This window comes from Tachyglossus aculeatus, unplaced genomic scaffold (genome assembly GCF_015852505.1).
Source record: "Tachyglossus aculeatus isolate mTacAcu1 unplaced genomic scaffold, mTacAcu1.pri scaffold_1_arrow_ctg1, whole genome shotgun sequence".
Classification (NCBI taxonomy): domain Eukaryota; kingdom Metazoa; phylum Chordata; class Mammalia; order Monotremata; family Tachyglossidae; genus Tachyglossus; species Tachyglossus aculeatus.
The window spans coordinates 2,337,139-2,409,227 of record NW_024044915.1 but is presented as its reverse complement, the minus strand read 5'-3'; the positions used below and the strand labels follow the sequence as shown (position 1 = coordinate 2,409,227).

General features: G+C 48.8%; 1 protein-coding gene across 1 annotated transcript; it reads right to left on the bottom strand.

Annotated features, from left to right (window-relative positions):
* Nucleotides 1-33,808: 33,808 nt before the first annotated feature.
* LOC119923443 (vomeronasal type-2 receptor 26-like) lies at nucleotides 33,809-53,160 on the bottom strand. The gene is given in 9 exon segments (XM_038742822.1): nucleotides 33,809-34,704; nucleotides 35,341-35,464; nucleotides 40,650-40,910; nucleotides 42,721-43,541; nucleotides 47,614-47,756; nucleotides 48,512-48,690; nucleotides 49,213-49,273; nucleotides 51,175-51,249; nucleotides 53,153-53,160. Coding segments are annotated over 9 exon segments (2,568 nt in total).
* Nucleotides 53,161-72,089: the final 18,929 nt, after the last annotated feature.

Below are 72,089 nucleotides of genomic sequence, written 5' to 3'. Positions count from 1 at the left end.
GAATGAGTGGCCAGAGATATAGGAGGTGAACCAGGGGAAGACAGTGTCACTGAAGCCGAGGTTGGTTAATATTACCAGGAGAAGGGGGTGGTAGACCATGTCGAGGGCAGCTGAGAGGTTGAGGAGGATTATGATGGAGTAGAGGTCATTGATTTGGCAAGAAGGAGATCATTGGTGACCTTTGAGAGGACGGTTTCTGTGGGGTGAAGGGGACAGAAGCCAGATTGGAAGGGTTCAAGAAACATTTGGAGGAGAGGAACCTGAGAAAGCAGGTGTAAACAGCTTGCTCTAGGAATTTGGAGAGGATTGGTAGGAGGGATGTGGGGCAGTAACTGGGGGGAGCCATGGAGTCAAGGGAGGGTTTTTTATTAGGACAGAAGAGATATGAACATGTGTGAAAGCAGTGGGGAAAATGCCATTGGAGAGCAAACAGCTGAAGATATGTTATGGAGGGAAAAAGGGATGGGTCAAGTGTTTTGTTAAGATGAGAAGAAATGGGGTGACAAACACAGGTGGAGGGTGTGGATTTTGAGAGAAGGCAGGAGAACTCCCTAGAGATACTGCTGGAAAAGTTGGGAGAGTTAAAGAAGGGGCAGGAGTCGGGGGAACTGGAGGGGTCAGGGGAGATTTTAGTGAGCTCACACCTGGTAGTGTCACTTTTCTTAACGAAGTATATGGCCAAGTCACTGGGGGCAAGAGATGGGGAGGTTGGGGGAGAGGGGTTTGAGGAGGGAGTTAAATGTCTGGATCAACTGGTGAGGGTGATAGGCATGGGTGTTAATAAAGATGGAGAAATCATTTTGCCTGGCAGCGGAGAGTGCTGAATTAAAGCACTCAAGGATAAACTTGAAGTGGACAAGGTCAGCCTGATACCTGGATTTCTGCCAGCAGTGCTCTATGGCTCCTGCACAAGAGCAAATGAGGTGGCCTGTGGAGGTGATCCAGGGCTGTAGGTCCGTGGTACAAGATCAATAAAGGGATAGGGAAATGAGTGAGTTAAATTCAGTAGAGAGGGTGGTGTTAAGAGTGTCAATGTGGTCATCAAGGGAAGGTATTTGGGATCTGGGAGTTAATTGGAGCAGGATGAGTTGATAAAATGGGATGGGATCAAAAAATCGGAGGTCTCTGTGAGGGAACAGCACAGATTTGTGTGGAGGAGGTGTGCAGGAAAGAAGTCTGATCAGGAGGTTGTGATCAGTTAGAGGGATTTCAGAGTTGGTGAGGGTAGAAATGTGCAGTGGCTAGAGATGATGAAATCGAGTGTGTGTCCAAATTGGTGAGTGGGTGAAGTGGGTGGAGCAGGAGGTCAGTGGAGTTGAGGAATGATAGAATGTGGGCAGCAGAGGGGTCATCAGGAATATCTATGTGGTTATTGAAGTTCCCAAGAATCAATGTGGGCATGGAGAAAGAGAGAAGGAATGTGAGAAATGGATCAAACTCCTTCTTGTCAAATCCAATGGCCGTTATTCCAACCTTGACCTCCTGGCTGCTTTTGACATAGTTGACCACCTCCTTTTCCTGGAAACATTACCCAACTTCAGCTTCACTGACACTTTCCTCTCCTGTCTCTCCTTCTATTCCTCTGCCTGCTCATTCTGCATCGCTTTTATAGGCTCCTCCTCTGCCTCCCACCCCAAAGTTCAGTTCTGGATCCCCTTCTATTCTCTATCTAAACATACCTCCTTAGAGGAATCATTCACTCACATGGATTCAACTACCACCTCTATGCAGAGGATTCCCAAATTTAAATCTCCAAACCTGATCTCTCTTCCTCTCTGAAGTCTCACATTTCCTCCTGCCTTCAAGACATCTCTACTTGGATGTCTTGCCATCACCTCAAACCTAACGTGCCAAAAACAGAACTCCTAATCTTCCCAGCCAAACCCTGCCCTTCCCCTGACTTTCCCATCACTGTAGATTGCACCACCATCCTTCCTGTCTCACAAGCCCATAACCTTGGCGTTTTCCATAGGCTCTATCATTCAGCCCACATATTCAATTCATCACTAAATCCTATCGGTTTGACCTTAAGAACATCACTAAAATCCACCTTTTCCTCATTCCTCCTCCAAGCCCCACAGCACTTTTGTACATATCCGTAATTTTATTAATTTAAAGTCTGTCTTCTCCTCTAGACTGTAAGCTCACTCTGGGCAGGGAATGTGTCTATTATATTGACATATTGTACTCTCCCAAGCACTTCTTATAGTGCTCTGAAAACAGTAAGCACTCAGTAAATATGATTGACTGACTGCGGGGGTGAGAGTTCTCTGAGACAGGTTTGTAAATAGAGCAGAACTGTTGCTTGAGGGACTCCCAGAGTAAGAGGTGGGCATAGGAAGTGATAGAGAATGAGAAGAAGAATCCAGAGCCAGGAGAAAACAATGTCAGTGAAGCCAAAGTTAGTAATTCCAGGAAAAGAGAGCACTGAAGGCAGAAGTTGTGGAGGATTAGTATGGAGTAGAGGCTATTGTATTTGGCAAGAAGTAACTCTTTAGTGACCTTAGAAAGGGACGTTCCCAAAGGGTGGAGCAGACTCCAGACCGGAGGAATTGAAGGATAAAATTTGAGGAGAGGAAGTGGAGGTAGTGGGCACATCGACTCACTTGAAGAATTCAGGAAAGATGATTTAATAACTGGAGGGTGATGTGAGGGCTGAGGAGGGTTTTTTAGGCTAGAGGATTTTTGAGCTTGTTTGAAAGCATTGGCTTATTAAAGATGCCATCATAATGCATAGGACATGAGGGCTCTGAGTATGCCTCTGTGATTGGCTGGCGGGGAAATGTCATCATAATACCTAGGTAGAGGAGGGTGGGGAAGAGAACTTCTATCTCTCTCTGGCGTCTCTCTGGTCTGCAGCCTGAGGCTGCAGTGTGGGAGGAAAATTGTCCCAATATCTGAGACTCCACACTCCTTCCAGCTCCTGCTTCCAGTCCAAACCCCAACTCATCTTCCTCCCTTCCTCAGAACTCCCAACTAGGTTCAGTTTCAGCCCCATTCCATCTCTGCCACACATGCTTTATTGCACCCATAAAATAATAATAATAACAATGGTATTTGTTAAGCGCTTACTACATGCCAAGCACTGTTCCATTCACTTGGAATAATAATGATGGTATCTGTTAAGCGCTTACTATGTGCCAAGCACTGTTCTAAGCGTTGGGGTAGAAGCAAGGTAATCAGGTTGTCCCACTTGGGGATCACCGTCTTAATCCCCATTTTACAGATGAGGTAACTGAAGTACAGAGAAGTTAAGTGACTTGCCCAGAGTCACACAGCTAATACTGCCCCCATTGCCAAATAGTCTGACCAGTGTCTAAGGTCCAGTTCTCTGTTCTGGCACCTAGCTGGGGAATGATCTGTTATTAGTCAGTAGTTGCCTCTCTTCCTCGACCCTGAATCTGGCCTGCTGCTTATATCATGAGAAATCTGGGCTCCTGCACTGCCCAGGATGATGTAAGCTCTCAATGCTAACTCGTGTCCATATCCCTTTCCCTTCTACCTTCTGTTAGTAATTTATGGTATCCCCCTAGATTGTGAGGTCTTTGGATTGCAAATCAGTGTGGGCAGTAGGTGCACTATGCATTTCGGTTGTTCTCCCTGATACCTGGCCAAAACAGTAAAGTTAGGCCTGTCAGTTACGGTCTGACCTAAAATGAAATCTGATTGCATTGGATAAAAATCAAACCCGGACCTCCATCTTGTCCAGACATGAATTCTACCACTGAGCCTCTGCTCCTGCATGCTGCAAATCTTTATGTTCACCACCAATTACCCTATGTCCAACAAAAGTTCTAGGATTGACACAAAGGGGTGAATTACATTTTAATTTTCTCCACTTGGCAGCCAATTGAAACAGAAGAATGATTTTTCTCATGCTCTTGGGAACTTGCCCACAGTTGGAGTGATGGCAAAGGGTGAAGATAGTACCTTTGCATGGCCCCACTCAACCTCACCCTCTTTGCCAATGATCCCAACAAAAGCCAGATTGACCTGAAAAGTTCTTGCCAAGTATGAAAACCTGATTCCTCTTAGTCAAAGGTGGGACGAAGTGTCGAGCTGTGCAAATGATAATAATGACAATAATAATAATGGCATTTATAAAGCACTTACTACGGGCAAAACACTGTTTTAAGTGCTGGGGAGGTTACAAGGTGATCAGGTTGTCCCACGGGGGGCTCACAATCTTAATCCCCATTTTACAGATGAGGTAACTGAGGCACAGAGAAGTTAAGTGACTTACGCTAAGTCACACAGCTGACAACTGGCAGAGCCGGGGGTTTGAACCCATGACCTCTGACTCCAAAGTCCGTGTTCTTTCCACTGAGCCACTCTGCTTCTCATGGAAACTCCTGCCTCCAGGGGAATGGCCAGAAGGTTTGTATGGTGTTTGTGGTGGCAGTCATGGCAGTGGAGGAGAAAGAGGGTCCTGAGGAAGGAGCGCTGTAAAGAGCCAGGCAATTCCCTCTCACAGAAGCTTAATAAGAGACCTGCACATAGTAGGTACTCAATACATAGCATTAATTGATTGAAGCACAAGGTGAAGGCAGCATTCACTCGTGCTGAGCTAGCTGAGAGGAATTAGAGATCTCTGTACACCAGAGGGAATCAGCGTACACCAGACAGCAAGACTGGAAGTCCCTGGGTGGACAATGGCAAGGAGACACAGCCTTCTGGCAGTCCAGAGAGTGACTGACAGCCTGACAGAGGTTTATCTCAGCTGGGGCTCTTTAAAGAGTCTCAAAGGTGGAGTCTTTTCCTTGGGCCTACGAACTCATGAAGGGAAAGAGGCAGTGAAGAAGAAATTATGGACTGCGGACAATAAGTACATATCGAGCAGCCTTCCAAACATTTCTTACAGGAGAGAAGCCTTATCCAGCCGGCCCCGACCTCCCACTTCCAGGTACACAGCAGAGACTTAGGGACAGACTTGACAGGAGTGGAGCTTCTTACTAGTACCGAGGTCCACTCAAAACTGGACTGGGCCACTGAAAAACATCCTCCCTTAGGCTGGAGAACAGAATGGCCAGGGGCTCTTGGCTCGAGCTCAAAAGATCTGAACCCCAAGTTTGCTTTTTTCAAAGCACAGAGATAGGGAGCAGGGCTATGAATGAAGAAAGAGGGGGCCAGCCCTGTGGAAGAAGAAAAGACTTAGAGAACGTCCTCTGTGTCAGACATTCATTCATTCATTCATTCAATCGTATTTATTGAGCTCTTACTGTGTGCAGAGAACTGTACTAAGCGCTTGGGAAGTACAAGTTGGCAACATACAAAGACGGTCCCTACCCAACAGTGGGCTCACAGTCTAGAAGGGGGAGACAGAGAACAAAACAAAACATATAAACAAAATAAAATAAATAGAAGAAATATGTACAAATCAAATAAATAAATAGAGTAATAAATATGTACAAACATATACACATATATACAGGTGGTGTGAGGAGGGGAAGGGGTAAGGCAGAGGAGATGGGGAGGGGGAGAGGAAGGACGGGGCTCAGTCGCCTACAGTAATGGGAGGAAAGGCAACGAACCTGGTTGTTTAGTCAAGAGAACTACTGTACTAACCGTTTTAATGCAATGTTTTGCGATGAACAGAGTGAGTACATTTTCCATTTCTAATTTTACACACCTGTAGTTTGGTCAGGACACTTAGTCGGGACCTCTGGGGCTCTGAATCCTGGTGTTCCTGCCCTCGGGACAACTTGCTGCTTTCTTGAAAGGCAAACACTGACAAGTGGCAGAGGCAGGATGCTCTAGCCACTGGGCCACACTCCTTCTCGTGGCTAACCTAGCAAATCTCGATCTTTCCAGGTTTGTGTCCCTCAGAACAGATACTTTTACCAACTCAATCTTCTACTGGTGACATCAAACACAATAATGCATTGAAAACCAGCCGTACTACTTACTCCGAACCCCTGCCACTTATAAAGATACTGAGACACAGACTGAAGCAGGATACCCACCCAAGCGCTTAATCCAGTGCTTGATTGATTAAATAATTGATGTCTTCCTGGCTAGATTCTAAAATTTGGGTGAGTATGGATCATGTTAACTAATTCTGCTGTATTCTCTCAAGTACCTAGAATAATGTTCTGTATGCATAGAAGGTTCTCAAACAAGTAGTAGGTGGCCTAGGGGATGAAGTACGGGCCTGAGAGTCAGAGGAACTGGGTTCTAATCCCTGTTTCACCACTTGCCCGCAGTGTGACAATTTCTCTGTAACTCAGTTTTCTCAACTCCAAAATGGGGATTCAGTGCCTATTTGCCCTCCTACCTAGACTGTGAGACCTATGTGGTACAGGAACTGTAAACAGCCTGAATAGCTTGTATCTACCCCAATCACTTAAAACCGTGTGCCTCAGTTCCCTTATCTGTAAAATGGGTAATAAGACTCTGTGCCCCACGTGGGACAACCTGATTACCTTGTTTACTCCCCAGCGCTTCAAACAGTGCTTGTCACATAGTAAGCCCTTAACAAATACCATCATCATCATTACCAAATACCATAAAAATGAAAAAAACCAATATGATGGATTAATTGATTTATTGAACTCTGCCCAGCTCAAGTCTTCATAATGAGGGCATTTCCTGCTTACCAAATGTATTGTATGTCTCTGCTCTCTAGTCCTCAGAGTTCCAAACCCTCCTATGACTGTAATACAAATATCTCTGCCAGCATTGGTGTTCAGTAGGAGAATGTTCATCTGCCATATGCTAGTTTCTGTGTGGCGCTTCCACCCACTTTTTCCAGTAGTTCCAAGTCCTGTTGGAATATAAATTTTGCTAATTTTTGGTGATTCCGATTACACCATCCGGAAGAGCCCCATTGCTAGTCTGGCAGTGTCCCTGGGGGTAGTGGAGATCACACAGCAATAAATGGTGAAACAGGGATTTGAACCTAGGTCCTACCCGTTCCTTGGCCCCTGCTCTTTCTAGTAGTCTGCACGGCATATCACCTCTTCATAGCAAACACTGGGAACATGAGGTGCTGGTAGTGTTTTTTGAAGTACCTGTAATGGGAAGGACACGGGACAGCACAGATCACTAGCTTAGGGCAGCAGTGGCACAGAGGCAGAGAGGGGAAAGCCCCCAGTGACTGTGGAGGGAAGTGAAAAGTGAGGAAAAATATTCTCTGCATCTCTGGCAGGAAACTGCAGAGACAAAGAGCTGACTTAGACAGAACCTGATGGGAGAGGGTGCGGTCCCAATCTTGGAATTCCAAAAGAAAGATACAGGGACAGAGGGAAAAACTAGGGAGAATTTACAAAAATAAGCACTATTCTTTGTCTGGGGCCACTATGCATGAATGGAGCTTTAAGTGGTAAATGATCCATGTAAAAGTATCAGCAAAGTTTAGATCAGGATTATGGGATTGTTCCTTTTTTTGAGTAATGTCCCAAAACAGAGGAAAGAATTCGAGTGGGGAGAAAATGCTGAAGGAAAGTTAGAAGAAGAGATATGGAATTAGACAGAGACACAGAGAGAGAGAGAGAGAGAGAAAGTCTCATTGTTTTGGGTGATCCAGAACAGGTCAGAAAAGTCTTCCAATATATTACTGTCATGGTGAAGTTTTACCTACAAAATCCAGTAATTCATTATTACACTGCATTTTTGTTTTGCATGCTTTATGTTTTACTGGAGGAGAAACATATGAGATACTTTATCCCATGATTTTTATTAGCTATCTCCTATTACCACCAATAAATTTTCCCTATCAATTTTTCTTAGCCATAGTGGAAAACAACAACCCCATTTGCACCTAGTCAGCCCACAGATGCTATTGGTATGTTTACGTGTTTTCCAAGGCGTCTCCCCTCCCATGACCCCCCTTAACAGTTCCGCCCTACTCCAGAATTGTCATCCATAGGAGTCCATCCTCCACCACCTCTGAGACATGTCTGCCAAGGGCCCCTGGACTCTCCTTGCCATTAGCCGTTTTTATTTGATTTGACTGACCCATGGACAATTCATCCTTCTGCTTTAGACACCACCTTCCTATTTAATGGCTGCTTCTGCATGTTAATTGTGAACTGCTATCTGGGATGTCATCACCTGCTCATTTTGTTATTACCATCGAATGTTAATTGTTAACAGCTATTAATAGCGTTTCACCATCTCCTTATTTTACTGCCACCATATGTTAACTGTTAACTGATCTCTGTGATGTCATCATCTGCTTATTTTATTGCCATCGCATGTTGATTGTTAACTACCCGCTCTACTGTCATTTACCTTGCTGACTTCACCATAAACTATCAATTCCCCTGCTCCCAGCTGCCCTTCCCATTCCTCGCCTTCCCCTCCCCACTCCAACCCAGCTCTTCCCCCTCTTTCCCCCGTCCCCACCCCTCCATCTCACGCCCTCCCTAGAATCCCTCTGTACCAGCGCAAACCCTCTACCCCTCCATTCCAAGCCCCTCCCTCCCCTCCTCCCCGTCCATACCACATCCCAGTTCTCCTTTCTCATCACCACTCCCTCTTCCCCCTCTCCCCGCCCAGGTCACCTGCCAACTCATTCCAATCCAAATCCTACCCACTACTCGCACCCTTTCTCCTCCCTCCCCTCCGTCCACAGCTGCTTCCTAGTGTTGTCTTTGGAACCGTCGCTCCATTATAGGTAAGCTCCCTTTCATCACTGACCTGTTCCTTTCCAGCTCTCTCCTCCTGGCCCTAACCGAAACATGGCTTACTCCGGATGACACGGTCTCTTCTGCTGCTCTTTTCTTTTTTTTTTCTTATGGCATTTATTAAGCGTTTACTATGTGCAAAGCACAGTTCCTAAGCTCTTCTTCTCCCACTCCCTCAGACTCATCTGAAAAGGAGGAGGTGTCGGCTTCCTTTTTTGCACACCAATGTGGCTTTTGCACTACCCTCCTCCGCCTTCCCTTTCCTTCCCCTCCTTTGAAGCCCGTATTATTCGCCTTTACCACCCACTCCAGATTCTTGTAGCCGTCATCTACCGCCCCCCTGGCCCTACCTCCAAATTTTTTTAATGACTTTGACCCCTCTATCACCTTCCTTCTCTCCTTTTTCATGCCCACTCTGATCCTCGGAGAATTCAACATCCACATGGATGTCCCTGGTGACTACTCTGCCAAACCCCTTCTATCTCTCCTTGACGCTTCCAACCTCCTGCTCCACTCCACCTCGCCCACTCACCAACTTGGTCACAGCCTCGACCTCATCATCTCCTACCACTGCACTATCTTCACCCTCACCAACTCTGAAATCCCTCTCTCTGATCATTACCTTCTCATTTGCCTCTTCACTCACACTCCTCTCCCCTGTAAATCTATATTACTACCTCACAGAGACCTCCGCTATCTCGACCCCAACCACCTTTCTGAGTGTCTCACACCCCACTTCGCCTCCCTTTCCTCTCTACCCAATCTTGATGACCAGATTACTGCTCTCAACTCTACCCTCTCTACTCAGCTCGGCTTGCTCATTCCCCTTTCACTTCGCTGCTCTCAAACCACTAACCCACAGCCTAGGATCACTGCCACTGTCTGCCTCCTTCGCTATTATGCTCGAGCTGCTGAAGGCTGCTGGGGAAAGTCTAAACACCACGCCAACCTTGTTCACTTTAAGTTTATCCTTTCCTGCCTTAGCTTTGCACTCTCCTCTTCCAGCCAAAACTATTTCTCCTCCCTTATTAACATCCATGCCCATCTTCCCCGTCAGCTCTTCCATACATTTAACTCCCTTCTCAGGCCCCCTGTTCCTCCCCCTCCTCTATCCCTCACCCCAACAATCTGTCCTCCTACTTCATTAGTAAAATTAACTCCATCAGGTCTGAGCTCCCAGAAGTCACCCCTTCCCCTTCTCCATTCCCCCTGCTCTCAACACTCTCCGCTACTCTCCCATCCTTCCCAGCAGTATCTTCGGATGAGATCTCCTCCATCCTCTCAAGGGTTACTCCATCCACCTGTGATTCTGACCCCATTCCTTCTATTCTTATGAAATCCCTCATCCCTTCCCTCCTCCCCTCCTTAGCTTCCATTTCCAACCGCTCACTCTCCACTGGTTCCTTCCCCTCTGCCATCAAACTTGCCCATGTCTCACCCATCTTAAAGAAAACCTCTCTTGACCCCACCTCCCCTTATAGCTATCGCCCTATCTCCCTCCTACCATTCCTTTCCAAACTCCTAGAACGAGTCGTCTACACTCGCTGCCTTGAATTCCTCAGCACCAACTCTCTCCTTGACCTCCTCCAATCTGGCTTCCATACCCTACACTCCACCGAAACTACCCCCTCAAAGGTCACCAATGACGTCCCTGTTGCCAGATCCAATGGCTCCTACTCTATCCTAATCCTCCCCGACCTCTCAGCTGCCTTCAACACTGTGGATCACCCCCTTCTCCACAACACAGTATCCAACCTTGGCTTCACAGACTCTGTCCTCTCCTAGTTCTCCTCTTATCTCTCTGGCCATTCATTCTCAATCTCCTTTGCGGGCTCCTCCTCCCCCTCCCATCCCCTTACTGTAGGGGTTCCTCAGTTTTAGGTCCCCTTCTGTTCTGTATCTACACTCACTCCCTTGGTGAACTAATTCGCTCCCATGGCTTCAACTATCATTTCTACGCTGATGACACCCAAATCTGCATCTCTGCCCCTGTTCTCTCTCCCTCCCTACAGGCTCGTATCTCCTCCTGCCTTCAGGACATCTCCATCTGAATGTCTTCCCGCCATCTAAAATTCAATATGTCCAAGACGGAACTCCTTATCTTCCCTCCCAAACCCTGCCCTCTCCCTGACTTTCCCTTCACTGTAGACATCACTACCATCCTTCCCGTCTCACAAGCCCACAACCTTGGTGTCATCCTCGACTCTTCTCTTTCGTTCACCCCACACATCCAATCTGTCACCAAAACCTGCCAGTCTCACCTCCACAACATTGCTAAGATCCCCCCTTTTCTCTCTTACCCAACATTTCTCTGGGCTTCTACCTCTTCAACATACACTTCCTTAACCATATTGACATAGAGAGTTCTATGGCTTTGCTCTCGTGAAGAACTGCTGCAGTGGTCCCAACTACAGCTGTGAGCATGAGCGGCAGGACATGCCGGTGGATATTATAGGAACTCAATCGCTCCCACGGCTTCAACTAGAAGCCTTCTAGACTTCCTTCTTCTTCCTTCTTTCAACTTCCTTCTAGACTGTGAGCCCGCTGTTGGGTAGGGACTGTCTCTATGTGTTGCCGACTTGAACTTCCCAAGCGCTTAGTACAGTGCTCTGCACACAGTAAGCGCTCAATAAATACGATTGATCGATTCAACTATCATCTCTACGCTGATGACACCCAAATCGACATCTCTGCCCTTGCTCTCTCTCCCTCCCTGCAGGCTCGGGTCTCCACCTGCCTTCAAGACATCTCCATCTGGATGTCTGCCCACCATCTAAAACTCAATATGTCCAAGACCGAACTCCTTATCTTCCCTCCCATACCCTGCCCTCTCCATGACTTTCCCATCAGTGTTGATGGCACTACCATCCTTCCCATCTCACAAGCACGCAACCTTGGTGTAATCCGTGACTCCTCTCTCTCATTCACCCCTCACATCCAATACGTCACCAAAACCTGCTGCTCTCACCTCCACAACATTGCCAAGATCCACCCTTGCCTCTCCATCCAAACTACTACCCTGCTGGTTCAATCTCTCATCTTATCCCGACTGGATTACTGCATCAACCTCCTCTATGATCTCCCATCCTCCTGGCTCTCCCCACTTAAACCTATACTTCACGCTGCTGCCCGGATCATCTTTGTGCAGAAACGCTCTGGGCATGTTAGTCCCCTCCTCAAAAATCTCCAGTGGCTGCCAATCAACCTACGCATCAGGCAAAAACTTCTCACTCTCGGCTTCAAGGCTCTCCATCACCTCGCCCCCTCCTACCTCACCTCTCTTCTTTCCTTCTACCTCACCTTCCTTCTTTCCTTCTACAGTCCAGACCGCACCCTCCGCTCCTCAGCTGCTAGCCTCCACCGTAGGCCCCGTTCTCTCCTTCCCCTCACCGACCCCCCGGCCCACGTCCTCACCCTGGCCTGGAATGCCCTCCCTCCGCACATCCGCCAAGCTAGCTCTCTTCCTCCCTTCAAAGCCCTACTGAGAGCTCACCTTCTCCAGGAGGCCTTCCCAGACTGAGCCTCCTCCTTCCCCTCCCTCTCTTCCCCCTCCTCATCCCCCCCATCTTACCTCCTTCCCCTCCCCACAGCACCTGTATATATGTTTGTACATATTTATTACTCTTTTTATTTTACTTGTACGTATTTACTATTCTATTTTATTTTGTTAATATGTTTTGTTTTGTTGTCTGTCTCCCCCATGTAGACTGTGAGCTCGCCGTTGAGTAGGGACCATCTCTATACGTTGCCAACTTGTACTTCCCAAGCGCTTAGTACAGTGCTCTGCACACAGTAAGCGTTCAATAAATACGATTAGATGAATGAATGAATGAATGAATAGGAGGGATGTCGTTAGCAGTATCCATGACCAGCTCCTGAGTGCTGGGTCTTTAAAAGTTCCCAAGCATAAGGGATCCAGGCTCAATCCTATTCCCATGCAATAGAACAGCATTAGGGTACAAGGTCCCAGTTCAGTTTGCTGTGAGGCCTCTTATGCATATATCAGTTCAATTTCCCTTTATACAGGACCAGTTGATTCTGTGATTTGATTGAATTGGAAAATATTTCTTCCATTTGTATCTATCCTGTATAGACAAGTGCATGACAATCAGTCTGAGAATAGAAATATGCCCTTGTCTCCTAACTTTACAGACTACCTCACTACTTTTGCATCAGTGACTATCGATTACTGTGGACACTAATTCCATAATGCTTATGTACATATCTTCAAACTCTGTTGTGACACGAACCTGTGATTTATTTTAGTGCCTGATTCTCCCACTAGATTATAAGGTCTTTGAGGGCAGTGAGAATGTCTACTAACTTTATCATACTCGTCCAAGCCCTCAGTACGAGGGTCTGCACATAGTAGGTGCACATAAACACTAGTAATAATATTTATTATGATCTTACTCTATGCAGGACACTGTACTAAGTACTTGGAATCATCACGTGGTTGTTGTCCCTTGAGGAACTCAAAACATGTGGCTAATAATTGTGATATTTGTTAAGTGATTACTTTGTGGTAAGGACTATATTAAGCTCTGAGCTAGATACAAGATCATCAGATACAACATGGAGCTCACAGTCTAAGTAGAAGGGAGAACAAGCATTGAATCTCCATTTTGTAAATGAGAGAACTGAAGCAGAGAGAAGTGAAATGTCTTGCTGAAGATCACATATCAGGCAAGTGGCAGGACTAGGATGGGTTCTTACCCAGGTCATCTGACTCTCAGGCCTGTTCTCTTTCCACTGGGTCATACAGATTCTAATTGATTCTAATGTGCTCTAGGTGAATATTCATATTGATTTCACTGGGAAGGTTACAGATATATGTCTCCCAACATTTCTGTGGGATTGCTGATCAGCCTCAGAAATTCCCCACTCCACATGCTTCAGAGATGGGACTCTCACATCCTGCAGATGGGAAGTTGAGTGGCAGGAGAAAGGTCAGCAGGACCAGTAGAGGGAATAAAACCTGGGGTTTAAAATCAGAGATCAGGAGGGATTCTGAGACTGTCGGGGGTATTGCGCAATCCAAGAAGATGACAGAAATGGATGGGATATGGGACGATGGTGAGGTGTCTTGATGGCATAGTGGGGAGAGCAGAATGAAGTGGAATTCCAGAAGAATCTAGAAGAAGTGACTGATGCAATAAATTTAAACGGTGGGTAGTTGAATGTGGAGAAACTAATGAAAACTACAAACTGAGTCGATGGGGTGACAGACGGCTTGGGATCTCAAGTGTGGGACAAATTGATAGTAAAAAAGTTCACAATGGGGATCCGGCCCCTCGTGCGCCAACTTGGAACTTCTCCCTCTTCACATCAGACATACCACAGCTCTTCACACATTCAAATCCCTGCTTATATCCCTCCTCCTTCAACAAGACTTCCCCAATTGCTTTGCCAGTACTCTGAACCATACCATCCTTTCAGCCAACTCTGTACTTACGAATGTATCTATTACCAACGTCAGCACTGATGTGTATAAGCCCTTAATCATTTTTTGAACCACTTGGGTTGTAAATACTTACAATTTGTTTCCCCCACTAGAGTGTGAGGGAAGGACATGTGTCACTTAATCATTCTATACTTCCCAAGTGCTCAGTACAAGGAATTGCTCCATATAGGTGCTCAATAAATATTGCCACTACTACTATTATTATCACTTCTGACTGTGATGGAAAACTGAAGGGTGGAGGGAATTCAGGGATTGGCTGTGAAGATAATCCATAACGGCCCTTCATAACTCCATCTACTAGTATGCCTGTTTCTTCGCAATACAATTTCCCCATACTACCCACTTAGTTGTACCAGTCCCTCCAGAATCCTCTATCTCCCCATTCCTCCCCAAAACCTTAAGTCACACAGTGGAATGAAAAGGGGAAATTGGGCACAGCTAGGTGAAGTGCATTTTCTCTCAGTCCACCCCAAGACTTATCTCCCAAACTAACCCTCCCTCACCACCACCCTGCAAAAGCTGAGACTTTCCCTGTCTCCAGGCTGAATGCTTCCAGGGACTTAAATGTCATGGCCCTGCTCAGGACTTCTATAACTATCCCACTCCATGTCCTCCCTCCCCTCTAACCTAGCCCTCCCCTGACCTAATCCTGGCTCCCTCAGCTGCTGCTGTGTTTCTGGTGGGCTGGAATTAGCATGAACTGACTTTTAAGGTCTTTGATTTTTAAAGTGAGCCTGATTATCGGGTATACATCATCTCTTGTCTCCAGTGAATGCTAAAATCCTGGACATGTACAGTGACATCGTGAACCAAGCATGAGGTTACAGGAAGTCTATTTATGAAGCACCAGCATGCTGAACACTGACCAAGAGGAACCTAAGAAGCTCTAGGCAGCCATCTGTCTCAGGTAGCTCTAGGTAGCTCTAGGAAGCCATCTGTCTCTGGGCCAGGGAGCTGCCTCTGAGGAGTGGGTCATCATGATGAAGAGGATAAATGTGCTCAATTCTGTTTCTGCCTTGGAGAGATTCCAAAAATCTGGCTAAAGGGACTTCTTAGGAGCAGAAATTGCAAAGAAAATGATGCTATCTGATTCATCTCATTTTCCGCTTTCCCAAACCATATGGGGCATTTCTAATCAGGGAATTGTTTAGAGGGAGCCAAGGTAAATGCAATGAACTTCTCCAGTCTTTGATCACAATAGGAGAGGCAGCCTTTGGGAAAATGGAACTTCCTTGTATGGTTTGTATATGTGTGTCAGTGTTTTCCCTGGTCCACCCCACCTCTTAACCCACTCTGTCTCCATGTAGATCTGCTATGGCCTAGTGCACCCCATTCTCAAGGATAAAGCTCAGTTCCCATTTCTCTATCAAATCTCTATGATGTCTCCAGATCTGACTTGGGAATGATCCGTCCCATGAAACATTTTCACTGGATCTGGTTCTGCCTCCTGGTCACCAATGACATTAGAGAGGAGACGTTCACCAAGACCATGACAGAGGAAATGTCCAGGAATGGAAGCTATATGGCTTACACTGAGAGAATCCGGGAATACTTTACTGAAAGCAAATTTGAGTTTACTCAAATTACTCAAGGTAATTTGAGTCTTATTACACAAACATTATTAAATCATCAGCCAATGTGGTTATTGTCTAAGGGGATAAATTCTCTTTATTTTTTTTTTGTACTTAATACGAATATTGTTCCTGTTGTTGGTATTGTTTGGGTCACCATCTCTGATTGGGATTTTACTACAAATTTCCTAGACATAAGTAACAACGTTTTCCAAGGTGCTGTGTTATTTTCAGGCCACAGGAATGACATTATGGGCTTCAGGGATTTTGAGCTGACCCTGAACCCTGGGAAATAGCCACAGGATGTGTTTATACAGTCGTTCTGGGGATGGACCTTTGACTATCCACCTGTAGAAGAACAGGAACGATTTCCAGTGCCAGGGCTTTGTAATGAAAATGGTACTTTGGAGAGCAGGCCCATGGCCTTCTGGGACATGAATCTGTCTTTTCATAGTTACAGTGTATGCAGTGCAGTGTACACCATAGCTCATGCCCTCCAACAGAAACTCTTGGCTCGGAAGGAGATGGAGATGCTGGGGGATGGATAAAGTCAATGTCCTCATCTATGGCAGATAATGCTTCCCTTCTTCCCTGAATTCCAGCTCCCTAGGTAGGCTACTGTCAGCCTGTAGCCATTGGCAGTACGAACCCAGGTACTCTAGGTCTTGAGTGTCTTCTACTTAGGTCCTGGCTAGTCTGGCTATCGCTGGGTCAGAGGATCATTTACTGAGGTGCCAGAGATGTTTAGAGATACTAAAATCGACCTCCTTCCTGGAAACAGTTCCTCAATTCACCAGTTAACACCTACCTTCTCTTTAAAGATCTCCAGCTGGTCTGTCCAGTCCCCTCAGCTCCTTTGGCTCAGGTTATCATGGGAACATCAAGGGGTGAGCAGATGGTGTTGGGTTAGTATACAGTCACTGGTGTTAATCTCTACCTCCAGCTCAACCTGCTCCTAAAGAACACTCGATTCCACACCAACGCTAGTGACCAGGTCGATTTGGATGGCCTCCACAGGGTAATGAGTAGAATTGAAATCTTGGATGATCAGATTTTACAGAATGGCACCAGAGCCCATGCTAAAGTGGAACAATTTGTCCCCCTGTCCCCAGCTGGAAAATATTTCAACATCAGGAAGGAGCAGATAAAGTGGGACCAGCTATTTTCTCAGGTAATGTAGTAGTAATTGTAGTCCTAGTAGTAGTAATATGATTAGCAGTAGTAGGAATAGTAATAGTAGTACTATTAGTAGTAGGAAGAGGAGGAGGTGGCTGTGGGGAGGCAGGGAGGAGTATTTATTGAGGATCCACTTGGTGCAATGCACTGTATTAGAAAATTGGGAAGTACAGAAGCATGAAGAGATAGGTTTTCTGCCCAAAAGGAACTTGCAGTCTATCGAGGAGGTAAAAATCAATTCCATTGTCTGTCGGGACACAAAAAGGAAATGATTCTTCCCTGGCAGCATCCCTTCTCTTTGGTTCCCACTGATGGTTGCACACAAACAGGAATAACCAACTCCAGCAGAAAAAACAATAACAACAAGAATCAGTTTGTTGAATGTTGTACATTGAATGTTAATAGTTTTGCAGACTCAGATTCTCTTTATCATTGCATTTGCTTTTTTCACTCTATCATTAGTCTACTTCTGAAAATGAAAGTTACCATGATAACTCAGTCTACATATGTACTCATGCCTCAGTCACCTAGAGGATAGAGGTCAGGGTGTTCTTGTGACAGCACAATATCTGTCAACAAATACGAAGGTGCAAGGTGATTGAGTGTTTTAAAACCTATGGTAAGGAATTTCTGTTTGATGCATAGGTGGATAGGCAACCACTGGAGGTTCTTGATGTGGGGAAACATGGGCTGAAGGTGTTTATATAAAAATGATCCGGGCAGCAGAATGAAGTATGGACTGGAGTGGGGAGAGGCAGGAGCCAGAGGGGTCAGCAAGAAGGCTGGTAGTGTAATCAAGGTGGGATAGGATAAGTGCTTGTTTTAAAATGATAAAAGTATGGATAGAGAGGAGGCAGATTTTAGCGATGTTGTGAAGGTTGAACTGAACAGATTTAGTGATAGATTGAATAGGTATGCTGAATGAGAGTGATGTGCCAAGGATAACCCCAGGGTTATGGGTTTGTCACACAGGAAAGACGGTGGTGCTGTCTAGAGTGATATGAAAGTTAAGGGGGATGACAGGGTTTGGGTGGAAGATAAGAAGATCTGTTTGGTGCATGTTAAGTTTGAAATGACAACAGGAAGTCCACGTAGTGATATCTTAAATGCAGGAGCAACTGAAAGACTGCAGATAGGGAGAGAGATGAGGGCTGTAGATGTAGATTTGGGAATCATCTGCATAGAGGTGGTAGTTGAAGTCAGAAGTCATGGGAATGAATGAATTCTCTAAGGGAGTGGGTGTAGATGGAGAATAGAAGGGGATGCAGAACTGAACTTTGAAGGACACTCACAGTTAGCGGGTGGGATGCAGAGGAGGAGCCTGCAAAAGAGACTGAGAGTGAGCAGGCAGAGCGATAGGAATGGAACCAGGAGAGGTGAGTGTCAGCGAAGCCAAGGTTGGGTAATGGTTCCAGGAGATGGGGGTGATCGGCATTGTGGAAGGCAGACAAGAGGTGAAGTAGGATTAAGATACAGTAGAAGCCATTGGATTTGGTAAGAAGGAGATCATTTATGAACTTTGAGAGGCTGATTTCTGAGTAGCAGAGAGAACGGAAGCCAGATTGAAAGGGGTCAAGGAGGGAATTGGAGAAGAGGAATTTGAGACAGTGGGGAATTGGAGAAGAGGAATTTGAGACAGTGGGTATAGATAACTCACTTGAGGAGTTTGGAGAGGAATGGTATGTGGGAGACGGAGTGATAACTGGAGGGAACTGCGGGATCAAGGGAGGGTTTATTTAGGATAAGGGTGGCAGGAGCATGTTTGAAAGCAGTGGGGAAGAAAGCATTGGAGTGCAAACAGTTGAAGATGGCTCTTAGGGAGAGAAGATGGAAGAGGGCAAATGCTCTGATAAGGTGTGAAGAGTTAGGGTCAGATGTGCAGGTAGATGGAATGGATTTTAAGAGAAGGCAGGAAATCTCTAGAGATACTGCTGGGAAAGATAGGACTGTGACTATAGGAGAGGATTTGAGAAGCAACTTCGCTTAGTGGGAAGAGCATGGGTTTGAGAGTCAGAGGTCATGGGTTCTAATCCCAGCGCTGCTACATGTCAGCTTTGTGACTTTGGGCAAGTCACTTCACTTCCCTATGCCTTAGTTACCTCATCTGTAAAATGGGGATTAAGACTGTGAGCCCCAAGTGGGACAACCTGATTACCTTATATCTACACCAGCACTTAGAACAGTATTTGGCACATAGTAAGTGCTTAACAAATACCATCATCATTATTATTATTATTGGAGAGTTGAAGAAGGGGCAGGAGAAGGGAGAGACTGAAAAGAAGCAGGGGAGATTTTAGGTAGATTATGCCTGATAGTTTCAATTTTCTCAGTAAAGTAGATAGCCAGGTCATTAGGGGCAAGAGAGGTGGTGGTGGGTGGATGGGGAGGAGCAACGGCCTGGAGAAGAGAATTAAATGTCTGAAACAACTGGTAAGGGGTTTGGGGATGGGCATCAATAAGGATGGACTAAGAACTTTGTAGGGCAGAGAAGAGGGCAGAGTTAAAGCACTCAAGGAGAAACTTGAAGTGAACACAATTGGCCTGTTACCTAGATTTCTGCCAGCGGCACTCTGTGACTCGTTCACAAGAGTGAAGGAGGTATATTGTGCAAGTGATCCAGGGCTGTGGGTTAGTGGTATAAGATCAGCGAAGGAATAGGGGAGCATGTACGTGCAGTAGAGTGGGTGGTTGTGAGTGCCAATTTGGTCACCAAGAGAAGATAGTTTGAGTATTCATTCATTCACTCAGTCGTAGTTATTGAGTGCTTACTGTGTGCACAGCACTGTACAAAGCCCTTGTAAAGCATAGTTCGGGGAACAGAGACAATCCCTAGCCAACAACGGGCTTACATTCTAGAAGGTGGGGAGACACCCAACAAAACAAAACAAGTAGAAAGGAATCAATAGCATCAAAATAAATACATACTTGAGCAAATTGGTTGGGTCAAAATATCGGAAGTCTCAGTCGGGGAATAGGACAGGTTTGTCGGGTGGAGGTGTGTAGGAGAGAAGGCAGGCGAGGACGTTGAGGTCAGATAGGGGGATTTCAGAGTTGGTGATGACAGCGATTGTACAGAGCCTGGAAATGATGAGATGAAGTGTGTGTCCAAGTTTATGTGTGTGTGTGTGTGTGTATGTGTGTGTGCGCACGCATGTGCATGTGTGTATATGTTTTCTGTCGGTTCCATCTTCACAGCATCGTTAGAAGCCACCGTTTCCTCTACATCTAAAATGCTATCATGTTAACCCAAGCACTTATCCTATACCACCATGATTACTGTACATGTCTTCTTGCTGACCTCCCTGCCTCCTGTCTTCCCACTCCAGTCCATACTTTACTCTGTTGCCCGGATCATTTTTATACGAATACCCTCAGTCCATAAATCCCAGCTCCTCAAGAACCTCCAGTGGTTGCCCAACCATCTATACATCAAACAGAAATTCCTTACCATTTGCTTCAATCAACTTGCCCCCTCCTACTTCACCTCACTATCCTCCTACTACAACTCAGCCAGCACACTTCCTTCCTCTAATGCTAACCTTCTCACTGTTTCTCAATCCCATCTATCTCACTGCAGACCACTCAACCGCATCCTTCCTCTGGCCTAGAATGCTCTCCCTCCTCAAATCCAACCGACAATTACTCTCCACCTGTTCCAGGTCTTATTGAAAGCACATTTCCTCCACGGGGGCTTCTCTGATTAAGCCCTCCTTTCCTCTTCTCTCACTCTCTTCTGTATCCCCCTGACTTGCACACTTTATTCATCCCCCCTCCCAGCCCTACAGCACATATGTACATATTTTAATGCAATTAACATACTTTCATTAATGTCTGTCTCCCCTTCTAGACTGTAAGCTCATTGTGCACAGGGAATGAATCTGTTTATTGTTGCATTTTACTCTCCCTGGAACTAAATACAGTGCTCTGCATACAGTAAGTGCTTAATAAATACCATAGAATCAATTAAGGAATGAATGAATGGTGAGTGGGTGAACTCGGGTGGATCACAAGATCAGTGGACTTGAGGAGTGATAGAGACCTGCTAGAGAAAGGGTCATCATGAACATCTATGTGGATAGTGAAGTCCCTCAGGACCAATACACGGATGGAAAAAGAGAGAAGGAATGTGAGGAATGGATCAAAATGGTTCAAAAAGTAGGAGTTGGGGTCTCAAAGGGTGGAGACTACTTTGACTAGTATCTGGAGTAGGTGTTACTATCAAGTACCATCTAATGGGAGAGATAGACATTTAGATAAATTGCAGGTGAGGAAGTAAAAATGTAAGAAGATGTACCAACCATATTGGCAGAAAAGCTTGGTTCTGCACTGTAGGAGACAGAATGATAGCTACGTTATCCAAATAGATTTACAGATAAAAGTGTAGAACCATCCAAAGATATCCCTGAAATACAAGAGCGACCACGATCTCGGCCTACCCTGAAGTGATAGGCATGGAGGCAGGAGAATCCAGTTAATTCGATATTTTGGGGGATGAATGAGTGAGAGTCTCTGATTTGGGTTCTTTCTGTTCTCTTCGTACTGTGTGTACCCCATCTCCTCCTACCTGGTAAAGCTTCAAACCTTTCAATGTCCACCCCAGGAATTGTACAACTGGGCTGGGAGGGGGAGTTATTGAATGAGATACAAGATTTTCATTCTGACCCAGAAGGCCCAAGGGCTGTGGAAAATGGTGAAAGAATGATCTCATATCTGTCCATGATTGGAATTGACTGTCTCATACCCCTTTGTAAGGAGTGTCATATTGCCCTGAGATCACCACTGGCTTTCTTCTCTTCCTCCATTCCCCTGAGTCTTACAAAGGAAAGCCGAATCCCTCTTTCCTGTCCTTAATCAGATCTTTTGCTCCGTGAGCAGTGAGAGCTGTGGGCTGGAATTCAGGAAAACATCTGGGGAAGGAAAAGCTGTCTGCTGCTATGACTGTGTCCCCTGTTCTAAAGGAGAGACCACCAATCAGGCAGGTGGGTGTCTGCAGCGGTGGGTTTTCCTGGTAAAAGACTGGTGGTCAGAACAATGCGTTCTGGGAAGGCTTTCTGAGAACAAGAAAGCAATTGGGATTAGGAGTTGACACTTTAGGATGCCTAGAATGTGGAACACTTCCATAGTCAACTAAGCAGTGGGTCCTCAACCGCCATCAGTTCCCCTCCCCCGCCCCCCGGGTTACACTTATGTCTTTCAACTCTATCTCTTTCTCCTTACCAGTATTTCTTTTGGTGTTTGTATTCCCGGCTGGACTGGAAACTCCTTGAGGGAAGGGACCATGTCTAATGATTCAATTGTACTTTCTCAAGTGCCTAGTACAGTGTTTTGCACAGAGTAAGCAGTCAATGAATACCGCTTTTTGATTGACTGATTATTTGCTTGATAATGGAGTGATAACTGATCAGAAGCTTTCACCCATGCCACCTAAAGCAGCTATCCTGTCCATCCAACGTGGGATTCAGTCTCTGACAGAGGCATCAGGATGTTTGGAGGTTGTGTGTGTGTTAGTTGCCCTCCTGGACACCCATCCTCCTATTTGCCCTCTTGTCATGATGGTTGTTGGATTGCAGGACAACATTTCTGGTTCTACCTGGTCCATTCTTTGCGATTTGGGAAACTTCAAACAACTCCACTTTCAGCCTTTGATTCTCTAGATTAAGCAGAAACCATCATTCAGATTGCCCTCTTCATGAAGCTCCTCCCTCCACCTGATCATCCTTGTTTGCCCTTCCTTTTCCACCTCTATTAAGAACCTCTTACATTCAGCAACCAGAACTACCCACCTAATCCTAGGCATGGTGTGAAATCCCATTTATTCCGTTCAGCTATGGATCAATGTATAAAGTGTCCTGAAGATCAGTATCTGAATTATCGAAGAGATCAGTGTAACCTGAAAATAGTGACCTTCCTGTCCTACGACGAACATTTGGGAATGGCTCTGGTGTTCATAGCTCCTGGTTTATGTCCCGAGGTGACCCTTGGGTACCGGCCATCTCAAGGTCAAAAGCTATCTCGTGACCACCTTAGCCAGGAGGCGGAACTCGGAAGTGAGGGTGGGATACGCCCCCATGACCAAATCTGCTAGATTGATAGCCCAAACTGGGAATACAGAAGGTGTCCCTCGCCCCCGTGCCAATCAAATTAGGTATGGAGAAGGGGGGAGGGCAGAGATTGGATAGACTGAGGCCGGAACCTGGAATGGCCTAGGGGCACAGGCAATAAATATCTGCCGCCTCTGACCTTCGGCGTCAGAACACCAGGACACGCAGCACCAGGAGCAGACACTGCAGCAGCAGCAGCCCACGTGTCTCTCCCTGCCCAGAAGGCCAGATGCCTGCTCTACAACCAGAACCAACACACTGAGGCAAGGGCTGCGGGACGGGTGAGTGTCTCGTGGGTGGGACCCAGGTACCCCGCTGCTGATGGGAATTATGAGTGGATTCTTCCCATGTAGGGAGAGCACATTGTGAGAGCTAGCCACCCACCACGTGCGCGGGTAATATAATGAATTCTTCCCATGTGGGAAAGTAAGTGGATTCTTCCCGAGTGGGAAGTGCACATGGGTGAGAGCTAGCCACCTCACCCATGCGCGATTAACGTATGATTGTGTTCCTCCCGTGTAGAGAAGCTCTAATATGGCTAATTGATTATATTCCTCCCGAAATGGAAGTTCAATCCATTGCGCCTAAAGAATTACATAAATTCAATTCACCTCGCAGAATAAATTTTATATAAAACTCAGGCTTTCCATCCCCGGCCTCTCTCTCTCTCGCCTCACCGATCACTGAACGAACCCGTCCCCGGACGATGGGTGACATAAACGGCGACGAGGATGGGATCAGCAATAGGCGACAGAGAGCCGAGAGGGCTTTTTGAATTCCTTGTGGATCAGGGATGGAAAACCCCAAGATGGGACAACCGCTGGGTGGAGGAGCACTGGGAGGACCCAGCCAATCTTGTGAGGGAATTTTGTGATTGGCGGGAGACTACCCAAATCAGGAAAAGAATAGGAAAGACCGCCCTCCTCGGTCTCCTAGCAACAGCGCTGCAGGCCGCTTCCCAGGACAGTGGGCGGTGGCGGCAGGAGAGGGCCGCCCTAGAGGCAAAACTAAAGGAAAGTGAGACGAAATGCCTCTTACTGCAGACAGCGGCCGAGGTAAAAATGCAGCAGACGATCCTTTTAGAGCAGAAATTGGCACTCCGGGTTGCTAAGGAGTTAGAAGCACAGAGGAAACTTCCCGTAACTGAGCAGGAGATCAAGCGGGTCATGTACTCGGAGCTGGGTGGGAAGAATTCCTCTGGGGAAGAGAAGGGGGATCCCGATCCTCTAGTACAACTGGAACCAGCCTCTTCTCCTTGGGATTGGAGGTGCCCCTGCAGAACCCCGAGGGGCAGCCCAAGCCCCTCTATCCCATTATCAAGGAAAAGCGGAATCCCGAGGGAAAGGTCACCACCCAAACTACTCACTTCACAGCCACTGAACTCAGGCAGCTCTCTAAGGAGTTTTCCCGGCACCCCGGGGAGCCGGTGATAGGCTGGCTGGTCAGGGTATGGAAGGGAGCGGCAGCCCAGGTGGACCTCAGCCCAAATGAAAGCAGCTGCCTCGATTTGGGCCCAGGGGTGGATGTGACCCACACTCACACTCAAGGTCGTACCCTCTGGACCCTCGCGGTACATTGGTCTCGGACAGTCCCCCGGAATGAACAAGGAAAGGCCGGCACCCTCCGCTGGACCGACCCAGCTACATTAAACCGGCATCTCCTGGTGCTCAGAATTGAACAACTCCTGGATGAGAAGGGGAAAACTCAGGAACCAAGCCCCTGGTCCCTCCCCGCCCAAGAGGGCCTACTTCGTGCAATAGTAATGGGTGCACCCCCGGGGTCAGAGCACGGGCTGGCTCACCGTTTGAGGGACAGGGCCACTGGGGTACAAACCTGGAACACTTTGGCCAATGTGGTCAACAGTGACTGGTTTCTATTCCAGTCCCCTAAGATGCCGATTACCTGGCGTGTTGCAGCCATGATTAGGAAAGGCCTGGAGTTCAGGAGGGCAAAGCCGGTTCCAACGAACAGTAAAAGGGATACCCACCGACCCCCACAGCGGGTCAGCTCAGGAAGGTTGGGCCCAGGAGAACGGGTGATCATATGGAGGGAGTTAAGGGAGCGGAGATTTCCTATGGACGAGCTGGATGGGCTGCACACACATATCCTGAAGCTGCTCACTCAGGAAGGTAGACCAACGGCCCCAACCACCACGGAGCGGGGAAATTAGAAGGGGAATCCGGCGGGCCCGGCCGTTGGACGGCGGCCGCGGCCCTCTCACAACCCGGGTGCCCCCTCACATATGAGCGTCCTAGTAAATGATCGTCGGAAAGTCTCCTTAGCGGTAGACACCAGGGCCCGGGTATCTATGACGAGGAAGGATGCTTGGCAAGGAGGCCAACCATCAATTACAGGAAATGATTCCATAATTGGGGTTACTGGGAAACGGGGGACCCTTCCCATCACCCGAGCACCCAGCTACTCAAGAAATTTGCAAGCTAAAGCATGGGGGTAGGAAACTTAACCACTTTGCCTTCAAGGCGAGAGCTATCAGATGGGAGATCAAAAGGGAATTCCTTTGAGGGAAGGCATCTCCCTCTAGCAAAGGGTTGCCTCCCTCTTAGTGAATGGCTGCTTTCCTCAATCTAAGGCACCTCCCCCTAGAAACTACAATGGCGATAATTAGGAATGAATTGGGAGTGAATTTGCCATTGTTCTCCCAGCATAGGAACAACTGGAGGGGTGGTGATTTAATCATTATATCTGAAATCCTACTGCCTTAAATTTTGCTAACTTAGTAAACGGTAAAAGCAAATCAAACACAAAAGTCATCTTGATATATTTGAAATGATAAATGAATCTGACTGGGCAAACCTGTGCAGCTAATCCCAATGAGGGCTGCCCACTAACTTTGGTAGAGGCTTGGAGATCCTCCAAGACCTAGACCCTTCTCTTTGGCAGACATCACGCCTGGGAGAGGGGGAATGACGACACATCACTCTGTGAAACTGCTTGGCCTGATCGTCACCTAACGTGTTAAATATTAGAATATGCAAAGTCCAGATTCAATTGCTGCATATTACATTGTATGTATTAGAACTGGGGTTTGTTCATCTTTGCTTGTTAAATTGTTTCAGATGGTCTTTAATATAAAATCTCCATTTTTCAGGGTTGACAATGCAAGTTCTGCATGCTGTCTCTGCTATAGCCTAGCTAATGGGCAAAAAGCAGTTGTTTGTTATTCGGTATCATACATATGTACAGATCTGGATGTCCACTTTGTCTTTGCGATTGTTTCCTTTTAAGGGACCGGAAAGGTTTAATCATCATATCCCAAGGATTTGGAAAGCAACAGAAGAATAATTGGAAAATTTGTTAAAATTGTTAGTAGTTTTTAAGAATGAGTTAAGAATAATTGGTTAATGTTATTAGGAAAAAGCTATTATTTCAAACTTTATCAATCGTATCTGGCTATATGATGCTCCTGGGTACTTCTCTGCCTCACAATTCTATGGTCAGGATTGCCTGACTTCCAGACAGGCCCAGCAAAGGAATCATCACTGAGCTGCCTCCCGGAGAGCCTGTCTTCAGTCCTAGCCATGGTGTGACATCATCAGGGAAGGGAACCTATTTCTACCAGGTGACCTGTTCCTGTTTCAACATGACCGGTGCTTCTCGCCCCCTCATTCCAGTGACTCTGAACAATTGGACACGATGATCTCTGGCAGTGTACCATGCAGCTAATGAGGAGGCTCCACCAGCAGATGAGTTTTGTACTGGTTCTATGGACTCTTTAGACTTGAGGAGGGAAGCTCACTATTCCAGGGGTTGCTGCTACTTTTGCTCCTGGCGGTGGGCTTAGTGGGAGGACAGTGGTTACTAAGTTGCTGTTGCTTGGCCCTTTCACACAGGTGCGACAAACACACAGTCGCCCCCAGCTCTTGCCTCTGTGCACTATCTTAAGACCGTTATGCTAGTAAGGGAAGGGGTTGTTATCTGTCCCAGTGCTACACTGCTCTATCTGTGGGTAGCGGCCACTTCAACCATCCCTGGCCTCTTTCCTCAGTGCAGTGCCTCAAAACCATGGTGGGCCACCGACCACCTGCCATACCTCCATACCTCCTACTCGCAAGTCTTGAGGGCAGGGTTCCACCTTCTGTTGCTCCTGGCCATGGGATAGGAAACGTCTTCTACCTCAACCCATGGATCTGCTTTTCTGGTTCCCGTGGCAAGCCAGGGAGGTTATCAACTCATGTGGTCAGGGGAGGGACAGCGTCAGAAGGCACGGCTTCCAGTGCATCCCCACCACTATGCGACCTGGAGGGGATGCAGGAAGTGGTGGGGGCAGGTGGGCACGGTTGGCGAGGGCCAAGGGGTGGTATGTCCCGAGGTGACCCTTGGGTACCGGCCATCTCAAGGTCAAAAGCTATCTTGTGACCAACTGAACCAGCAGGCGGAACTCGGGAGTGAGGGTGGGATACGCCCCCATGACCTAATCTGCTAGATTGACAGTCCAAACTGGGAATACAGAAGGTGTCCCTCGCCCCTGTGCCAATCAAATTAGGTATGGAGGAGGGGGGAGGGCAGAGATTGGATAGACTGAGGCCGGAACCTGGAATGGCCTAGGGGCACAGGCAATAAATACCTGTCACCTCTGACCTTCGGGGTCAGAACACCAGGACATGCAGCAGCAGGAGCAGCCGCTGCAGCAGCAGCAGCCCAAGTGTCTCTCCCTGCCCAGAAGGCCAGATGCCTGCTCTACAACCAGAACCAACACACTGAGGCAAGGGCTGCGGGACAGGTGAGTGTCTCGTGGGTGGGACCCAGGTACCCCGCTGCTGATGGGAATTATGAGTGGATTCCTCCCATGTAGGGAGAGCACATTGTGAGAGCTAGCCGCCCACCACGTGCGCGGGTAATGTAACGAATTCTTCCCATGTGGGAAAGTAAGTGGATTCTTCCCGAGTGGGAAGTGCGCATGGGTGAGAGCTAGCCACCTCACCCATGCGCGATTAACGTATGATAGTGTTCCTCCCGTGTAGGGAAGCTCTAATATGGCTAATTGATTATATTCCTCCCGAAATGGAAGTTCAATCCATTGCGCCTAAAGAATTACATAAATTCAATTCGCCTCGCAGAATAAATTTTATATAAAACTCAAGCTTTCCGTCCCCGGCCTCTCTCTCTCTCTCGCCTCGCCGATCACTGAACGAACCCGTCCCCGGACGACGGGTGACAGTTTATCACTCCTCACTGCTCTGGATTTGGGGATATTTATACACCACCGGGACATGCCCATAGTGAAAGCTACTGCCTGCACTCTCAGTCACACCCACCTCACAGCACTGTTGCTGTGCTTCCTGTCCCCCTTGACCTTCATTTCTGGTCCTGGCCTGGTGACCCGTGTCTTGCGACAAATAGACTTTTGAGTTGTCTTTTCTGTGGCTATTTCCTCCGTGTTGGCAAAGACCATCACCGTGGTCTTGGCCTTCAGGGCCACCATGCCAGGAAGCAGAATGATGATGATGATGATGGCATTTGTTAAGCACTTACTATGTGCCAAGCACTGTTCTAAGCGCTGGGGTAGATACAAGGTGATCAGGTTGTCCCATGTGGGGCTCACATTCTTAATCCCCATTTTACAGATGAGGTAACTGAGGCACAGAGAAGTTAAGTGACTTTCCCAAAGTCACACGGCTGATCAGCAGAATGAGGACTTGGTTGGGCCCCCAGGGCACCCAGTGTTCCATCGTCCTCATCTGCTCCCTCGTTCACGTAGGTATCCTGGCTGGGAACCTCCCCTCCTTTTCCAGACTTGGACATGGTATCTGAGCCTGGTCTCATCAGTGTCCAGTGCAATGAGGGCTCCACATTTGCCTTTGACTGCGTCCTTGGCTACATGGGGTTCCTGGTTCTCGTCAGCTTTATTGTGGTGTTCCTGGCCAGGAAACTACCCGACAGCTTCAGTGAGGCCAGGTTCTTCACGTTCAGCATGCTGGTGTTCTGAAGCGTCTGGAACCCCTTCCTGCCCACCTATCTGATTACCAAGGGCAAGGCCATGGTGGTAGCTGAGATCCTCTCCATCCTGGCTTCCAGTGCTAGGCTTCTGGGCTGTACCTTTGGGCCCAAGGTCTACATCATTCTGCTGAGGCCGGACAGGAACACCAAATGACAGCTACTGGAGCGACAGGGGAATCATGAAATGGGATAATAGAAGTTGAGGTCACCCGGGCCATTTTCAGGGGATAATGTACCCTGAGATGAGAGTTCAAATGTTGGCCACTTCCCCCAGACACGTGATGAATATACTTCACCAAAGGATGCTCTTTCATCATATGGTGATTTCCAGCATCTGCTCCCAGATCTATAATGTGCCACCCTTCCCTTCATCTCTCAACCTCCCCTTCATGGATGGTCATGACGGCCTGCGTTAAGCTGAGCCAAGAGCTAATTTCTGTCCCCAGGAGAAGGATGAAGACAGCAGCTCCCAAAGGCAGAGGGAGATCTACCCTCTTTCTGCAGGAGAATCCTCAATGAGTCGGATTGGGAACAGCAATTCTGAATCAGGCCCTACTCTGTGCCTCTGATCCTGTCCTTTCAGGCTCTGCCCTTTCCCATTTCTTTACTCAGTAACAATAAAACTGATTCTGGTTCAAATCTCCTTCCCCTACCTTTACTGAAAGCAGTGGGGAAGAAGCCATTGGAGAGCAAACCGCTCAAGATGGCAGTCAGGAAGAGAAAAAGGTAGGGGAAAGTGTTTCAATAAGGTGCAAAGGGATGGGGTGGGAGGCGTAGGTAGAGGGATGGATTTTGAGAGAAAGCAGGACATCTCCTCTTTACATACTACTGGGAAGGAAGGGAGAGTTGAAGAAGGGACAGGAACTGGATAGGAGCAGGGGAGATTCTAGGGAGATTCAGTCATTCATTCATTCAATTGTATTTATTGAGCACTTACTGTGTGCAGAGCACTGTACTAAGCGCTTGGGAAATACAAGTTGGCAACATAACTGCTGATAGTTTCAGTGTTCTCAATAAAGAAGGAAGCCAGGTCATTAGGGGCTAGGGATGTGGGAGTGAGGGAACAGGAACAACTGGTGAGGAAATTTTGAGTTTGGGTGTCAATAAAGATGGAGAAATAATTTTGCGAGGCAGAGGAGAGGGCAGAGTTAAAGCATGTAAGGATGAACTAGATCCAGGGAAAAAATCTAGGCAAATGATCCAGGCAGCATAGTGAAGTGTGGAATAGGGATAGGCAAGAGGTAGGGAGGGCAGCAATTAGGCCGGCATAGGAATTAAGGTGGAATAGGATTACCGTGGGAATCACCACAGATACCTGTGGTAGAAGTTTGGATGGAGATGAAAGGGAGGGTTTTACCGATGCTGTGAAGGTTGAGTAGTGGGATTTAGTGACTAATTGAAGATGTGCATTGAATGAGAGAGATGAGTCGAGGACAATATCAAGGTTATGGGTTAGAGAGACAGGAAAGATGGTGGTGTTGTCTACAAGTTATGGGAAAATCAGGGGAGGACAGCTTTTGAGCGGGAAGATGAAGAGTTCTGTTTTGGACGGGATACGTGTGAGGCGTTGTGGGGACATCCAAGTATAGATCAATCAATCAATCAATTAATTGCATTTATTGAGCGCTTACTATGTGCAGAGCACTGTACTAAGCGCTTGGGAAGTACGAGTGGGCAACATATAGAGATGGTCCCTACCCAACAGTGGGCTCACAGTCTAGAAGGGAGAGACAGAGAACAAAACAAAACATAGCACAAAATAAATAAATGGAATAGATATGTACGAGTAAAATAAATAAATAAATAGAGTAATAAATACATACAAACATGTAAACATATATATAGGTGCTGTGGGGAAGGGAAGGAGGTAATTCGGGGGGATGGAGAGGTGGGAGGGGAGAGGAAGGAGGGTAATCATTCTGGGAAGGCCTCCTGGAGGAGGTGAACTCTCAGTAGGGACTTGAAGGGAGTAAGAGAGCTAGCTTGGCGGATGTGGGGAGGGAGGGCATTCCAGGCCAGCAGGATGACGTGGGCCAGGGGTCGACGGCGGAACAGGCGAGAACGAGGCACACTGAGGAGATTAGCGGCAGAGGAGTGGGAGGTGCAGGCTGGGCTGTAGAAGGAGAGAAGGGAGGTGAGGTAGGATGGGGCTAGGTGATAGAGAGCCTTGAAGCCGAGGGTGAGGAGTTTCTGGCTGATGCGTAGGTTGATTGGTAGCCACTGGAAATTTTTGATGAGGGGAGTAACACGCCCAGAGCGTTTCTGGACAAAGACAATCCGGGCAGCAGCGTGAAGTATGGATTGAAGTGGGGAGGGACAAGAGGATGGGAGATCAGAGACAAGGCTGATGCAGTAGTCCAGACGGGATAGGATGAGAGCTTGAACGAGCAGGGTAGCAGTTTGGATGGAGAGGAAAGGGCGGATTTTGGCAATGTGGCGGAGCTGAGACCGGCAGATTTTGGTGACGGCTTGGATGTGAGGGGTGAACGAGAGAGTGGAATCGAGGATGACACCAAAGTTGCGGGCTTGTGAGATGGGAAGGATGGTAGTGCCGTCAACAGTGATGGGAAAGCCAGGGAGAGGGCAGGGTTTGGGAGGGAAGACAAGGAGTTCAGTGTTGGACATGTTGAGTTTTATTTGGCGGGCAGACATCCAGATGGAGATGTCCTGAAGGCAGGAGGAGATGCGCGCCTGGAGGGAGGGGGAGAGGGCAGGGGCAGAGATGTAGATTTGGGTGTCATCAGCGTAGAGACGATAGTTGGAGCCATGGGAGCAAATGAGGTCACCAAGGGAGTGAGTTTAGATCGAGAACAGAAGGGGACCAAGAACCGAACCTTGAGGAACCCCCACAGTAAGGGGATGGGAGGGGGAGTTGGAGCCTGCAAAAGAGACTGAGAATGAACAACCAGAGAGCTAAGAGGAGAACCAGGGGAGGACAGAGAGACGTTCTGAAGGCAAGTGGAAATGTTAGACTACAGAGAGGGAGAGAGATTGGTGCTGAAGATGTAATTGTGGGAATCATCTGGATAGCCATGGAAGTTGAAGGCTTGGGAGCAAATGAGATCTCCAAAGGAGTGGCTGTAGATGGAGAATAGAAGGGGACGCAGAACTGAACCTTGAAGAATGCCCACAGTTAGGGAGTGGGAGGCAGAGGAGGAGCCCATGATAGAGACTGATAAGGAGTGACCAGGGAGATAGGAGGAGAACCAGTAGAGGACAGTGTCAGTAAAGACAAGGTTGGATAATATTTCCAGGCAAAGCAGGTGCTTGACAGTGTCAAAGGTGGATGTGACATCGAGGAGGAATTAGGATGCAATAGAAGCTGTGGGATTTAGCAAGAAGGAGATCGTTTGTGGCATTTGAGAGAGTGGTTTCTTTGGTGTGAAGGGGGGAGACGCCAGATATAAGGGGTTCAAGGACAGATTTGGAGAAGAAGAACTTGAGAGAAAAGATGTAGACAACTCACTCTAGGAGTTTGGAGAGGAATGGTAGGCAGCAGATGGGGTTACAATGGGAGAGCATCGAGGGGCCAAGAGAGGGGTTTTTTTAGGATAGGAAATACATGAGCATGTTTGAAAGCAGTGGGGAAAAAGTCACTGGAAAGCTAACAATTGAAGATGCCGGTCAGAGAGGGAAGAAGGAGGAGGTAAGTGCGTTAATAATTGTGAAGTAATGGAGTTGGATGTGTAGGTGGAGGGTGTGGAATTTGAGAGAAGGCAGGCGACCTCCTCTTGTGATACTGCTGGGAGTTATGGGAGTGTTGAAGAAGGGGCAGGAGGAAGCGGGGAATGGAGAGGAGCAGGAAAGATTTTAGGAAGATCACACCTGATGGTCTAAATTTTCTCGGTGAAGAAATAGGCTAGGTCACTGGGGACAAGAGATGTGGGAGGTGGAGGTACATGGGTTTTAAAAAAAAGAAGAATGAATCAGTCAATAATTCCAACAATCCATGGTATTTGTTGAGAACTTGCGATGGGGCCTGGACTTAACCCCTGGGAGATTACAATACAATAGAATTGTTAGATCTGATCCCTGACCACAAGGGGTTTACAGTGTAGAAGGGGAGACAACCCATAAAATAAATTATACATAGTGGAGGCAACAGAGGATAAGGATATGGACTTTTTTAGATGGCATTTATGAAGCGCTTACTATGTGGCAAGCACTGTTATAAGCGCTGGGGAGGTTACAAGGTGATCAGGTTGTCCCTCAGGGGGCTCACAGTCTTCATCCCCATTTTACAAATGAGGTAGCTGAGGTCCAGAGAAGTGAAGTGACTTGCCAAAGCCACACAGCCGCTAAGTGGCAGATCGGGGATTAGAACACATTACCTCTGACTCCAAAGCTCGTGCTCTTTCCAGTGAGCCACGCTGCTTCTCCTAAAGATGTCTTCTCCTAAAGACTTAACAGCAGAGGAGCTTTGGGTGGGATGAATACCTAAGGGCTTAAGAAGTGAAGACCCAAGTGAATAGCTGATGTAGAAAGTAGGGTGAATAGGAAAGGGAAATGGGGTTGATGCTTCCTTCCTCGCTGAGAGTTCTGTGCCACTGGGAAGGGTCTCCACCTTCCCATTCTGAGACGTTGATCCCCATTGTTCCCTCCACCGTCTGCTGCCCCAGGTTTGAGTGAACTCCAGCCCACTTTGCTCTCCCTCACAACCAGCAGGTGATGACAGATGACTCTCTGGGAGTCCCACCTGGAGGAGGAAAGAGTCCAGTAGGCCATGGGACAAACATCCAATGATCCATGGGAGCACCCAGGCCTGATCTCTGATTCGGATTGGCCAGGGAATCCCTTCTGGATATCCCTGGCTGGATTTCTCTCTCCTTTGGTCCTGCCATTGTAAGAAAAGTGGGGTAGAGAACAATGTTAAGCAATAAACACATCAGCCCTGAACGAATGTCCCAGGGATCATTTCCTCTTCAACCACTCCCGGGTGTTCCTGTCAGGCTGAAGCAGGGTGACATAACACTTTGGGATGAAGATGCAGCCAAGAAGCCCGGCACTGGAGGCCAGGAAGGAGAAGATCACTGTGGTCACTGTGGCCTTCCCCTTGGTGCCCTGGTATGCTGGGAGGAAGGAGGCCCAGACGCTGCAGAACACCAGCATGCCAAACGTGATGAACTTGGTTTCATTGAAGCTGTCGGGCAGCCTCCTGGCCAGGAAAGCCACAGTGAAGCTCACCAGGGCCAGAAAGCCCAGGTAGCCCAGGACACAGTAGAAGGCAATCACGGAGCCCTCGTTACACTCTATGATCATGAGTCCGGGCTCAGAGCGTGTGTTCATCTCCCGGAATGGGGGAGCGGTGCCCAACCAGATCACACAGATGGTCACCTGGACCAGGGAGCAGGACAGGACTATAGAGATGGAGGCTCTGGGCCCCACCCACTTTCTGACTCTGCTCCCCAAGCTCGTGGCCCTGAAGGCCATAATCACGGTGACAGTTTTGGCCAAAATGGAGGAGATGGATACAGTGAACACGACGCCAAAAGCCGTTTGGTGGAGGAGGCAGGAGGCTGTGGTGGGTTGGCCGATGAAGGTCAGGGCACAGAGGAAGCAAAGTTTGAGGGAGATGAGGAGGGTGTAGCTGAGATTGCGGTTATTGGCTCGGACTATTGGGGTGTCTCGGTGCTTAATGAAGACCCCTAAAACCAGGGCTGTGAGGAGAAAGAAGGAGAGGGTCATGCAGACCAGGATCAGCCCCAACGGTTCTTTGGGGGACAAGAAAGTCACCACTTTGTGAAGGCAGCCATCTCTTGCAATGTTTGAATACTGATCTTCAGGGCACTTCACACACTGCTCCGAGTCTGAATGATAAGAATCATTCAATCAATCAATCAGTCAGTCAATCAGCACTTACTGTGTGCAGAATGCTATACTAAGTGCTTGGAGGAGTACATACAACTGCTTGGGTAGACACGTTCCTTGCCCGGAAGGAGTTCACAGTATAAAAAGGGAGACAGACTGTAATATAAATAAATTGACAAATGATATATATGCATGTAAGTGCTGTGGGGCTGAGGGTGGGATGAATATCGAGTGCCTTAAAAGAGAGAAGAAAAGAAAAAGGACCAGAGTCTCACCTCCCCCTACAGCACACATTTCGCTCCACCTAGGTCAGGGTCACAACCCAGGCTGGGATTTTTGCCTCTTCATTAAACCTGACCCGTCTGGTCCAACACTCTCTCCCAAGCACCCCTGCTCAGTGCCGAGATTGTGCTTTCCATCCCTGCAGTCACCCCAGCCCATGGGCAAGGAAGCTGCTGAGTAAAAACTCCTGGACATCCCTGTCTGCATTCAGGCATGTCCATCTCTGGCCTGCCCCTTGGGCTTTCCCATCAACTGTCTCTGGCTCCCCATGCCTTTCATCTGTCACCATCTGCCTAGTGCCCCACAGACTCTGGGTGAGTCCTGTGAGGAGCTGGGTCTCTGCACATATCTACCTGTCTGGTTGGAAATCTCTCCCTCTGGGCACCTGACACAAAAATAGCAGCAGGCAGCCACCCCTTGCTGGGCGCGTTTTCGAAATCCTGGTCCACAGCTCCTGCTGCACTGCGAATGTGGAGCCTGAGTTTTCGAGAAAGAGGATAGTGACAGTGAGAGTGGAGTTCCACAGTTCTAGACCTATCTAGGTGATCCTGGAGCCTCCAACCCAGAGGCTTCCCCACCACCTCCCATACAGGTCTGAGCCCCAACAAAGGATGAGCTACAAGTGCCCCCTTAGTCCACCACCCCCCTTTTCCTTCTCCCTGCTAAGAGTCAAGGGTTTCAGGGGGTCGGGGCACCAGATCCCACTTCTGATTCATTCATTCATTCATTCATTCAATCGTATTTATTTAGTGCTTACTGTGTGCAGAGAACTGTACTAAGGCCTTGGTAAGTACAAGTTGGCAACATATAGAGATGGTTCCTACCCAACAACGGGCTCACAGTCTAGAAGGGGGGGACAGACAAGAAAACAAAACATATGGACAGGTGTCAAGTCATCAGAACAAATAGAATTAAAGCTAAATGCACATCATTAACAAAATAAATGGAATAGTAAATTTGGACAAGTACAATAAATAGAGTAATAAATCTGTACAAACATATATACATGTGTTGTGTGCAGGGGAAGGAGGTAGGGTGGGAGGGATGGGAAGGAGGAGAGGAAAAAGGAGGATCAGTCTGGGAAGGCTTCTTGGAGGAGGTGAGCTCTCAGTGGAGCTTTGAAGGGAGAAAGAGAGCTAGTTTGGCGGATGTGTGGAGGGAGGGCATTGCAGACCAGGGGGAGGACGTGGGCAGGGGGTCGACGGCTGAACAAATGAGAACGAGGTACAGTGAGGAGGTTAGCGGCAGAGGAGTGGAGTGTGCAGGCTGGACTGTGGAAGGAGAAAAGGGACGTGAAGTAGGAGGGGCGAGGTGATGGGGAGCCTTGAAGCCGAGAGTGAGGAGTTTTGCTTGATGCGTAGGTTGACAGGAAGCCACTGGAGATTTTTGAGGAGGGGAGTAACATGCCCAGAGCGTTTCTGCACAAAGATGATCCGGGCAGCAGCATGAAGTATAGACGAAAGTGGGGATAGACAGGAGGATGGGAGATCACAGAGGAGGCTGATGCAGTAAACCAGTCGGGATAAGATGAGAGATTGAACCAGCAAGGTAGCGATTTGGATGGAGAGGAAAGGGCGGATCTTGGCGATGTTGCAGAGGTGAGACCGGCGGGTTTTGGTGACAGACTGGATGTGAGGGGTGAACGAGACAGCAGAGTCGAGGATAACACCAAAAGTTTGGGCTTGTGAGACGGGAAGGTTGGTAGTGCCATCTACAGTGACAGGAAACTCAGGGAGAGGGCAGGGTTTGGGAGAGAAGATAAGGAGTTCAGTCTTAGACATATTGAGTTTTAGATGGCGGGCAGACATCTAGATGGAGATCTCCTGAACACAGGAGGAGACACGAGCCTGAAGGGAGAGAGAGAGAGCAGGGGCAGAGATGTAGATTTTTGTGTCATCAGCATAGAGATGATAGTTGAAGCCGTGGGACAGAATGAGTTCACCAAGGGAGTGAGTGTAGACAGAGAACAGAAGAGGACCAAGATCTGACCCTTGAGGAACCCCTACAGTAAAGGGATACGAGCGGGAGGAGGAGCCCGCAAATGAGACTGAGAATGAATGGCCGGTGAGATAAGAGGAGAACTAGGAGAGGACGGAGTCTGTGAAGCCAAGGTTGGCTAGCGTGTTGAGGAGAAGGGTGTTGTCCACAGTGTCGAAGGCAGCTGAGAGGTCAAGGAGGATTAGGATAGAGTAGGAGCCATTGGATTTGGCAACAAGGAGGTCATTGGTGACCTTTAAGAGGGCAGTTTTAGTGGAGTGTAGCTGGCAGAAGCCAGATTGGCGGAGGTCAAGGAGAGAGTTGGCGTTGAGGATTTCGAGGCAGTGGTGTAGACGACTCGTTCTAGGAGTTTCGAAAGGAATGGTAGGAGGGAGATAAGGCGATAACTAGAAGGGGATGCTGGGTCAAAAGACAGTTTTTTTTAGGATCGGTGAGACGTGGGCATGTTTGAAGGCAGAGGGGAAGGAACCAGTGTAGAGTGAGTGGTTGAAGATTTAAGTTAAGGAGGGGAGGAGGGAAGGGGCGAAAAATTTCATAAGATGAGAGGGAATGGGGTCTGAAACACAGGTGGATGGAGTAGCATTTGAGAAGAGGGAGGAGATCTTATCTGAAGATACTGCTGGGAAGGATGGGAGAGTAGTGGAGAGGGTAGAGAGCAGGGTGTTGGAGAATGGGGAGGGGTGACTTTGTGGAGCTCAGACCCGAAGGAGTTAACTTTAATAATGAAATAGGAGCCCAGATCGCTGGGGGTGAGGGATGGAGGAGCGGAAAGAACAGGGGGCCTGAGAAGGGAGTTGTACAGAATGGAACAACCCCTACTGAGCTAGGCCTAAGAGATGGCCGAGCAGAGCCACTTGTAACTTGTAACCGAGCCCTGCTCCCACCATGATCTATCCACAGCAGGATGCAGGGATTTAAACTGCAGCCAAGCTCCATCAGCATCCCCCTGGCTGGACTGTGTCACTGCATCTCCAGGACCCACTCGCACTGAGGGCTGGGAGCAGTCTTGGCATTAGGCTGGCATCACATGGCATCACATGACAGGTAGAGGAGGAAGCACACAACCTTGGCTCATAATTCAACCCCTTCACCTAGGGATTGGGAGAATTGATAGGATCCCCTAGTCATCCCTGCTTCGGTCCTCGATTTAGTGGTTAATTGCCCCAGATGTGTCTGTCTGCAGTTCATTCATTCATTCAATCATATTTATTGAGCACTTAATGTGTGCAGAACACTGTACTAAGCGCTTGGGAAGTACAAGTCAGCAACATATAGAGACGGTCCTTACCCAACAGCGGGCTCACAGTCTAGAAGGTGGAGACAGACAACAAACCAAAACATGTAGACAAGTGTCAAAACCGTCAGAATAAATAGAATTATAGCTTTACGCACATCAGTAACAACAAAATGAATAGAGTATTAAATATGCGCAAGTAAAATAGAGTCATATATCTGTACAAATATATACAAGTGCTGTGGGGAGGGGAAGGAGGTGGGCGGGGAGGATGGGGAGGAGGAGAGGAAAAGGGGGGCTTATTCTGGGAAGGCCTCCTGGAGGAGGTGAGCTCTCAGTAAGGCTTTGAAGGGAGGAAGAGAGCTAGTTTGGCTGATGCGTGGAGGAAGGGCATTCCAGGACAGGGGAAGGACGTTGGCCGGGGGTCGATGGTGGGACAGGCGAGAAACGAGGCACAGTGAAGAGGTTAGCGGCAGAGGAGCGGAGGGTGCGGGCTGGGCTGTAGAAGGAGAGAAGGGAGGTGAGGTAGAAGGGGGCGAGGTGATGGAGAGACTTGAAGCCGAGAGTGAGGAGCTTTTGCTTGATTCGTCGGTTGATAGGCAACCACTGGAGATTTTTGAGGAGGGGAGGAATATGCCCAGAGCGTTTCTGCACAGAGATATTCTGGGCAGCAGAGTGAAGCATAGACTGAAGCGGGGAGAGACAGGAGGATGGGAGGTCAGAGAGAAGGCTGATGCAGTAATCCAGTCGGGATAGGATGGGAGATTGAACCAGCAAGGTAGCAATGTGAATGGAGAGGAAAGGTCAGATCTTGGAGACGTTGTGGAGGTGAGAATGACAGGTTTGGGTGACGGATTGGATGTGTAGGGTGAATGAGAGAGTGGAGTCGAGGATGACAGCAAGGTTGCGGGCTTGTGAGATGGGAAGGATGGTAGTGCCGTCTCCAGTGACGGGAAAGTCAGGGAGAGGGCAGGGTTTGGGAGGGAAGATAAGGAGTTCAGTCTTGGACATACTGAGATTTAGATGGCGGGCAGACCTCGCCCCCTCCTACCTCACCTCCCTTCTCTCCTTCTACAGCCCAGCCCACACCCTCCGTTCCTCCTCCCCTAATCTCTTCACCGTACCTCGTTCTCGCCTGTCCCGCCATCGACCCCCGGCCCACGTCATCCCCCGGGCCTGGAATGCCCTCCCTCTGCCCATCCACCAAGCTAGCTCTCTTCCTCCCTTCAAGGCCCTGCTGAGAGCTCACCTCCTCCAGGAGGCCTTCCCAGACTGAGCCCCTTCCTTCCTCTCCCCCTCGTCCCCCTCTCCATCCCCCCATCTTACCTCCTTCCCTTCCCCACAGCACCTGTATATATGTATATATGTTTGTACATATTTATTACTCTATTCATTTATTTATTTTACTTGTACATATCTATTCTATTTATTTTATTTTGTTAGTATGTTTGGTTTTGTTCTCTGTCTCCCCCTTTTAGACTGTGAGTCCACTGTTGGGTAGGGACTGTCTCTATATGTTGCCAATTTGTACTTCCCAAGCGCTTAATGCAGTGCTCTGCACATAGTAAGCCCTCAATAAATACGATTGATGATGATGATGATATGGAGATGTCCTGAAAGCAGAAGGAGGAACGAGCCTGAAGGGAGGAAGAAAGAGCAGGGGCAGAGATGTAGATTTGGGTGTCATCAGCGTAGAGTTGATAGTTGAAGCCATGGGAGTGAATGAGTTCACCAAGGGAGTGAGTGTAGATAAAAAACAGAAGAGGACATAGAACTAACCCTGGGGAACCCCTACAGTACGGGGATGGGAGGGGGAGTAGGAGCCCACAAAGGAGACTGAGAATGAACAGCCGAAGAGATAGGAAGAGACCTAGGAGAGGACGGAGTCTGTGAAGCCAAGGTTGGATAGTGTGTTGAGGAGAAGGGGGTGGTCCACAGTGTCGAAGGCAGCTGAGAGGTCGAGGAGGATTAGGACAGAATAGGTGCCATTGTATTTGGCAAGAAGGAGGTCATTGGTGACCTCTAGGAGGGCAGTTTCGGTGGAGTGTAGGGTATGGAAGCCAGATTGGATGCGGTCTAGGAGAGAGTTGGAGTTGAGTTCCCTCTACCCCTCATAGTGTCAGATCATGCACCCCTTGAGGACCAAGCTCAGTGTCTCATTGACATGTCAGTACTTTTTCTCAGCACTGGGTATTCTTTCATTCATTTAATAGTATTTATTGAGCACTTACTGTGTGTAGAACTGTAAACTGAGCACTTGGAAACATACAATATGACAATGAACAGACACATTCCCTGACCACAGCGAGCTTACAGTCTACAGTCTAGTTCCAGTGCTGCGCACCCAGTAAGTGCTCCATCAATACAATCACGACTACAAGCCTGGGACTACCACTTCAGGACATCCGGGCATTCTCATTGGCTGCTTACCTGAGAGGCTTCCCCAGGCCACACGATCATTGTCTCATTGATGATGACGTCTTGGTCGGGGGGTGCCTGGGGGTCCACCTCCCCGACTTTCACCAACTCACCATTTCCATTGGGAAAAATCACAAAGTTCAGAAGGTCAAATTTTGCAGCAGATCTGCGGTTCTCGTCCAGAATCACCAGTTCCCCAGCAGGGTTGTCAAACTGACCCTTTCTCGGAAACTCATGGAGCTGAAAATGAATAAAAGGAAATTCTAGAGATTCCTGACCCCACGGGAGTTGAGATCAGCTGCAGTGGGGTTTTGGGGGATCAGTTTGTTTGTTTACATCACAATTCGAACCCATGACATTCTGACTCCCAGGCCCATGCTCTATCCACTGCTCCATGCTGCTTCTCCAAGTGGCTTACCTTCCATGGGCCATTCAATACCCTTCTTCCTCCCCGTTGAACTGTGGGCTCCATTTGGGACAAGGCCTGCGTCTGACTTGATTATCCCTTATCTATCCCAGTTTTTAATACAGTGCTCACACTTAGAAAACATTTAGCAAATACCATCACCAATATTATTATTATTATTATCATGACTTCCCAGGAAAACTGCTACAGGGAGGCAACAGGGGAGACCTGGAGTCTGGGAGCAATCGTCCCACTGGGAGGGGATTTCTTCTTCCCCACCTTTGGTGCTGCTGATTGCTCTGCTTCTCCAGATCCCCCACCCTCCCCCCGCCCTCAATCACTCAGCCCAGGAATCGGGGAAATCTCTCTCTCTCTGTGTCTCCCTCTGTCTCTCTGTCTCTCTCTCTTTCACTGTCTCTCTCGTCTGTGCCTCTCTCTCTGTCTCTCTCTGTCTCTCTCTGTCTCTCTCTGTCTCTCTCTCTCTCTCTCTCTCTCGCTTGCTCTCGCTCGCTCTCTCTTTCTCTCTTTCTATTTCCCAGCATGAAATGGAGGGCATGGAAGGGAACCCAGGTACGACAGTCCTCCTTATGGGAATATTTTCCATCTCACCCATACATAAGAAAGGAGGAGGGAAGGGAGGTATATGTCTACCTCACAGTGAGGGGAAGCCTCACATTAGGTCCAGCGACACTGCCGATCTCTTTCATTCAGCAGTTAGTTTGTGACAATAAGTAATGGAGAACTGTGCACATTAGAGAAGAGGGCAGATGGTGATGATCACAATGATGAGGATGGTGACCCATGAAGCTGCATTCTGTGACCACCTCCCAAGCCTCGCTATCCCCAGTGGGATAGTGTTGGTTATTCCAATTGATATAAGTTGTCCTTCAGGTTTGAAGAAGGCAGCACTGATGGTCCGATCTTGGGAGCACAGTGCCATCCAAAAATGCTGTCCCTTGTCATGTTGTTAAGTTTACTGCTTGCAGTGTCTAGCACTGTGTTCTCTTCTCCCTGCAATCGATGAACCACTTCCTAAATAAGTATTGGGATCAATAATATTTGTAATTTGCCAATTCTTCATTATGGGCAGGGAACATGTCTACCACCTCTGTTGTACGGTACACACCCAAGCCCTTAATACAGTGCATGGCACAGAATAAGTGCTCAATAACTACCACTGAAGGATTGATTGCTTTACATCTTCCTTTTTTGCCAGAATGTGTGAGGCTCCGGCACCTGATACACAAATGACTATGATTAAAACAAATCAATTTTCATTGGTCTAACTTCAGATACAGTTTAACCAGATGCCCAGGAAGGACCTCTTGCATTGGTGCAGTGTTCCTCCTCTCCCTTGCCTGCAATTGTATTTCAGTGAATTAATTTCTAGGACTCGGTCTCTGAACCGAGTCCAGGATATGCCAGACTATAACGGATAAGCCTTCTCCGAAGGTGTAAGTATCGACCAGGCCCTCCATTCCTGCACTTCAGCAGGGCCTTCCTTTTGTGACCGTTAGACTAAATGCTCTTTGCGAACAAGAAATCTGTCTACCAACTTTGTTGTAATGTACTCTCCTGAATGGTCAGGACTACTGTCTGAACACAGTAAGCTCTCAATACACACCAATGATTAACTGACTGATTTTGCAGCCCCCTGGTCCAGCGGGGGAACATTACCTACCACAGACAAGAAACCAGACAATCCTTGTTTCCCCGAGATTCCAGGTCTGAGCAGGACAGGAGCAACTCCTGGAGCCCCTGCATGACAGCATACATGGCATTGTACACACTGTAACTCAGGGCAGACATCGTCAGGGAAAAACGGTGCACAGGCAGCAACTCCAAGGAAGCATTTTCGGAGCATTTTCTTTCACCCAGTTTAGGAAATGAAAAGGAACAGTCAAAGGCAGACTCCCAGAACTCCTTCAAGACAATGATTTCTGGGTATTTCTCTGGTCTAACTGTCCGTAAAAAATCCCTGAAATGGGGAACTTCTTTAACAAGGTTTGCCATAGTGAAGGTTCCATGAAAGTTGTAGTTTGTTACTTTCTTAATGTTCAAAGTAAAGTCGCAGTGAAAGGTGGTGATCAAAACCATCATGGATAGTCCAAATCCCTCTATAGCAGTTCTCAGAAGGCTTAGGGGCTCTGCATCCCCATAGACAGCCATCACTGTGGCTGATGTAGCCGTGACTCTGTAGTAGACTTTCCAGGCTAAATAAATGTGGAAGTTTTCACTGGGGATCTTTATGGTAAAAGCTGCACAGACACCATTCCTGACCATCTCCCCGGTCACATCCGAGAGGAATCTCTCTCCTATCATATCATCTGACACCACCAGCCCGACCCAGGTCCAGCCAAAATGTACCATTAACTGGACCATCCCCGGAGGCAGAGAGGAGATCCTGGGGGCCACCTGATAGAGAGATGGAAATTGGATCTTGTCGATCAGGACCGGATCGAATGGGCCATAGGTGATCTGGGTAGAGAACAAAAGAGCTGATTGGGATGGGTGAGGATATTGGTAAATCCATCAAAAGAGTTTACTTAGCTCCTTCTTTGGGAAGAGCAATTATCTTCCCAGAAGGAGCTAAGTAAGCTCTTAGCTTTCCCAGACTGAGCCCCCTTTTTCTCTCCTCCTCCCCATCTTCCATGCTCTATCTCCTTCCCCTCCCCACAGCATTTGAATATATTTGTACAGATTTATTACTCTATTTATTTTACTTCTACCTGTTTACTATTCTATTGATTTCGTTAATGATGTTCATATAGCTTTGACACCTGTCTACATGTTTTGTTTTGTTGTCTGTCTCCCCCATCTAGACTGTGAGCCCGTTGTTGAGTAGGGACCGTCTCTATATTTTGCGACTTGTACTACCCAAGCACTTAGTACAGTGCTGTGCACACAGTAAGTGCTCAATAAATAAAATTGAATCAGTGATCTTATCATTTAGGAAATGATAAAAAAGGCTAAAAACACAATTCCTATCTTCAAAGAGATTTTCATCAATCGGTCAAATTTATTGAGCAATTACTGCATGAAGAGCACTGTACTCAGTTCCTGAAAGAGTACAATAAAACAGGGCTGGCAAGCACGTTCCTTACCCACAGTGGGCTAACAGACTAGATCAAGAGATGGATGTTAAAATATATTATGGATATATACATCAGTGTTTTGGGGATTAGGAGTGGGGTGAACCTAAGGTGCAGTGCCAACCAGAAAGACAAGGGAGTAGGGGAAATGAGGGTCTGATCAGGGAAGTTTTCTTCGAAGAGACTTGACATTAGCAAGGTTATGTGGACAAGGAAAGTGATCATCTATCGGATAGGAAGGAGGAGAGAGGTATGGGCCAGAGGCAGGACAGAGGCAAGAGGTCAACAGTAAAATAGATGAGATCAATGAACAGCGATTAGGTTGGCATTAGAGGATGGACGGTATGGTCTCGGTTGTAGTAGGAACTCAGCAAGGAAGTAGAAGCAGTAGGTGCAGGCAATTCACTTATGGAGTTTGTAAAGGAATGTTAGGAGAAGATTGAGCTATAACCAGAGGGAGATGAAGGGTCAAGGAGGGTTATTTTCAGGAGAGGGAATATATGAGCATGTTTGCGAGCTGTGGGGAAGAAGCCATTGGATAATGAACAGGTGAAGGTGGTGGTCAACAAGGAAAAAAAGGAGAGGTCATGTGCTGCAATAAGATCCAAAGAAAAAGGGTCGTAAGAACAGGTAGAAGGGGTAGATTTTGAGAGGAAGCAGGCGATCTCCTCTTGGGACACTTCAGGGAAAGATGAGAGGTTCAAATAAGGAGTGGGAGAGAGAGGGACTGGACAAGAACAGGGAGGATTTTAGGGCGATCACACTTGATTATTTCAATTTTATTCACAAAGTACATAGCAGGAGAGGGACTAAATATCGTTGGGATTTGAGGAGGGACTTAAATGTCTGAAACATCTGGCAAAGACAATGGGCATAGGGGTCAATAAGCATGGAGCAGGATTGTTGTCTGGTAGGGGAAAGGGCAAGATAAAGCAGGAAAAGATGCATTTGACATGAACTAGGTCGGCCTGATATCTGGATTTCTGCCAGCACCGTTCCATGGCATGTCCACGGGAGCAAAGGAAGAGTGCTATGGAGATAATCCAGTGCTTTGGGTTAGTGGTAAGATAATGGTGAAGGGATCGAGGAGCAAGTGAGTTGAGACCAGTAGAGAGGAGGTGTTGAGGGTGTCAATTTGTGCATCAGTATAGGTAGTTTGGGTATGGAGACCAGGTGGGACACGATGACTTGAGACTATTGGTGTGGATTAGTAGATTGACCGTCTCTATGGGGGAACACCTCAGATGACCAAGTTGGGTTGGGAGGATAGAAGTCAGATGAGGAGCTTTCAGTTGAATACATTACGGTCTAGTGGAAAGAGCACGAGGCGGGAAGACAGAATCCCTGGGTTCTAATGCCAGCCCAAGTCTCGTTGGCACATCACTTCACTTCTCTGGGCCTTGGTTCTCACTGGGGATTCAAAAAACATATTCTCCCTACTACTAATACTACGAGCCCCATGTGGGACCTAATCATCACTAACATCTGCAGCATTTAGTACAAGGTTTGGCCTATAGTAAGCACCTAAAAATATTACAATTATTAGTAATTTTCATTATAAAGAAATTTCAGAGTTGTTGAGGGTAAAGTTAGTGAGGGTCAATAGCGTGGATGAGGTCGAGTGTGTCCAAGCTGCTGTGTGGGTAAGATGGGATGGAGCAGGAGGTCAAGGCATGAAGGTGTGAGAGGAAACGGTCAGCAGAAGGGTTATCGGGAACGTCCATATGGATATTGAAATCCCCAAGGATGAAGGAAAGCTTTCTCATGATGGAACAGGCTTTTAATAGACTGCATTTGGCTAACAGGAGACAGCAAAGCAAAATTATCTACAGATAAGCAGATCGATGAGGAGACTGATATAAGAGCGTTCCTAGAATATCTCATGCCTGGAATGATGGTCTTGGTAACAGGGATAAGAGTGGTGTTATCAGTCCTGCTAGGAAACGTAGGCAGAGGAATGGATACAAGAGGGAAAATGAAGAGTTCAGTTTCATTCTTATGAAACTGAGGCTTCAGAGAGACATCCCTGTGCAGATCCCTGGAAGTCAAGTGGAAATGTTAGATTGACAGAGGATGTGGGAACTTAATACTATAAGACTGACTGGAGAGTTACTGCTTGGCCTGGGTAGCCGAAGCCATGGGAGTGGAGAAGCTCTCCAAAAGTAGTGAGTGCAAAGTGAGAAGAAAAGGGGAGAAAGAACAGAGTTTTCACTCTGCTTCCCGCATTATCTTTGTACAGAAATGCTCTGGGCATGTCACTCTCCTACTCAAAAATCTCTAGTAGTTGCCTGTCAATCTACGAAGCAAGCAAAAACTCCTCACTCTCGGCATCAAGGCTCTCCATCACCTCGCCCCCTCCTACCTCACCTCCCTTCTCTCCTTCTACAGCCCAGCCCGCACCCTCTGCTCCTCTGAACCTAAGATCCTCACTGTGCCTCGTTCTTCCCTGTCCCACCGTCGACCCCCAGCCCACATCTTTCCACTGGTCTGGAATACCTTCCCTCCACATATCCACCAACCTAGCTCTCTTCCTCCCTTCAAAGCCCTACTGAGAGTTCACCTCCTCCAAGTGGTCTTCCCAGGGTAAGGACCCTTTTTCCTCTCCTCTTCGCCATCCTCCCCCTCTGCCCTACCTCCTTCCCCTCCCCACAGAACTTGTATATATTTGTACAGATTTATTACTCTATTTGTATTACTTATACATATTTACTATTCTATTTATTTTGTTAATGATTTTTACACCTGTCTGCATGTTTTGTTTTGTTGTCTGTCTCCCCCTTCTAGATTGTGAGCCCACTGTTGTGTAGGGACCGTCTCTATATGTTGCTGACCCGTACTTCCCAAGCCCTTAGTACAGTGCTCTGCACACAGTAAGCGCTCAATAAATACGATTGAAAGAATGAATGAATTAATGAATGATACCCACATGTGTATCCCCTGTCCCTGGCTCCTGTATGCTCTGCTGACTCCATGCCCCACACATATCTTTCCTTTTAACGTTTCTTCTTAACCCTCGCAAAGGGAAAATTGCAGATAGGGAGTGCACTAGGAGCCAGAAAAAAACAACAATGGAAATGAGTGCGACGGCAATTCACTTGAACGTTTACATAATCTGGATAAATGAACGCTCAGGACCTGGCTTGTCGTTGAAGCACACACAGTGCTAGGTTGTGTCTGAAAAACTGCTCCTTCCTAGGAACATCCCTTCTCAACAGGCAGTGTGGGATTGAAAGAAGTGAAGGGAAGCTCTTTTCCACAAGACATGTCTCCAATCTGGTCATCCCTTATCTACATAGGGATGCCACCAGACTAGTTGAATGGTCTCCTACCTGTGGGAGCTTGTAGAGTCCCAGGGTGTTTGCCATGCTAATGGACAGGGCAGATGTAGCTCCTCCGATGACAGCCACGTACTTTTCCTGTCTTTCACAGCTGTAGTTATAGATGGTCTATCGTCCTCCCGACAGCCACATCAAGGCACCCTCTATGGCTCTATCAGCATGGTGGTAGTTTTCGTGGATGTGGAACCCCAGGGACACATTGGATAAAAGGCCAGGATCCTTGTTGATCTCCTCCACAGCAAACAGCAGGGCCAGGGATTGCTGGAAATCTTTGTAAACCCAACTGAAATGAGGCAGAAGTGTTCATCTCCAGGGTCCACCCTGAACCTCCACCCTGCATTCCAGGGGACATTTCTACCAAGCAAAAAGATAGGGTAAAATGTTCAGTGGCAGCAAGCATCACCCGGACCAGGGTCCTGAATCACCTGTATCAGCCACCCTGCATCCCCTTGTGCATCACCCGCCCCAAGTCTTCCCTGGCCCTAAGCCACAGCTCTGATGGATACGAGGTGAGGGAGGGGATGGGAGGAGTGGAGGGAAATGTTTCTCCTTCAAACACGTGATGATAATCTGAGGGACAAGAACTGAAGGGAGAGAAGGAAGGACAAAGAGTCCAGTCTGTGTGGTGATGATGACGGTTAAGAATGTAGAGTTTGATCTCTCAGGAAGGAGGTCAGAAACTCAGTGTTGGATACAGTTACTACCCAATCATCAATCACCATAGAAATGGAGGAAATGAAAGAATCATTGGTCCCCGAGCTTGGGTGTAAGAAGACTTGGGTTCTTCCAGCTCTGCCAAATGACTGCTGTCTGATTTTTGGAATGGTCACTTAACTTCTCTGTGCCTCAGTTACCTCATCTGTTAAATGGGGATTAAAACCTCATCCCTCATACTTAGACTGTGAGCCACATGGGAGATAGGGACTGTGTCCAACTAGTGTTTAGAACAGTCTTTGGAACATATTAAATGCTTAGTAAGTACCACACTTAAACTAAATTAATTAAATATGACCACTAAGACCAAACAAAACCACGTACCGGGGAATATAGTTCCTCCTGTTGCTATTATTGATGAACTCTCCGCTCTGAAAAACAGTCATGGTCTGCAGAGATAACATCCCTGCAATGATCAGGTCCCCATCCCTGTAGTAGGTGGCTGGATACTGTCTGACCAGACAGCAGGGAGTCTTCTCTTCCCCCCTGGTGGATTGGGGAAGCTGGAGGAGCAGAAACAGGGTAGGCAGAGAGGGTATCGAGGTGAGGTGAGCCTAGGACCAGCTGTGAGGGACAATCAGAGTCTGGAGTCTGACTCTTTTCCTCTAGCTCAAGGATCGGGACTCCAGTCTCCACCCCCACCACAGGGAATATGTCAGTAAGATGTGGGAGATGCTGCATCCAGGAGAAACAGAAACAAGGGAAAAGGGGATGCTTATGAAGATTGGCCTGAACTTTTTAGAATGACAGTTCCAATCTATTGTCGTGGTTTGCCTGTAGTTGGGAATGGGAGGAAGCCATTCTGGGACAAGAGAAATCAGCCATGCAGGGGCCCTGGGGATTATCCTTGCCCGAAGCACTGCACCTGCATCCCTGAAACTTTCTCAAAAAGATCAGAGGAAAAAACAGTTAGGAATTGCCCTCCCTCCTGGGTCCCCAGGGAGTTTGAGAGGGCAGATAGGGCTGGGGGCTTGGGGATGATTCTGGAACTAGAGGAGCCTCCCAGAGTTCTGTTATGCACCCACCACAACAATGCCAGTCCCTGCAGGGACTCTCCAGTTGGCAGCCTTCACATCGGGCAGGTGTCTGAGAGTGGTAAGGACAGAAAAAAGTACTGACGAAGCTGGCCACAGGCCTCACACACTACTGCCGCAGTAACCACAGCAGAGGACCCTGTGAATCCGGCCCATCCCCACAGTCTAAGATACGTCCAAGGATCAGATGCTCCACCTTCCAACAGGACAGGATTCAGAAGGACCTGGGTGGCTCTGACACTTGTCCACTGTGTGAACTTGGGCAAGTCACTTAGATTCTCTGAGCCTCAGGTGCCTCAATCTGTAAAATGGGGAACAAGACTGTGTGCCTTATGTGGGACAGGGACTTTGTCCAACCTGGTTAGCTTACATCTAAGTCAGCGCTTGGAACAGTGCCTGGCACATATTACACACTTAATAAATACCAAAAAAAATATATTGAATGCTTCTATGGGTGGCAAAAGCCCTGGTTTGAATAATCAGTTCTGAGTCCTTGGTAATGAACAGATTGAAAATGAAACTAATAATACTAATACTTATGGTGCTTCTTAAGCGCTAACTACGTGCCAAGCACTGTTCTGTGTGCTGAGATAAATACAAGATATTCAGGTTTGACACAGTCCCTGTCCCACATAGGGCTCACATTGTTAATCCCCATTCTACATATGAGGTAACTGAGGCCCAGTGAAATGAAGTCACTTGCCCAACGTCACTCAGCAGACATGTGGCAGCGACAGAAGTCAAAACCATGCCCTTCTGACTCCCAGGCCCATGGTCTATCCAGTAAGCCACGTTGCTTCTCCAGCTGCCCGAAAACAAATCGGGCAGCACCCCTCCAAGGATCCCACAAACACCACAAACTAGGGGGCAGGAAAAAGTCACCTGATTTCTCCACGACGTGATCCAGAGGCTGCCAGACTGGTTGGAGTCCTGGCTAGGCATATCCGAGAGGCTTGGGGACACTGATGTCTCTTGAGCTCCTTCTCTCCCCTCCGAATTTAGATTTCCGTTTTCCACCAGTCTGTGGGATCCCTTTCAGGGCTCCAGGTTTGCGAGGCTGGAAAGAAGAAAGGGACTGTGAGCCCACTGTTGGGTAGGGACTGTCTCTATGTGATGCCAATTTGTACTTCCCAAGCGCTTAGTACAGTGCTCTGCACATAGTAAGCGCTCAATAAATACGATTGATTGATTGATTGATTGATTGATTGAGGGAAAGAGAGAGAGAGCGAGAGAGAAAGAGAGAGAGAGCGAGAGAGAGAGAGAGAGACAGACAGACAGAGGGGGAGAGAGAGACAGACAGAGGGACAGAGAGAGAGAGAGAGAGAGAGAGAGAGAGAGAGAGAGAGAGAGAGAGAGAGAGAGAGAGAGAGAGAGAGAGAGACTTCCCCGATTCCTGGGCTGGGTGACTAAGACAGATCAAATTCTATTTCCTCATCCATTACCCACTGAGGGAATTTACAGAAGCACCATGAAGTAGTGGATATACCACGGGCTGGGAGTCAGAAGACTGGTTTTTAATCCCAGCTTCGCTATTTATCTGCTATATGGCCTTGGACAATTTGCTTAACTTCTCTATGCCTCCACTTCCTCATTGATAAAATAGACATCAAATCCTATTCCCCCCTTCTTAGAAGGTGAGCCCTCAAAGGGGCAGGGAGTGTGTGCACTCTGGGTATCTTGTTTCTACTCCAACATTTAGTACAATGCAAGACACAAAGCAAAAGCTTAACAAATACCACAAAAAACCCTCCCCACAATCTTGGCTAAGTTGGCAAGATTATTTCTGGGATCTGTTACTCTCCCCTCCTGAAAGGGCTCTGTCTAAGTCTTTCACTTGGCTGTTGTGCCTGTGGTCCTCCGTCTCAATGTGCCTGGTCACAGAGGGTTCATAAATGGAGCCGCAGCTCAATAAATTGCCCCACTGTGCTCCACCCACCCGCTCTCCCCTCCGGCCTCAGCATCACAGGAAGAGTCCTGTAGTTGGCTGGGAGAATCATGGACTCGGCCACCTCCTGAGAGCAGAACTTCCTTAAGGAGAACACATCAGAGCTGAGAGGTTCTGAAACTCCCGGGAGCCAGGAGTTTGTATACAGAAGATGTGTTGGAGTTATGTGGTACTCTAGGTAGTAACTCCAGGTTGGAATAGGCTTTAAAACCCCAGAACCTTTTCAATGTATGGGAAAATGTTAACAATTATCCACAATCCTCATGATGGAGAAATGGCAGTAGTTCAGGCAGTTGTGGGATAAGATGAGTAGAAGCAGGCAGTGGGAATGGGAACTGTGTGTTTTCTGATAACAGATCATTAATTTCCTGATTAATTTTTTTGGAATATTTAATTAATAGTATTTATTGAGCTGTTACCATTATGCAGGACAGTGTATTAAGGGTTTAGGAGAGAACAATATAAGAACATAACACAGTAGGTAGACATGTTTCCATCCCCCAAAAGCTAACATTTTAGAGAGTGAGACAGGCATTAATATAAATAAGAAAATTACTACTATGTACATAAATGCTGTGGAGCTTAGGAGAGGATAATAAATGGAGTAAATCCAAGGGCATTGCAAGGGCAATGCAAAAAGAAGTGGAAAAAGAAGAAATGGGAGCTTAGTCAGGAAAGGCTCCTTGGAGGAGATGTCCCTTCAGTAAGGCTTTGAAAGTTGGGAGAGTAATTGTCCATTAGATTTGATGAGGGTAGGGGTTTCAGGTCAGGAACAGGACACGGATGAGTTGTTTGTCGCATGGTAGACAGAACTGAGGTACATTGCGTAGACTGGCAATGAAGTCAGTATGTTGGCATTAAAGGGGTTAAGTGTCCAGGTTGGCTTGTAGAAGGAGAGCAGCACGATGAAATAGCAGATGAGAAGATGAGGTAGGAGGGGGCAACTTGATTGAGTGCTTTAAAGCCGATGGTAAGGAGTTTCTGTTTGATGCGGGGGTAAAAGTACAACTACTGGAGGTTCTTGAGGAATGGAGAAACATGGACTGAACATTTTTTTGCAGAAAAATGACCCTAGCAGCAATGCAAAGTATGGACTGGAATGTGGAGAGAAAGGAGACTGGGAGGTCAGCAAGGAAACTGATAAAGTAATCAAGGCAGAATAGGATTACTGTGGTAGCAGTTTGGAGAGGAAAGATCAGAATTTAGAGATGTAGTGAAGGTTGAACCATCAGCACTTAATGACTGATTAAATTTGGGGATAGAATGAGAGAGAGGAGTCCAGGAAAATGTCAGGGATAGGGGTTTGTGAGATAGGAGGGATTTTGGTTCTATCTGCAGTGATGGAAAAGTCATGGGGAGATCAGGGTTTGCAGGAAACGACTAGAAGTTCTGTTTTCAACATGTTAAGTTTGAGGTAATGGCAGGGCATCCAAGTACAGATGTCCTCCCTGTAGGCAGAAGGAAATGCGATTCTGTCGAGAGGAAGAGCTGGAGATATAGATTGTGGATTCGTCTGTTAGTTGAAATCATGAGAAAGAATGAGTTCTCCAAGGGAGTAGATATAGATGTAGAAAAGAAGGGGACACAGAACTGAACCTTGAGGGACATCCACATATATAAGGTGGGAGGCAGAGGTGGAGCCCATGAAAGAGACTGAGAATCCGTGGCCATGTAAATAGGAGGAGAACCAGTAGAAGATTGTCACTTTCCACTTAGTGCTTGTCTTGAGTGCCTTAGAGTAGGGGAAGGTGAATATCCAGAGGCGGGCTCATGACAATCCCCAAATGTACATCTCAATCCCTGATATTTCTCCCTCTCTGCTGTCTCGCATTTCCTTCTGCCTTCAAGACATCTCTTCTTGGTTATCTTCCTTTCACCTCAAGCCTAACATGTCCAAAACAGAACTTCTTATCTTCCCACCCAAACCCTGTCCTTCCCCTGACCTTCCCATCATCGAAGACCACAGCACCATCTTGCTTGTCTCACCAGCCCATACCCTTGGTGTTATCCTTGACTCCTCTCTCTCTCATTCAACCCACTTATTCAATCCATCACTAAAGGTGGTGGATCACTAAAGGTCCCACCTTCACAACATCTTCAAAATCTGCCCTTTCCTCTTCATCCAAACTGCTACCACGTTAATACAATCACTCATCCCATTCTGCCTGGATTACTTCATCAGCCTCCTTTTTGAACTTTCAGCCCCCTGCCTCTCCCCACTCCAGTCCATACTTCACTCTGCTGCCCGGATCATTTTTCTACGAAACTTTAAGGATATGTTTCCCACTCCTCAAAAAACTCCAGTGGTTGCCCAGCCACCGCTACATCAAACAAATACTCCTCTCTATTGGCTTTGAAGCTCACAATTAACCTGCTTCTCCTATGTCACCTCACTGCTTACCTAACTCACACACTTTGCTCCTTTAATGTGAACTGTCTCACTGTGCCTCAATCTCGCCTATCTCGCTTCCGACCTCTCAACCACATCCTGCCTCTGGCCTGGAATGCTCTTCTCCTCATCTCCCCAAGTCTCTTCCCAGACAGAGCCTCTTCCTTCCATTACCCTCCTCCCCCTCCCCCTCCCCCTGCCTTACCTCCTTCCCCTCCCCACAGCACCTATATATATATGCATATGTATATGTATGTATGTATGTATATATATATGTTTGTACATATTTATTACTCTTTTAATTTACTTGTACATATTTATTCTACTTATTTTATTTTGTTAATATATTTTGTTTTGTTGTCTGTCTCCCTCTTCTAGACTGTGAGCCCGCTGTTGGGTAAGGACTGTCTCTATATGTTTCCAACTTGTACTTCCCAAGAGTTAGTACAGTGCTCTGCCGTGGGGAGCGTGGGAAGGCGCTGAGACAGGGAGTATGTGCACACAAACCGTACCCAACGGCTCAAAGCCAAACAGACTCAACAACAGGAGATAAAGGGACTAGGGCAAGAAAAACAAGCTTGCACCTGCAAGGCTCGGAGGCAACCTCAAGGCCATATCCGCAACCAGCGATGGTTGGCAACGGGTGGCTGGGGGCGAGCCAGAGCAAACGCTTCGTGATGGACAGAGCTGCTGTTAGGCTAGTGGCTGGAGGGCGGTGTGTGCTACATGGCCTGAGAAAACCCTGCCCCCGGGCAACGGGGGGTATAAGAGACTAACAGGACAAGGGGGGGGGCACAGGTGCTCTCTCTCCCTCCCTCTCTCTCTCTCTCTCTCTCTCGTTCTCTCTCTCTTTATTAACCACGTAATCGCTGATAGAAAATAAACGGCAACCAAGCTTTGGACCTCTGGCTGACTCTTCCTGGTGTGAACGTGCGGCCCACGTCCGGAGACGTCCGAAGACCCGGAGAGGGTAAGAACCCGAGAGTTGCCCCCGAAACCGCGGGAAGTAACGACTGGCGCCCAACGTGGGGCTCGGGGACCCCCATAGGGGAAGACCAGAGAGAGTGCCCCGTCGGCCAGGTAGCTAAAGGTCAGGCGGGAAGATGGGGACGGTACGATCGCTGCCCATATATAAGCCAGAAGATAAGGAATTGTACACCCGGCACTGTTACAAGATATTGAGAAGTAAAGGGGTAAAGATTGAGCTGAAAACAATAAGGGAATTTATAGGGAAGGTAACTGTGACCTCCCCGTGGATATTTGATTCCGGGATCACGGAGGAGCGGTGGGACGTTATCGGGGAACAGATGACGGCCTATGAAGACTCCCACCCGGGGGAGCTAAAGGACGTGGACTTTCTTATACACGGTATCCTCCGTGCGGCCTTTCAAGGGCCAGACAGACTCGTTCGTAAGTTTGAGGCGACCTGCCAGACTGACAAGGAGGAAGCGGGGCAGGAAGGGGAGAACAGCCGACAACCTGAGGAGACTGGTCAGGCCGAGGCAGAGACACCCGCCCCCACCACGGGCCCCGAGTTACCACCGCATCTATCCTGATCTCGGGCCTTACACCCAGAGTGAAATGCCCAACGCCGAGCGGGAAAGAGGAGGTCAGGCTACACAGACGGAGGTTGAGCGTGAGATAGGGGATACCCGGGAACAGTTCAGGCAGATGGGTGTGGGGAGCACGAAACCGATCGTTAAAAGCGGGGAGGGGACGAGAGCGGTTTCAGCCCTACAGCTGGCTCTGGAAAAGGCGGCGGCGAGGGGAGAGGACATCGCGGGATGGGAGGTATTCCCCGTGATAGAACGACCAGACGGGGAACGAGGTTTCACCCCGATACCTTGGGTGAAACTCAAAGAGTTGAAGGCGGCGTGTGCCGCCTACGGTCCCAGCTCCCTTTATGTGAGCCAGCTCCTGGACACTATGTCCCTGGAAAGCGTTTTGATCCCGAACGATTGGAAATCCCTTGCCCGCGGGTGTTTGGATCCCGGACAGGGCCTTATATGGATGTCTGAGTTTACCACCGCTGCGAAAGAACTAATATGCAGACGGGGTTTCCCGAAGCCGCCGAGGCTTTTGCAGCTATGACCGGGACGGGACAATTCGAGACTGCTGAGACGCAAGTCAACTACGATCCCGAGATGTATATGGTGATTGCCAGGGTTGCCCTAACTGCCTGGCAAAAGGTTCCCGAGAAAGGGGACTATCGCTCCCCCTTAACGCAGATCAGACAGCGCCCGGACGAGACGATTCAAGATTTCGTTTCACGCATGCAGTCCGCGGTCACCCGTATTATAGGGGATCGGGACGGCGCCGAAATTGTACTGAAGCAGATGATCCGAGAGAACGCGAATATTGCCTGCAGGAAAGCATTGGCAGGGCTGCCCAGAGAGGCCACTTTGGGGGACATCCTGCAACGATGCGAAGGGGTTGGAGGAAAAGAGTACAAGGCGCAGATGCTTGCGGGGGCAATAGTGAAAGGATTATCGGGAGTTGGGGAAAGGGGGCGACAGTGCTTTCGGTGCGGGCGGATGGGACACCTGGTGGCTCAATGCCGAGCTCAGGACAAAAGTGGCCCCCCAGCACAGCCGAGAAAGGGTGTGACCTGCTTTGAATGCGGGAAGCACGGGCATTATGCGAAACAATGCCGCTCGAGGCGGAGACCCCGAACGGCGTCGGGAAACGGGTGGAGGAGCCCCGCGCGGGCCCCGAATCACGCGTTCCCCGTGTCAGCCGCGGGAGAGAGCCCGAAAAGGGTTTCTGTCATAGAGGAGTATCAGAGGCTTCGGTCCCGGGAGCCACTTGGGCTGAAGTCCGATGCCTGGCCCCAGTGGAAATCCGACCCGGGGACACTGTAATCAATCAATCAGTCAATCAATCGCATTTATTGAGCGCTTACTATGTGCAGAGCACTGTACTAAGCGCTTGGGAAGTACAAATTGGCAACACATAGAGACAGTCCCTACCCAACAGTGGGCTCACAGTCTAAAACGTCCCAATACAGCCCCTCCCATGGAGGGCCCTAGTGGTGGGGCTTCAGACAAGAGCGGCGGGGGTCGTTCATTCGTCCGAACGGAGGGAAGGGCACGGGAAGATCTCCCTCACCAATCAACATCAGTATGGTATATACCTGGGATCGGGAACGGTCATTGCTCGCGCTGCGCCCCTTGATCCCCCGCCCCTTGATCCCCCGCCCCCAGCAATTGAAATAATACAAGAAATAATCCTTGATAAACCCTGGCGTACCCTCTTAGTTGAGGGAAAGCCCCTTAAAGGGCTCCTGGACACCGGGGCCGACCGCTCCGTTATTCAGGATTGCTGCTGGGTGGCGGAGTGGCCCCTAGCAAACCACTCGATGGGGGTTCAAGGCGTGGGGGGACTGCAAGCCGCAAGAGAGGCGGGCCGTTCGTTGATTTGGTCTTGCCGGGGAAGGCAAGGTGCGTTCGTCCCGCTGTGCGTTCAAGGGGTCCGTATGAATCTGTAGGGTACAGATGTGCTGCAGGGGCTGGGAGCCCACCTTATAGATGAAGCTGATCCTTTTTAGGTGGGGCCACTGGGTTCCGGGGCTTGTCAACACCCCCACTGGTATGGCTTCCACACCCACCGGTATGGGTGGACAAGTGGCCCCTGACCAAGGACAAGCTGCAGGCGCTGAGGGAACTTGTTGCGCACCAATTTGCACAGGGGCACCTAGAGGAATCGTTCACCTAGAGGAGCCCCTGGAACGCCCCCGTATTCGTTATATAAAAGAAAGCCGCGGGGAAGTGGCGCTTCCTCATGGATTTAAGAAAAATCAATGCGCTCATTGTGCCAATGGGACCCCTGCAACCCGGATTGCCCTCCCCTAACATGATTCCAAAAAATCACCAGATCCGGGTCATAGACATAAAGGACTGCTTTTACAGCAGCCCGTTACACCCTGACGACAGGGTGAAGTTCGCTTTTACTGTCCCGAGCCCGAATTTCGCAGAGCCGGCACTCCGATACCAGTGGAAGGTGCTGCCACAGGGCATGTCTTGTAGTCCCACCATATGCCAGTGGTTCGTGAGGCGGATACTCGCCCCTTTCCGCAAGGAATACCCAGGGGCGACGATCGTCCATTACATGGACGACATCCTTCTGGGTATGCCAGTCCAAGGGCAGGTACAGACGCTCACCCTGCGGGTGGTGGCAGCCCTCGCAGCCCAGGGTTTATTCGTAGCACCAGAGAAGGTACAAGAATCAGCCCCGTACACGTACCTCGGGTTTGACGTCACCGAGAACCGGGTGACTCAAAGACCACCCCAAATTGACCCCCGAAAATACGTCACGTTAAACGATATGCAGGGTTTGGTAGGGAAGATTCAATGGATGCGGGCGAGAACGTCCATCCCCTCCGCCCTCATGCAACACCTGTACGATCTCCTAAAAGGAGACCCCAATCTTAAATCGCACCGCGAATGGACGGAGTCCGCGAAAAGCGCGCTCCGAGAAGTCACACAGCAGTTGGCGGGTAGCCATACTTGTCGAGCTGAACCCCACCTCCCCATGGAGGTCACGATAGTTCGGGAGGGTAGCCTTTTCGCGGCTATACACCAGGAGGCCGAGATTCTCGAATGGTGTTATCCTCGAAACCCCTCCCGTGTTCTCCCAAAGGAGACTGAGCTTCTCGGTCGCTTTTGCCAGAATGCCATACAGAGGGTAGTGGCGCTCTCAGCCACTTACCCTATAGTCCATGTCGGGATAGCCATGGGAGACCTTGAGGCGATAGCCAGGGACAGCTTCCTGTGGGCCATGCTCCTACAGCAGGCCACCTTTACAGAACGCTCCCCGTTGACTCTTAGCCACTTATACGAGGGATCGGACATTCTGACCCCTCGGGTGATCTCCGATACTCCGGTCGGAGGGGACAATGTTTTTACAGACGCCACCAAGGAACACCGGGCGGCAGTTTTCAATCAGACCACCGGTGCCTTGTCGGTGCTCGACACACCATACGGCTCGACTCAGCGAAATGAACTTTTCGCTATCATATGGGTGATGACTAACTACCCCCAGGCGATCAACATTATCTCGAATAGCCTGTATGCCGTTAATCTTGCCCGGCGAATCGAAACCTCCATACTTTTCGACCAGCACTCAGAGATTGGGAACATGATCTCTCGGCTTCAGGCTGCCGTAGCGGCTAGGGAATGTAGGGTATACCTCATGCACGTCCGTTCCCACACGGACGGACGAGGGCCGATCTTTGAAGGCAACCGCACTGTGGATGCCATCCTACACCCCACAGGGCCGTCACTGATGGGGCTGGATGCCGCGGCTGCGGCGCATGGGGAGTTCCGTCTCCCAGCTACCTCGCTCCGCCGGCTGTATGGGGTCACTAGAGAGGAAGCCCAGTCTATTGTCCGGCGCTGTACTCGCTGTCTTCCGTTCACCCCACGGCCGGCAGGGTCGACGGGTGTGAACCCCCGGGGGCTCACGCCGAACGAGCTGTGGCAAATGGATGTCACCCACTGGGGGACCTCCACGATTCATATGACCATTGACACCTTCTCCGGATTCATGCTGGCGACACGCCAAGCCAGAGAAGCCGCAAAACATGTACAAAACCATTTGTACCATTGCTTTGCCACTATAGGCACACCCCGGGAGATAAAGACCGATAATGGCCCCTGTTATGTCTCCAAAGCCATGTCCCTCTTTTTCTCCTCCTTTGGCATCTCCCATATTACCGGGATATCTTACAACCCCAACGGTCAAGGTATAGTGGAAAGGGCAAACAGGACGCTGAAAACTCTCCTGCAAAAACAGGGGGTGGGGAAGCGGGTCACGCAGTGCGCCCTAGACAAGGCAACGTACACCCATAACTTTCTATCCGTCGATCGGGAGACGGGAATCTCCCCCGCCATGCGGCAACTCTGCCACAGGTCCACGACCATGAAACCCCGGCGCCACCACCCGCACGCACGCACTACGGGGCGAGCGATGTGGCGTACTGTGGAGGGCGATTGGCGCGGTCCTGATCCCGTACTAATTCGGGGTCGAGGGTACGCTTGTATCTCCACAGGTGACGGCCCCGTTTGGATCTCCTCGCGACACCTCCGCCTCGTCGAGGAAGACGATGCCTGGCCGCAGGGGAAGTCCCAGCGCCCTGATTCCCCTCCTCCTCCCCCTCCTTCCCCTTCCCCTTCTTCTTCCCGGGGGCGCGGTGGGGAGGGAGGCCGGGACGCGGATTAACTGGACTGCTCTGGTGAATAGCCACCTGAAGGATGTTGAGGAGCAGAGCGGGGTTTGGAGGTGGGCCCTCCTCGCCAATGCGCCTTTGTTACGCATGGTCTCCTGGAAGGAGGACTCCCCCCAACTCTCATTCCAAGGGAACGTGACCAAACTCACGGGCCAGCACCGGGGTCAGTCCCCGGACACAGACCAGCGTGAGATCCGTATTCGGGGCGCTATCTTGCGCAGCACTGGTCCCCCCATATGCTGGTACACCGGCAGTGGGGCTTTCTCGAACCAGCCCGAGGTAACCCGATCTAGCTTGCGGTTGCTAAATTTCACTTATACACTGGAAGTCAACATACCCCAAGGTCAGGGGCACCCCACACACCGGAACCTTACCCTGCTGGGGATCAACGGCACACTTCAGTGCACCCCCAGCGGCAAAGAATCCAGCGAGGGAAGCGGGGGGTACTTCGGCCATATCCGAAATGCGAGCTCGCTCCCCGGTCCCGGGAGAATGTGCGCCGAGGGTCGGGGTGGGGTTTGGATGCCTCTAACTGACTGTTCCACGGGCATATTCCGCTGTATTCCCCATAACGGTAACGGTACCCTCCTACTCTCCTGGGACAACCACATTGGGGACCACACATTTACGGAGGCGGCCGCGCCCGGGCTTTATGCACTACCGTGGGGGACGCGCCACCCCGGCCTCTGGAAAGCCTTTTCTTCCCTACGCTCTCCCACCGCGACCGTTCGGGTCCGCTCGTGAGCCTGCCCTGACAGGGCGACGTGCCAGGATTACCCTTTCTCGGTGTATCGTATTATTTTCCGTGAGGGTCTGAACGTTTCCCTGCACTTGCAGGGCAATTGTGCCGACCATGATTATGCCTTTCAAGGGAACGTCCACATCCCTGCCCCTTACGCGCTTATAGCCTGCCCGAGTACTGACCCCAGCTGGAACCTTACTGCCTCCCGGTCGGCTTATGGCGACTTCTCCTTGTCCACCTCGGGTTCCTCACAATGCGTCCTTATGTCTCGGGCTCGACCCATGACCACGGAGGGTGCGGCTGATTACGCCGTTTGGCTGGTCCGGCGGCCCCGCTACACCCTTATACCCGTTAAGTCCGCTGACCCTTGGTTTTCCCAGGCCTCCGATCATCGGTGGCACACCCTTGCGACCCACTTGCGTGGCTTGAGCGGCTTGCGCACCCGCAGGGAATTATTTGAGGCCATGCTGGGTATCGCGAACCTCGCGTTTTCCGCCTTCCAGGAATGGCAAATCCTGAATCTGTATGATCGGACCTCGTTTCCTCGTGTCTCAGCTCTCGGCCTTCATGCACTCCACCCAACTGGCGTGGGGGGTTCAGCGTCACCTGGACGCTTCCCTGCAGCAGGAGCTGATCGGCCTTGAGCATGTGATCGAGACGCTCGGCGACGAGGTTTGCCTCCTGTCCCTACGGCAGGCGGTGAAATGTGACTACTGGTATCGGCATGTCTGCGTGCTTCCGCTCCGCTGCAACGCCACCAACTCTTCGTTCCTTGCCTCCTGGGACGGAGTAAAGAAACACCTGGAGGGACTTTTCCTGGCCGCCAACGTGGCCGGCGAGTTACAGGAACTGTGCGACCTTATCGACGAGCTCAACGCCCAGTCGCTGCGCTTCCCCAAGGCTTGGGACGACCTCGGCCGCGGGGAGGACTCGGTGGAGGAACTTTGGGACTGGATCAAACATGTGACGCCAGGGGGATTGGCCCCTTGGCTGGTCTCGATCCTTGCCGCCACTGGCGGGGAGGTGGGGGGTTTGCTTTTGCTCATGTGCCTCCCGCGCCTCCTTCGTCTCTTTTGCTCAGTTGTTGCCCGGGTGGTCCGCGAGCTTAAGGTCGAGATGCTCCCATTGCGCGGACGCCCTTAGCGGTCCCCGCCATAACGGGAGGGGGACACGTGGGGAGCGTGGGAAGGCGCTGAGACAGGGAGTATGTGCACACAAACCGTACCCAACGGCTCAAAGCCAAACAGACTCAACAACAGGAGATAAAGGGACCAGGGCAAGAAAAACAAGCTTGCACCTGCAAGGCTCGGAGGCAACCTCAAGACCATATCCGCAGCCAGCGATGGTTGGCAACGGGTGGCTGGGGGCGAGCCAGAGCAAACGCTTCGTGATGGACAGAGCTGTTGTTAGGCTAGTGGCTGGAGGGCGGTGTGTGCTACATGGCCTGAGAAAAGCCTGCCCCCGGGCAACGGGGGGTATAAGAGACGAACAGGACAAGGGGGGGGGCACAGGTGCTCTCTCTCCCTCCCTCTCTCTCTCTCTCTCGTTCTCTCTCTCTTTATTAATCATGTAATCGCTGATAGAAAATAAACGGCAACCAAGCTTTGGACCTCTGGCTGACTCTTCCTGGTGTGAACGCGCGGCCCACGTCCAGAGACGTCCGAAGACCCGGAGAGGGTAAGAACCCGAGAGTTGCCCCCGAAACCGCGGGGAGCAACGCTCTGCAAACAGTAAGCGCTCAATAAATACGATTGATTGATTGAATGAATTAATGAATGAATGAAATCCCTCAGACAATTACTCTCCCCAGCTTCAAAGCCTTATTTAAAGGCACATATCCAACAGGAGGCCTTCCCTGACTACACTCCCCTTTCCACTTCTCACACTTCCTTCTCTGTCACTTTGACTTGCTCACTTTGTTCTTCCCCTCTCCCAGTCCCATAGCACTAAATGTATATATCTGCAATTCATTCATTGATATTAATATCTGTCTCCCTGATTCTGTATTGTAAGCTTGTCAGAAGCAGGAAATGAGTCTGTTTATGATTGCACTTAATGCAGCAGTAAGCATTCGGGGAATATGATTGAATGAATGAATGAACTGTCTGTGCCCTTGGGAGAGAATGATGCAGTTGGTACATACCATCCATGCCCACTAGCAGCTTACAGTCTAGAGGGGGAGACGGAGAGGAAAAGTAATTACAGATAGAAGAAGCAACAGAGTAGAAGGATTCGTACACCAGGGATCTGGAGGGGTGTGAATATCAAAGTGCTAGGAGGAATGAACACGAGTGCATAAGAGATGCAGAAGGAAGAATTAGTGTGGGGAGATGAGGGGTTCGTCAAGGAAGGGTTTCTGAAGGAAATATGATTTTAGTAGAACCTTGAAGATCAGGAGAGTTATTGTCTGTCAGATATGAAGAGGAAGGAAGCTCCAGGCTAGAGGAAGGATGTGAGTAAAGGGTCAACAGAGAGACAGAAAAGACAGAATACAGTAAATGAGTTCCTGTTAGAGAAGCAGCGTGTACTGACTGGGTTGTAGTGGGAGATGAGCGAGGATAAGCAGGAGGGAGAGGGCTGATTGAGTGTTTTAAAGTTGATGGCAAGGGGTTTCTGCTTGATGTGGACAAGGATGGGCAACCCCTGGGGGATTTTGAGGGGTTAGGTACAGCATGACTTTCCAGAAATGATCCAGGCAGCAGAGTTGAGTATGGCCTGGAGTGGGGAAAGGCTGTACGCAGAGTGGTCAGTGAGGAGGCTGAACCAGGATACATGGTGGGATTTGACAAATGTTCGGATCTGCTTGGTGGTGGTTTGGATAGAGATGAAGGGGTGGGTTCTAGAGATGTTCTGAAGGTAGAACCAACAGGAGTTGGTGACTGATTGGAGATGCACGTTGGAAGACAGAGAAGAGCCTGATGTTTGGGATCTGCCTTGTCCTCAGAGTTCCCTACACCAATAGACTTCACCTAGTGGTCACTGTCTGGAAGCACTGCTGCCCCCACAGGCTTAGGATCTTCTGTGAACTGAGCGGGAGCTCACAACACATGGGACCCAGGCTCCCCTCCTATAACCTGCTCTCACAGAAATGTTCCCAGCCCTATGCCCCAATGATCATTAATCATTATGGATTTGTTATGCCCTAGCTATGTGCCCAGCAGTGATCTAGGCAAGTGGGGCAAGCAAAAGATAATTATGCTGAAAACAGTCTCTGTCCCACATAGGGCTCACAGTCTAGTGAGAGAGGGAGAAAAAGGATTTAATCCCCATTTTATAGATGAGCAAACAGGCATAGAGGGGTTAAGCAACTTGTGCAGGGTCGCCCAGCAGAAAAGTGCTGGAGCCAAGATCAGGAACCAGCTCCTCATAACTCGAGGCCCGAGCTCTAACCACTAAGATTCACTATTTCTCAGATCCTAGCATCAGAAACATTTATTGAGCGTTTGCATTACCAGCACAAAACTAGGGGTTAGGGAAACAGAGGAAATCAGGCCTTCTGGCCCATAGGAGCCTCACACTGAAAGGAGCTGGGAAGGACGATAGGAAAGATTGGATTCAAAATTCAAGTCCAAGTCACATGCAGCTACCCATATTTCCACAGAGGAAAGTTTAGTACTGAAGTAGCCCTAGATTCCATTTCTTTACATTCTCCTGAGCTCAGTTACAGATCCAAGGCCTCCAAACCTCCTGTCCTTGAACTCAATCAATCAATCTTATTTATTGAGCACCTACTGTGTGCAGAGCACTGCACTAAACAACACTCTGGAAACTATGAAACAACTATCTAACAGACAGATTCCCTACCCACAGTGAGGCAGATGAGAGGAACGTCACTCAGGAAGGCCTGGGCACTGTGCTATTTGTCCAGGTACCCTTCTTTCCATTAGTCAGAACACTCCCTCCGAGTCCACATGATTCCTATTATGCCAATCACCCTGAAACCAACCTCTGTTCTGGGGTCCATGTCTGTAGAAAGCGATTGAGCAGGGGACTGGAAGACACTCAGCCTGAAAGATTCTGGGAAAAGGAGTCAGGGTTGCAGTCCTGGAGTGAAGCTGGGGTCGTCCTACTGTACATGAGTAAGAGGGATGAGGGGTAGTGTCCCTGAAGTCTGATAGTGGCTGTACATATTTTTATATTTTACTTTCCAATAAAGTGGGAGCTCCTTGTGGGCCAGGAATGTGTCATTTCATTATTCTGTACTTCCCAAGAGTTTTGTTTGGTGCACCTCTCAATTACTTGACAGTAACAATAACTATGGTTTTCATTCATCGCATACTATATGCCAAGTACTGTAGCAAGCACTGGAATAGATACAAGATAATCAGGTGGGAAACAGCCCAATCCCACATGGGGGCTAATAACTTAAGTGACAGGGAGAATAGGTAATTAATTTTCAATTAATCAGTGCTATGTATTGAGCACTTTATTTGGGCATAGCACTGTATTAAGCACATGAGAGAGTACAGTGCAGATGGTAGGCATGATCCATGACCCTCAACCCTCATTTTACAGGTGAGGAAACTGAGGGAAAAAATAAGGTAAATGACTTGTCTACGTGGACATCTCTATTTGGATTTCCTCCTGTCACCTCAAACTTAACATTTCTAAAACAGAACTCCTTATCTTTCCTTATTTTCCTTGTCTTCTCTCCCCAAAACCTGTCCTCCCCCTGACTTTCCCATCACTGTCTCCCAGGCCCATAACCTGGGCATTATCCTTGACTCCTCTCTCTCATTTAACCTACATATTCAATCCATGACTAATCATGTCAGTTTTTCCTTTCCTCCCCATCTAAACTGCTACCATGTTCATCCAATCACATATCATATCCCACATTGATTACTACATCATTCTCCTTCTGACCGCCCAGACTCCAACTCTCCCCACTCCAGTCCATACTTCATTCGGCTGCCCGGATCGTTTTTCTACAGAAATGTTGAGGGCATGTTTTTGCACTCCTCAAAAGTCTCCAGTGGTTGCCCATCCACCTCTACATCAAACGGAAACTCAATTGGCTTTAACGCACTCAATCACCTTGCCCCTTCCTACCTCACCTTGCTACTCTTCTATTACAACCCAGAAAGCACACTTTGCACCCTTAATGCTAACCTTCTCAATCTTATCTATCTCGCTACTGACCACTCACCCATGTCTGGCCTCTGGCCTAGAATCCCCTCCCTCTTTATATCCAACACACAATGCTCTCCCCTCTTCCAAGTCTTCTTGAAGGCACATCTCCTCCAAGAGACCTTCCCTGACTAAGCTCTCGTTTCCTTTTCTTCAACTACCTTCTGCATCACCCTGACTTGCTGCCTTTGTTCACACCCCCACCCCAAACAGCCTCACAGTATTTTCATTCTTTCAGTGGCATTTATTAAGCGTTTACTGTGTGCAGGGCACTGTACTGATCACTGGGGAAAGTACAATACAACAATAAACAGTGACATTCCCTGCCCACATATCTGTAACGCATTTATTTGTAAACCTCACTGGGGGCAAGGAATGTGTCTGCTATATTGTCATATTGTACTCTACCAAGTGCTTAGTCCATTTCCCTGCACACGGAAAGTGCTCAATGATTATGACTGACTGACTAACTTGTCCACATTCAAACGGCAGGGCTTAGAATTCTGGTCCCCTAACTGCCAGGCACATGCCCTTTCCAAAGGCCACACTGCCTCTCAATAAGAGATCTGGCCACTGTCATCAAGGAGCTTTACTCTCTGCGACATCCAGAAGGACAGGGAACCAGACTCTGGCTGGGTTCAGAAACAATGTGAGTAGCTTTGGATGGCCACATCCTCAGATTTCTCCCCAGGCTCCATCTCGGGAAGACCCAAACAACAGATGAAGTCGAGAAGAGGAACCACAGACGATACAATCCATCCAGTTCTGCCTGTTTCCATCCAACTTGCCCATGGGTCTGTGGTCCATGACTCATGGCCCAGAGCTCATGTTTGCTCTGAGATCTTGTGCAGCCTCCCCCACAGCCCACAGTGCGAAAGTGCCTGAGCCTCCCCCCGAGACCCTCCCCGCAGCGACGCAGGAAGTTCTCCCTTCCTTGAGGAGGCAGGAAGAGGCTGTGGGTCAGAGAGAGGTGGAGGCTTGGTAGACCTGATTGAGAGGGTGCCTGGCTGGCCAGTATGAGGGGCAAGCCTCGCTGAAAGATGAATCTGATCCTGCAGGCCACAGTCTGGCACCAGGAACTGGCTTTGCATGAGGACCATTCTGGCCTTGTACATGAGTGGTTTCTGAGCTGCACATCTGACCCAGGCCCCATCCTTTCTGACAGCGGTGCAGGCTCTCCTGTCTCCAACAGTCACCAAGAAACCTCTTGGTTCATGTTTGTATTTGGGGCAGCCCAGGGCTGAGGGGTGCAGTTTTGTTGGGGTGGAGGGAAATAATTTAGGGGAGGGAAGGTTCAGGCTCCCTTTTTTTGATGGAATTTATTAAGCACTCACTATGTGCAAAGCACTGTTCTAAGCCCCGAGGAGGCTACAAGGTGATCAGGTTGTCCCACGAGGGGCTCACGGTGTTCATCCCCATTTTACAGATGAGGGAACAGAGGCCCAGAGAATTTAAGTGACTTGCCCAAAGTCACACAGCTGACAAAATGGTAGAGCCGGGATTTGAACACATGACCTCTGACTCCAAAGCCCATGCCCTTTCCCCTGAGCCACGCTGGATTCTGGGCTCTGGTGTTAGAGAAAATGGAAGAAAGATGGAGCCCCTTTCCCAGGCAGGGACTTTGGGGCAATGTCTGTGTTGGTACCAAGTACACTCAGTGCAGGAAGCAGGGTGGCCTCGGAGCTTAGGTCAGTATGAGGGACGTTTCGTCCTCCCAGAGGGCTGTCCTGCCAAGACAGCACTCTCTGCTGTGGGGACCAGGGTAGGGAGTCTCGGTGAGTCAATCTCTCTCCCTGTCCTACTGTGTCCGTTTCACCTTTTTCTGCCTCCTGCCTGATGCCACCCCACTGACCTCACCTTGACAGCCAGGATAGACACCAGTGAAAAGGGAAACCCTTCTGAGAATTTCCTCCTGCCTCTGCCTGGTCCCTTGAGCTTGGTGTAGAACTAAACCAAGTTTTGGTGCTTGATGAGGAAGGACCCAGCCTCTTCCACCCCTCCCCAACTCTCTGGACCCCAGCCCCCACCACATGGCCTCAGCCTGATCTGGGGACTCTGGGCCCCAGCCTCTGACACATGCCATCAGTCTGGTCTGGGAAGCTCCAGGGATCATTCATGCCAGATAGCTCCACACCTGCGTCCCTGCAACCACAACGCAGGCTGAAAACAAGCTTGTTAACCTCCTCACAGTCTTCTCGGCCTTATGAGGCTAACGGGCAGGAGGTGGAAGGAGTTGTTTCCTTTGGCAACAGTTTCAGTCCCATATGTGAGCCCACTGATGGGTAGGGACCGTCTCTATATGTTGCCAACTTGTCCTTCCAAGCGCTTAGTACAGTACTCTGCACACAGTAAGCGCTCAATAAACATGATTGATTGATTGATATGTGCTGTTGAGGTTGGCAGTGGTTGCATCAGGCAAGAGGACTGGAGAGGTGACATGGTCAGAAAGTGCTGGTAAGAAATGCTGAGCTGAGAATCTCCTGACTCCCAGCTCCCAGCTCCCCAGTACCAGTCGGGGCTACACCCCATTACACATGAGCGAGATAGGGAAGGGCAGATTCCTGGCCTGCCTTGATCTGTGGGGTCATCCTGATTCCCTCACCCCCTGACTTTTCCTGCCCTGAACACTAACAGAGACATCACCCTGTAGTTCTCACAGTCTAGCCCTTTAGACTGTATGGGATTGAGGGCAGGGAATATGTCTCCCAACTCTTTACATTATATAGATTGCTTAGTATAGTGTTCTGCACACAGCAACCATTTAACAAATACAATTGACATATTCATTGATTGATTCAATCATTTAACCCTGCTTATGTCTCTTCTATTCTAAACAAACCCTCCCTTGATCCCACGATTTCCTCCATTTACCACCCTATCTCCCTCTTACCATACCTTTCCAAATTCCTTGAACATTCATTCATTCATTCATCGATTCATTCAGTCGTACTTATTGAGCGCTTACTGTGTGCAGAGCATTGTACTTAGCGCTTGGGAAGTACAAGTTGGCAACATATAGAGACAGTCCCTACCCAACAACGGGCTCACATTCTAGAATGCATGTTGTCTGCATTCACTGTTACTAATTCCTGTCCTCCAATTCTCCCCTTGATCCCCTCCAATCTGGTTTCTTCCCTGTGTGCTCCACAGAAACTGTCCTCTTATGGGTCACCAATGATCTCCTTCTTGCCTAATCAAATGACATCTACTCCATCCTAATCCTCCTCGACCTTTCAGTCTTCCTTCAACATTGTCAACTTCCCCTTTCACTTGGAAACATGATCCAACTTTGGCTTCACTGATACAGTCCTCTCTTGGTTCTCCACGTATCTCCCTGGTCTCTCCTACTCAGTCTCTTTGAAGGGCTCCTCCTCTGCCTCCCACCCCCTAACTGTGGGAGTCCCTCAAGGTTCAGCTTTGGGTCCCCTTCTATTCTCCATCTACACCCACTCTCTTGAAGAACTCATCCAATCCTATGGATTTAACTGCCATTATTATGTGAATGATTCCCTAATGGGCATTTTCAGCCCTGATCTCTGTCCTTCTCTGCAGTCTCACATTTCCTTCTGCCTTCAGGACAGCTCTACCGGGATGTCTAGCCAACACCTGAAATTTAATATGTCCAAAATAGAACCCCTCATTTTCTCCCCTGTTCTCTCCACGATTTTCCCATCTCTGTAGACCACACCATTATCTTCCTTATATCATAAGCACATAACTTTGACATTATTCTCAACTCATTTCTTTCATTCAACTCAAATATTCAATCTGTAAACAAATTCTTTGTGTTCAACCTCCACAACATCGCTAAAATCTGCCCTTTCCTCTCTGATCCAAAGGGCTACCACGTTAATCCAAAAATTCTTACTATCTCATTTCTATCACTGCATCAGCCACACTACTTATCTTACTGCCTCCTGTCTCTTCCCAAGTCTTTCCATACTTCACTCTGCTGCCCGGGTCATTTTTCTTGAATGGTATTTGTTAAGTACTTACTTTTGTGTCAGACACTGCACTAAGCGGTGGTGTAGATACATGCCAAACAGTTTGGACACAGTCCATGTCCCACATGAAAATTATAGTCTTCATCCCAATTTTACAGATGAAATAACTGAAGCACAGGAAAGTGAAGTGATTTGCCCCAGGTCACGCAGCAGAGAAATGGCAGAGAGGGGATTACAACTCAGGTTCTTCTTATTCCCAGGCCCGTGCTGTATCTACTAGGCAACTCTGCTTCTCAAAGGTTTTTCTACAGAACCATTCAGTCCATATTTCCCCACTCCTCAAGAACCTCCAGTGGTTGTCCATCCACCTCTACATCAAACAGAACCTCTTTGGCATAGTCTTTAAAGCACTCAATTATCTTCCGCCTCCTATGTCACCTCACTAATTTCCAATCACAAACCAACCTACTAATTTTGCTCCTTTAATGTCATCTTACTCACTGAATCTTGATCTCGCCTATCTCACCTCTAATCCCCCCACCCAAGTCCTGCCTCTGGCCACGAACAGTCTCCTAGTAGGACTTCATTTCCTCTTCTACCACTCCTTTCTGTGTCGCCTTTGCATTTTGATTTGTAACCTTAATTAGCCCCTCTGGAACACAGCAGCATTTATGTATATATCCATTCTTTATTCATTTAGGTGTATTAATGGCTATCTCCCGCGGAGACTGTAGGCTCAATGAGCCGGGAATGTTTCTACCACCTCTGATCTTTTGAATTCTCCCAAGTGCTCTGTACACTGCAAAGCAGCAAGCAATAAGCTTTCTATAAATTTGATTGACCATTCGACTGACTGATAAGTCTTTAAAATCTCCTATGACCGGGGCCAGAATTGACAATTGGGTCTCAGACTTTGGGTAGGCTTCCTGAGATTGGGCATGTTGGCTCTGAGTAGGCAGAAAGGGGAGGTTAGTAACAATACCACACACCAACTTGATCACACCCTCGACCTCATCATCTCCTACCGCTGCACTGTCTCCACCCTCACCAACTCTGAAATCCCTCTCTCTGATCATAATCTTCTCACCTGCCTCGTCACTCACACTCCTTTCCCCTGTAAATCCATATTACTCCCTCACAGAGATCTCTGTTCTCTTGACCCCATCCATCTTTCTGAGCACCTCACACCCCACCTCGCCTCCCTTTCCTCTCTACCTAATATTGATGATCAGTTTACTGCTCTCAACTCTACCCTTTCTACTCAGCTAGACTCGCTCGCTCCCCTTTCCCTTCACCGCTCTCCTACCACTAACGCACAGCCCTGGATCACTACCACTGTCCGCCTCCTTCGCTGGAGATGCTGACCGCTGCTGGCGAAAGTCTAAACACCATGCCAACCTCGTTCACTTCAGGTTTATCGTTTCCTGCCTTCACCCAGCCCTCTCCTCTCCCAGACAAAACTATTTCTCCTCCCTTATTGACACCCATGCCCATCATCCCCATCAGCTCTTCCATAGATTCAACTCCCTTCTCAGGCCCCCGGTTCCTACCCATCCTCCTTCCCTCACCCCCAACGATCTGGCCTTCTACTTCATTATTAAAATTAAATCTATCAGGTCTGAGCTGCCCAAAGTCAATCCCCCACCTTCTCCAACCGCCCGGCTCTCAACGCTCCCTGCTACTCTCCCATCCTTCCCAGCAGTATCCTCAGAGGAGATCTCCTCCCTCCTCTCAAGTGGTACTCCGGCCACCTGTGCTTCTGACCCCATTCCCTCTCATCTTATGAAATCTCTCGCTCCGTCCCGTCTCCCCTCCTTAACTTCCATTTTCAACTGCTCTCTCTCCACTGGTTCCTTCCCCTCTGCCTTCAAACATGCCCACGTCTCTCCCATCCTACAAAAACCCTCTCATGACGCCACCTCACCTTCTAGTTATCGCCCTATCTCCGTCCTACCGTTCCTTTCCAAACTCCTTGAACGAGTCATCTACACGCACTGCCTCGAATTCCTCAACGACAATCCTCTCCTGGACCCCCTCCAATCTGTCTTCCGTCCCCTATATTCCACGGAAACTGCCCTCTCAAAGGTCACCAATGAACTCCTGCTTGCCAAATCCAACGGCTCATACCCTATGCTAATCCTCCTCGACCTCTCAGCTGCCTTCGACACTGTAGAACACCCCCTTCTCCTCCACACACTATCCAACATTGGCTTCACAGACTCTGTCCTCTCCTGGTTCTCCTCTTATCTCTCCGGCCGTTCATTCTCAGTCTCCTTTGCTGGCTACTCCTCCCCCTCCCATCCCCTTACTCTAGGGGTTCCTCAAGGTTTAGTTCTTGGTCCCCTTCTATTCTCGATCTACACTCACTCCCTTGGTGACCTCATTTGCTCCCACAGCTTCAACTATCATCTCTATGCTGATGACACCCAAATCTACATCTCTGCCGCTGCTCTCTCTTCCTCCCTCCAGGCTCGCATCTCCTCCTGGCTTCA